General features: G+C 39.3%; 1 protein-coding gene across 1 annotated transcript; it reads left to right on the forward strand.

The window, feature by feature from the left end:
- Positions 1 to 8,330: 8,330 nt before the first annotated feature.
- CA8 (carbonic anhydrase 8) lies at positions 8,331 to 58,143 on the forward strand (the record flags this gene model as incomplete). The annotated part of the gene is made up of 9 exons (XM_084226484.1): positions 8,331 to 8,409; positions 8,717 to 8,908; positions 12,585 to 12,709; positions 31,204 to 31,299; positions 33,707 to 33,769; positions 35,113 to 35,161; positions 37,793 to 37,905; positions 44,863 to 45,032; positions 56,204 to 58,143. 8 exons carry the CDS (start codon positions 8,331 to 8,333, stop codon positions 44,995 to 44,997), a joined length of 852 nt encoding a protein of 283 aa, XP_084082610.1. The 3' UTR covers positions 44,998 to 45,032; positions 56,204 to 58,143.
- Between the last annotated feature and the right edge of the window lie 13,946 nt (positions 58,144 to 72,089).

Here is a 72,089-nt window from a genome sequence, read left to right on the forward strand (position 1 = left end):
AGTGGCTTGGAAAGTTACCAGTTCCTTTTCATTTCTGAATACAAACATTTCTGTGTCTGTGCAAGGTCTCAGTTTTTTGGTTCTTTTTACCACACATGTAATCTGAGCCAAGTACTGCATTATTTTTGATGATATTATCACCCTGAAAGAATACTAATGCAGGAAATCAGTGTTCAATGTTTCTATACAAAACATTTAAATTAGCACAAAATCAGCTGCTTTTTCCTAGTTAGCTACATGACACATGATTAATGATTGGTAAAATATAAATCTGAATGGAAATATCTCCTCTTCCAAGGTTTCAATTGATCAGTTTTGAATTGCCAGACTGAGGATGTGAGTTAAGAGCCTTTCTAGCAGCATTACAGTGACACACTGCCTGTCATTTACAGCCTGCTCTCCTTTTAAGTACTTGTTCCTTCCTAATTATTACCTGCAGTTGGCCACTGGACTTTGAAACTGCAAACTGCTTTCCATATCTTTTGTTTCCTGTTGTATATACACTGAAATCACATGGTTTGTTATCTGTCACTAAGATTACAAGCAGCATGACTTAAAAGGAAAAAGATAGAAAAATGTCAATGAAAATAGGGCGCTCTTTACTGACTATAAAATGTGACACATATCTGTAACCAAAAATAGAGCAATAGTACTTGGAATCTGGTTCTGATTCAGTGAATAGAAAAAAAATGAGTAGAAGTAAGTAGAAAAAGACTAAATAAATATTGATATGTAGTAGAAATTTCAGGCTATAAAAACATTTCACGCTTCAGGAAAAATCAATAACCAGATTTGTGTTACAAATCACACAGATTTGTAACAAATTTTAAACTACATTAATTAGGAAGAAACTCAAAGTCATTACTGGCTGAGATTGCATTTTTTGATGGTGATAAATAGATAAAAGATTCATAAATATTTTAGGGGTTTTATTTTTGGGGAGGAGTCTAATCTGCTTACATCATGAGTGGTTAAAGAATTTTTCAGTGTATCAATAACTAAGTAGTATTGCGCAATAACATAAAATCTGATTTAAATATATGTGCCTATATAGATATTTACCAGGTTCTCACAGAACCCTGGAGTTTCACAAGAACTGACTGAACAGATCCTCAGTCTGTAGTGTAAATTTTTAACAAATACATGAAAATGTTGTAAGACATAAATAATGTTAGCAATATTTAAATACTAACGAAAAAAAGAAAGAAATGAGATAATTTAGCTAACTACACTCTGGTTTGACATAAGTAGCAGGAAAACTACAAAAGGTATGGGACTACAGTTTTAAAAACTTGATGTAGAGGACGAATGCTAGTAACAATAGTTTTACTAGAAGTGTGGCTTGTCAAAGAAATCCATAATGAGATTACAGATTTGTTGAGGCATATGATTTAGTAATGTACAAGATACTGATTAAAAAGGAAGACTAGGGCTCATTCAAATGGATGGCATTTTAGGTCAACAAAATATAAAATGATAATGCAGTCTGTGCCCATGTTCTGTAGTCTGGCTCCTGGATACCCTGACTCACAAAGAGGATTTAATGTTTATACTAAATCACAACAAACAAAAGAGCCAATATTTGATTCAACAGCAAAAAAAGACTAATGTGAATCCTATATGTGCAGATAAAAAAGAGACAAATGAGTACATAGAGGTGAAACAAGAGCTACTTGGGAGAATTCCAGTGTCTGTATTTTTAATGTGGAAAATGGGAAAATGTACAGAAAAAAGCTAAACCAAAGATATCTTGGTCTTAACCCTATAGTAAGTGTTAATGAGCTCCTTTTGTTTAAACCTCACAGAGGTGATCAGACTAACACAGGTGAGTACATTAGAGAGAAAACACAAAGCAAAAAATGCTTTCCTGGCAAGGCAAACAAGCATAACATGAACCAGTGGCTGAGAGTTAAAGCCAGAAAAACTCAAATTAGAATTGAATACCCATTAGTTAACACTGAAAGAGATTAACCACTGGAATGAGCTCTCAAAGTAATGAGTTTTATATGTCTTGATGCCTTCTGGTCAGGCATTTCTGAAAAATGTGCTGTGGCTAAACACAAGTTATTATTTATTGATAGACAAATAATTAACTTAATACATGAGCAATTGCATGAAATGTAATACCTTGTGATATAGAAAGAAGATTGTGCTCTGAATGTATGATTTCATAGCTTTTCCAGACCAGGGAACATGAGCACTTTGCCAGCTATAGATGTTGGCACATTGATAAGGGAAACTTAGTAGAATGAATGATGAACTGACGCTCCTTTCACCATCATTTTACAAACTCAAATATGTTGTTATCTCCTTGCCACTTCATGCTGATCAGTGCTTCCTCTTTCTCACAAGCTTCCCGGCTGAAAAGCCAACACCTGTAAGCCAACACCTGCTTGTGCTCTTGTAGTGAAAAAGTGATCAGGCCCATTATTTAGCTCATCCTCTCCTTTTATTTTAAACTGTAGAAGGTATTATATCTTTCCCTGATTCAGTGGTTCCCTTTGAAACATGCAATTTGTAAGTGGTGGATTTAACATCTATCAGTTCCACTGACAAAGAGCCACTCCTTTTCAATAGCTATTAGATGAAATTCATAATCCTTCAAGAATCTCATATAATGTTAAAGATCTGAAATTATTACATATATGTATTTAGGTGAATACATATTTATCATCTCCTTATTGCAGATTTCCCCCCTGAGCTTACCATCTTCTTCCTTTAATTTACATCTGGGTGTATCATTAGTTTTGCTTCCTTCCTAAAGAAATAAAGAAAAAGGAGTTTTGCCATGTCAGGGCCCTTGATTATAATTTGCATTCTGTGTTTCAGAGACATTTCATCCTTTAACCGGCTTTTCCTTTTAGCCCGGTAGCAGAAAAAATCTCACTTCCCTTCTAGTCTTCTGTTGTCTTCAGGAATTCACTTTACTTTTGTGCTTATCTTACTTCATCAGCAATTCCTATTGTATCTACCATTTTTTGTAATTCTTTACACATTTTTTTTTCCCAGGGCTAGATCCTTTTAGGGAAAGGAAATGCTCCAGCAGACTACACAGATTACTCTCTAAATTTTTTAGTGTACCCTTAAATACACTGTGCTTTATTATTATTTCTTCTGCTCCCTTTTGATGGTAGTTTCTTCAGTCCTTAAAAATGACTTCCTATTACTTGTGTTTTCTTTAAAAAGCTTCACACTATCCCCCTGTAGTTTTAATGTCCTCAAGCTGTATGCCTATATTCTCATGGAGAGCCATAATAATCCTGTTTTACACATTTGAACACTGGGAGAATACACACCAATTTTACCCATAAGTTTGTAGCTTATTCCCCTTTTCCCATCACTTATGCATATAAAAGGTTTATAACTATACTGTAGAAATATGTCTGTACACACTTGCAGATCAGCATGTTGATCTTTAAATTCCCCACCCAAACCATGCAGATTGTAAAGTGAAACATGTGAAGTGTGCTTAAGGCCAGCCTGCTGTCCTATTAGCTGGCAAAACCAGGAAGCACAAATTTATACTTACAGACCATAAAAACACACAAGGCCATGGAAATCACCCCTTGGTGTAGATGTAAGGGGAAATTGGGATTCAGTTGATATATTTTTGCAATGTTTGCAGGATGGCATTTGCCAATGTAAACCTGACTTGCAAATATACAGTGTCTTTCACTGTGAATGGTTTATTTTTGCTATAAATGGCCCCTTTATTGGAAATGGGCTCCCTTTACCTTTTAATCTTGGACTATTTGAACTACCCAACCAAATTTTCCGTTCTGTAATGCATTACTACAGATGAAGAAAATAAAAATAGGCACATATTATAATTCCAGGAATACTGGAATATTATTCCTTCTAATGAACTAGTTCCTTTTAAAACGTGCAGAGATATTTGTCAATTTTGGTACATATAAGGTTGTGCTTTAAAGTTCAAATGCAGAAACTCTGTGCTTACACTTCTAAACTTGGAAAAGAATCAAACTTCTTTGAGAACTTAGTCTGGCATAAAATAAAGATAGAAACAAGACCACGTGGGAGATATTTTCTGGTCAACCTCATAGTCAACACAGGAAGAAAAATAGGAAGCCCTATTCACTGGAAAAACTAGATGCTCCAGGCGCCTTCAGCTGCTTGTCTTGCTGTATGGACATTGCCTTTTCTTTCAGGAAACCTTGGCAAGAACGGAGATCTGGCTTGCAGAAGCATAAACAGACTCTAAATTACCCCAAATCGAATGCTCTACTAAGCCATAGAACAATTCCCTCCTTATCAAAATATTAAATCCTTCATGCCCTCACCTACTCTATGTTGGCAGCAATGTCATAAAGAAAAAGTGGATAATACAGGAAATATGGTCATCTCAGAGTCTGAATTTCTCATCCCTTGCACCAAGGAAATAACTGTCAGTTCTGTGGCTGCAAAGAATCATGCAGGTAGGAATGTATAGTCTAAAATAACTTGTATGTAATTTCTTTTTTCCTATAGATTTGTTAGTAACCTGTACAGTTCTCTGCACTGGACTCTCCCTTTTCAGAGTGGTGAAAGTGGTAAGTAAAGTTGTGGACATGTAACCTCTTAAGAAATGTTGCTAGTCATTAATGAGAATTGTCACATACAAATTTTTCAGCATTCAGATGGAGAATATTAGTTCAGGCCCAGTTTTCCCAGTATATACTTTTTAAGGTGTTTGGGGAAGATATATTTTCTGAAAAAACTAAAAATCATGCAGAACAAAAAAGTATATCTAGATATAGAAAACAGAAGAATAGTTGCTTGGGGGGTCTCACCAGGATTAAGTATTATACTAACCATGTTTCAAAATGCCATTTCTTGTTTGACAAAAGGAATGTCAGAGACTACACTGCTTCTGAACTACTGTTGTGTGAGTTCAAAGAGGAACTATTAAGCCCTGGATCTGTGCCTGAGCTTTTTATTCCTGGTACTATCAAAGGGTGTGATCATTAATCCCAGTTAAACAAGAAGTCAGCATGTTCCACAGAATCAAAGGGTGAGCCAGGATTCAGGAGAGAGATGTCCTGCTCCTGCTTCTGTTGATGAGGTCTTACGTCACTTATGGAGCTCGTGTTGGCTGAGCTTCGCCTACTTTTTGCTCAACAATTTAAAATTAGCTTGGGGGCCATAACTATGCCTGTCAATAGATTTTTCAGTGTGTTTTGCCAATGTAGCAAACATCATGGGCAATCCACTTTACAGAATAAGAGTGCACTTTTATGTATAATAGTTATATATTTAACATCTTTTCATTGTAAATTCAACTATTGAGAGTTTCTACCCAAACTTAAACAATTTTATGTTTGCTTATATCATTAAAGGAGATCAAATCCCACCGATCTTGAACAAACCTTAGCTCATGCCACTATCTCCATCTGATTGTTTCAGCCCTTTTACTTGAAGCTGGGTCTGTAAACAAATGAGTTGGTTTGTGCAGAGGTCAATATCCACATCCATCTTTATCCATTTTTGTAAGGTCAATATCCACGTTTGTCATTGGAGTTTAATGTGAGGGCTCAGTCCCATGCTCCATTTCCTTGTGGAGAAGCAAACCCCTTTGTTACTTACATACCTCACCATTAAAGAAGTCCCAGGAATCTTCAATGGAACCTAATCAGTTGATTCTCTCATCTGTGCCTGACAGATACTAAGGAAGAAATGGGATATTTGCACAAAAACTACTCAGCAGACATATGGGAATAAAGAAATGTCAATTTTTCAGTAAGGATTTACCTGCTATGCCTAATTTTGCAGAGGGATATGGAAATGAAAGGTTAAAAGGAAGGGCAACAAATATATGGCAAAGCCATGAAAAGTATTTATTGCAGGACAGGAACTCACAGGTCTGATAAAGTTGCCCCTCATAAGCATGAAATTCTAGAACAAACATCCCACAGGAAGGTTACTGCAGGAAAGGACTTAATAGAGAGCATGAATGAATGAAATACTGTATTTCAAGGACTAAGGGGATGAACCCAGCCTCCTAGGACTGTTTGGTTCATTTCCAAAATATAAGACTGCTTTTTTAGAAGAAAATGAATTTCCACTCAGATGGGCTAGAACAGGTGATGATTTAGGGTAATGTTTGTTTTTTTCCCCATGTGGTTGAACAATGATTCAAAGGAATCTACATTAATGGAAGCAGCTGGTGTGTGTTTTAGAAGTGGGTAGATTATAAAACTTAATAAAGCCAGTTGGCTATGGGAGATGGGTATGCATATACAACATGATATCTCATGTGACTAAAATGCTTGTTAAAAATTTCCGAGTTTTCCCTTTATACTGATGTCAGGTGTTCAATATATGAAAAATGTCTGTTTGGGTTTTTTCCTCAATAAACTGCATCATGTTGTAATTTGGGTAGTTTGATACTGCAGAAGGAAATCTGAGTTCTTCTCTGCTCTTGAAAAAACCCTACCCTGTAAACTCTACTTCTTTTGCCCTATTTTCTTTTCACCTTGCATGCAGCTCAAGAACCAGTACTCTCTTGCTTCATTAATGAAGTTTCATCTCAGTCCTTTTTTCATCTCACACTCACACAGATGATAATATCTGCTCCCCTGTCAGTGCTGCACAGGAATCAGAGGTACTGCTGCTGAGTTGGGGATCACTGAAGCACAATGAGCTCCACACTGAGACCAAACCTTGTGGATCAACAGCACAGATCAAGACGTTATCATCTTGGGATACCAGAATTCAGGGAGGTCTGGTCACTGTCTTTAAGTGGACTAGGATGGTAAGCAAAGGGCACTTCTTACAATTTTAGCAATGCTATTTCACTGCCTCTGTTGCATTTTCTGATTGCTGTCAGGGATGGCAGACTGTCAGTACTACATTCCCATTTCCCTTCCTGTCACTGATGCAAGTTTTTGGGCCACTGCCTAGAAGAGATCTCTATAACAGAGGTCCCTTCTGTCCTTTTTTCCCATGACAGAATGAATATTCTCTAGTTCCATACACGGCTGTTTTCAAAGGAGAATGAAGAATCCTTTCATAACCTTGAACTGAGGCATCTTCATCTTGGGGAGAGAACTTCCTCAAACCTTCCATTTTTTAATAATTTGCAATAGGAATTGATGCCACACTTCTTCCTTTAGGACAGAAAGGGCAGAAGTGGGCTCCCTTCCTTATTCAGTGGTTTCCTTATCCTCACTGAGGGTTTCTGTTCCTCCACAGAAAGGACACGGAGCTCAAGTAGTGAGGAGTAAAGACAGAGTCACAGAACAGCTGATGTTGGAAGGAACTTCTGGACATCATCTTGTCCAAATCACCTGCTCAAGGAGGGCTGCCCACAACAAGGACTGTGTTCACATTAAAACCTTCATGGATGGAGACTCCTCAACCTCCTGGGGCAACCTGTGCCAGGGCTTAGTCATTCTCACAGTTAAAATTGTTTCCTGATGTTCAAAAAAAACCTCACGTGTTTCAATTTGTGCCCATCATCACTGGTCTTGTTACTGGGTCCCACTGAAAAGAGCCTGGCTGCAGCCTCTTTGCATTCCCCCTTTGGGAATTTGCACACATCCGTGAGATCCCATTGAGCCTGCCCTTCTCTAAGCTGAACAGTCCCAGCTCTCTCAGCCTTTTCTCATAGGAGAGATGGCCCAGCACCTTAACCATGGGCATGACTCTCTCCAGTATGTTCATGTCTCTCTGTACTGGAGCAGCCCAGATCTGAACCCAGCACCCCAGGTGCGTCCTCACCAGTGCTGATCACAGAGACAGGATCACCTCCCTTGACTTGTCAGAATTGCTTTGCCTAATGCAGCCCAAGGTGTAGTTCACCTTTGTTGCATCAAGGGCACACTGCTGGCTCATGTCTGACTTGATGCCCACCAGGACCCACAGTGGGTGGGACCCATCCACCCAATGCCAAACTGCGTTCCAGTCAGGTAGTCCCCGACATGTCCCGGCTTTGCCCTTCGCCTTGTTAAAGCCGCTCTCCCTGGGTGTCCCCGGGTGCACCGAGCGCCTGTGCCCAGCTGGAGAGGCAGCGGGAGCTGTGGACGCACGCACCCACCCGGGCTAGGGAAGCAGCCTGCGGAGGACGGCGAGGAAGACGCAGGGAGACTCAGGAGCAGCGTCCCGCCGGGAACGCCCGCTGCCACCTCACCTCTAGCTCGCCGTGCGGCGTCGCGCCGCTGGGACAGCGACCGGCTCCCGGCGCTGCCCGGCGGCCGCCCCGGCCCGGCCCCTGCCCGGCGCTCGCCGCCACCCGCGGGCGGGGGCGGAGGGCGGGGGGAGGTCCGGGCGCGGAGCCGAGCGCCGCCAGCCAGGCTCGCCCCGCACACGCTCGCACTCCCCACAGCCCGCCCATGGCTGACAGGAGCCTGATCGAGGGCGCCGAGCCCCTGCCGCGCCGGGAGGAGCCTCCGGAGTGGGGCTACGAGGAAGGTGAGGAGCGGGTGGCGATTCCGTCGGGGAGAAACTTTGTCCGCTGCCGGGGGAAGAGGAGGCGGTGTGGGAATTCCAGTGGCGGGGCACGGCGGGGTTCGCTCCCCGGCCGTCCCGCGGCGCCGGGAGCGCACAAGCGCCGTCCCGCAGCAGGTCCATCCCCGGCGGCGGGAGCGCAGCGCGGGGCGGCGGCCGCGGAGCCGCGGGGTCCGGCCGGGCTGCCCCTTCCCTGCCCGGGGACAGCGTCTGTCTGACCCGCAGCGCGGGGTGCCGGGTCCCCCCTGACCGCTCTTCCCTTATGCTTCAGGAGTGGAGTGGGGGCTGATTTTCCCCGATGCTAACGGGGAGTACCAGTCGCCCATTAACTTGAACTCAAGAGAAGCTAAATATGACCCCTCGCTCCTGGAAGTGCGTTTGTCACCGAACTACGTGGTGTGTCGTGACTGCGAAGTGATCAACGATGGGCATTCCATTCAGATTGCCCTGAAGTCAAAATCAGGTATGCTGAGACACGGCCTTGATTTTCCCGGCTAAAGCTTGTGTTGCCTGAAGACTCACTGCACTCATGTCCCGGAGCTTAGGAAAAGCAGCCTTTCCCAGCTGAGAGCAGTTGTGCCCATTCCGCATGGACTATGCCCAGACTATGATGTTGACTTTGGTAGGAAGAGGAGCAAGTGTTGCAATGGGAGTTGCAGATTTTGATGCCAGGCTGGGATGGTCAGTGAGATTGCTTCAAAGCAGGTCCAGAATTTCCTCTTGTGGTGGTGGTGGTTTCCAATCCACTGGCATTAACAGCTGTCTGCACTCAGAAGCAGTACAGACCATTGCTAAGACAGTGTAGTGCCAAACTGCTCTGTACAGCTGGCAAGATTTGTTCATGGTTCAAAGACCACGTAAGTTAAAAGTCTTTTTCCCATTAACTTGAGTGCATTCTAAATACTACCTACAACTTGGACAGCTTAAGATAGATACACCAGTTATACATGCTCACAATATTGATGAGGACCAAGTAGAAGGCAGTTCTCATTTCTTAAAGGACGACATTTTTAGTGTCACTCATCAAATTCGATTAGGAGAAAATAATAAAGGAAACAATTCCAAACATACGTGAAGTTGCAATCTTATCCAGACCTTTCATCTGGATAAAGATGGCAAGAGAGTAGGGAGGAAAAAAGTCCACTTTGCTTTCCAGCACTGCAGTAGTTCTTGCCATGTTTTTGGAAGAGCCTCCATGTTATTCCAACCAGTCTTAGCTAGTAACAGCCCTTTGGGGGCATTTAAACAGCTGGACATTGTCAAACCATGAGACATTCCAACTTCTGTTTCCTTCTGAGAAATCAGTAGTATTGGGAACTGCAGCTGTGCTAAGTGAGGGAGTCAGTTCAGTTTTTACACAGTTTTTTAAAAAGGAAGGGTTTGTTATCTTAATAATGATGTTTTTATTTAGAATTTTATTTCTATGATAATTTCGATGTATTTTTGCAACACGGAGCGTTTCTTTCCATGGAATTTTGCAGATTTGCAATAAAAGAGAAATGTTATACTTCCAGTCAGTTTTACTGCCTTCATCAGAAGCAGAGTTCTTTTCCCAAGGGATAAGGTTCTCCCTGCAGGATCAGGAATTCTTGAATTCTCCTGTGGAGGAAGTGAGAGTGACCACGAGTGACCTCATCATTCGTATGCCAAAATACAACTCCTTCCATGCTACCTTTTCCAAGGGCACTTTCTAATTTAGTAGTGATTAATAAGATGAGACCAACACACCTAAATGCCTTTGCAAAACCATTAAGAGAATTAGAAAAAAAGGAAAGAGTTTTTTATACTTGAATGCAATGTGATGCCAGACAGAGGAGTCTTGAATTATAAGAAAATGTAAAATAGAGAAAAAAGTTTATGACTGAAGTATAGAATTATGATTTAGGAACTCTTGGTTTAGTTTCAGATTTTTGTTAAATTTAATGTTATGTAATTTGCCATTTTCCCTTTGTAAACTGGGAATAATTTGGGAGGGAGAGGACAACATTTATTAAACCTACCAAGAGGAGAAGAGAGTTAATAAGCTGTGACTGAACCTGGCCTACTATTCTGGCCATTTTTCAGGGATTGCAGAAACTCCTGCAGTTTCTTTTCCTCACAGGAGGTCTCTGATGACAAATCCATTTAGCTGGATTATTTTGTTGGGAACTATTGAGCACTGGGTGCTTTTGAAATTCTGTCCAATTAATGTGCAAGAGATCCTCATCTACTGTAATGTTAGCAGTCAAAGTTCTTTATGGAAAAAAGTAAACTGATTAAGATACATATTAAAAATAAATTTGTCATTACTGGTGAGTGTTTTTATCTTTTAATTCAAGACACGCAGTCCATATGAAATTTCAAAATCCTTCTCATTATTTAATTGCAAACATTTTCATAGCTGCTTTCATTTTGATAGTGGAACATGTGTTGTGCATTAGGTGGAAGAGCCATGACCAACTATGAAATAGTTTTATCATGGCATCAGTCTCCTAACTGAATCCTTGGAAATAAACTCTTTGAAGCTCCTGGAGATCCAGAACTGCATCATATAGACAACATTTGTTTTAGTAACAGTTTTTCTCAGAGTAATGTTTTAAAACAGAGAAAACACTCAATTATCCTAATTGAGATGATGATGATTATACTGTCCTAATTAAGCACTAATTGAGTATCATTATTCTTTTTGTTTGTCCAGATTTCTTAAATATTTCAATTGGTTGTTTCCTTGAGCATTCACTGGATTTGTAGATTTTCCCTCTAGGGGATATGGCTATAGACAGAATATAGATAAAGCAAGGTTAAGGAGAAAATCTGAATCTATAACTATATTTAGGACATTTCATTTTAGAAACTCTAATTAATGGCTGTTAGATAAGTTGTGATGAATTATTAAAGGAGGATTAACTGGAATATTTGACTTTTTTCCCTCCAGCTTAGGAAAAACAAAATTGATCCATTTTATTTCAATTTTTTTTACAATTTCATACCTTTGGTTTTGTGTTTGTACAATTGTAATATGATTCAATTGCTATCTTATGTTTTAGTATTACACCACCTCTTGTGCTCTAAGCTCAGGTGGTATAGTTTGTGTGTCAAAATAGCTATATATTTTGGAACTAATTCCCTGAGGCTATATTTCATGCAGTTAATAATCCTTATCAATTATCAGCGATTGTAAAAGATTAATTCCAAGTCTATGAAATGTAAGCTAGAATTTAATGGGTTCTGGGGAAGACTGTGAATGCCCTTAAATTAAACTCAGCCCTGCCTGGAAGCCAATATTCAATGATTTTAGTGGGAAGTTACCTCCAGCTTATGATGTAATATTTGATCTAAAGCAGATTCAGAAATCCCTGGGCAAAATGCTTCCATTGATTAATTCCAGAGCAGATTGGGCCTCACAATTGCTTGCTTTTACTGCTTCTGGTGGAAGTCTCTATTAATGCAAAAGTACTGAGCAGCTAGATACATTTTTTTGTGCACGTGTTGTGATTGTGGACAGATGCTTTTAAGAAATTCCAGATGTTTAAAAAACTGGAGTAAGGAAAACCCATGGCTGCCTAGAAACTGTATTTAAGTAAATGAAGTATTCTGGTTTTGCTTCAGTGTGTAGGTTTGATTATATTTCAGTGTGGAGGCGTTCAGTATCTCAGAAGCCTGACAGGTGGTATATGAGGGAACACCTTTACCTAACAAAATATTTGCAATCAGAAGTTTTCTATCTGTTTCTGTGACCCATAGTAAATATAGGTGATGGAAATTAAACATTTGGACAGCTTGGAGGTTACTTCCCAGTTCAATTCAGAACCCCTGCCACCTGTTTAGAGCACACAGTTGATGTCTTGGTAAGACAAATAAACATTCCCTCTTCTGACTGGTAAAGGTACAATGCTTTTATTTGGTGTTCTGCATCATAAAACCAAGAGTTCAATATGACAGGAGTTTTGCTGTTTTTCGTAACTGCCTCAATTCATGTTCTGTACCTGCAAGGTTCTTCAGAAGTAAAGGTGACAAGTCTCTCAACTTAACTCTTCTCCTCTCTGGTACCACTAAGAGTATAGAAGATTGCCACAGACTCCTTGTTGTATTTGAAGAATATATTCAGTGGCTTGTCTGCTTTGAAAGGCAAGTTCTTCACCACTTATCTTCTTTCCCAGTGTTAATAGGGGGGCCATTACCTCGGGGACATGAGTTTGAACTGCACGATGTTCGATTTCACTGGGGGAGAGAAAACCAGCGTGGTTCTGAACACACAGTTAATTTTAAGGCCTTTCCCATGGAGGTAAGAGTTCTCTGCATTGTATAACACCCCTGAAATGCAAAAGCTTTTATTTCATTGCCTGAATTCTTGTTAGCCCAAAAGCGACTTCCTTTTAGCTCTGCATGCTTAATATTTCAACCACAAAGCTGTCTTCCTGGGGTGTGCTTTAGTGCAGGTAAATTAGGATATGCATCTGGAATAGAATGCCTCCAGCACTCATCACACTGTATGATTAATTGGTCGTAAAGTTAACTTGCAGAATTATTAACTTCTTTCTTATTAGTGTTCTAACAAGATCTGCCATTTCAACACTTCCTATGTCACCTTGACTAATAGCTATAGATGGGGAGAACTAGCCACTGGAAATATTTCCATGGTGAGTAATAACAATTTAGGTCAATTTGGAGCAAGTGTAGAGCAATTTGTTCATGAAACAGCTTTACATACTTGAAAATTGAAGATTATGTGATAATCCTCTGTATGTTCTCCAAGACCTGAAAAAGTGATTTTGAAATAAAAGCAAAGTGATAATGCAGTCTTCAAAAATTCAGCTCCTCATGGGGTTCATGTCATAGGCAACACAAAATGCTTGGTCCTGTTTCTCCTGCCCTCCAGCAGTGGTTTGTTTTCACTTCCCACTGTCCCATTACAACTGTCAAGGAATGGCCTGGAATATTCCTTAGCCCCTGGGCTGCAAGACTACTTTTAAAATATACCAATCCTGATGTTTTCTGACTTCAGCTTTTATCTTTTATTTCATCTTTTAATCTTTTCTCTTTTATTTCATTTGTTGTGCACTATTTGTTTTAAAGAAACTCAAAATTTTTTTGAGTTCTTTAATTTATTTTTGCCTTATTTATCTATCATAATCCCTCGTGAGTCTGAAACTGTTTTCTTTATTCACTGTGTTCAGTCCTAGGAACTTTATTATGTAGTGTTCATGAGTGCCTGACTACTGGAATAGAACTGTCTTATGGAAAAGAATATAAAAATATTAAAGAATATTAAAGCAACTACTGCAGAAATAGGTGTAAAAATCTTGTGGACCTACATCATCCATCTGGTTCTTAGGGTTCAAATACTTTCTTTAAGAGTTGTGGGTCAGATTTTGGTCTCTGCTATTTGCTATTTTGCACTGGTCTATCACAACCTCCCATATATAAACTTAATCATTTGGAGCTTTCAGGTTGAATTGAGTCAGATCATACAATATTTATGTTGGAGAAGGCCTTTATGATCAACAAGTCCAGTCATAAACCTAATACTACCAAAGTCCTCCCTTAAACCATGTCCCTAAGTACTATATCTATGTGTAGGTCCCCTCTGCAGGCTGATTCCAGGCAGGTCTTGGAAATGCAGAATTGCTTGAATGGATAAGACTCATTAACCAAAGGGAAAACAAAGCAGTGACTTCTGCATCCTGATTACCTGGCACAATATACACAATATGATTTATATGGGCAGTAAGACCTTCAGGATACTGCAGTGTTCCCCTGAGGCAGGAAGTAGCCAATTCATTATAAAATAGCTCTGCTTAGTGCTTTTCTTCAAGGCTGGTCCAGTATGTGGTGATTGAGAAATACTCATGTGAGCTATGCTGAGAACTGTACTTGAGAATCTATCAGGGTTTCCTGTCTCTTTGTTAATTAAAGATCACTTGCAAAACATCTTGGTGGTATGTGGGAACAGTTCATTGAGAATCTGCAGAAAACCTAGAATTATCTACTCCAGATCAGTCCAGAGAAAAATATGCTTGACCCAGAGGTAAAAAATAACAAACTTAATAAGTCATGAAGGGATTTCATTCTTCACCTACTTTAAAAGCAGTACAGCAGCTGCACAAACAGAGTTCTGGCACAGTTGAAGAACATCACCTGGAGGTGAGCAAGACAGTGTTTTTCTGTTTCCTGCATCTACGCGGCTTTCAACTAAACTCTAACTTCCAAGAAATAATTACTTATGCAAAAATTCTCAAGCAGAAAAAACCTGACCCATAATACACTTTAAATACAGTATGAATGTGTCATTTTGTGAAGAGATAAATTCTTATGGCAGAAAATGGCCAGTTCATCATCTTCTGCCCCAAGTTGCAAGAAAGTGCAGAGTAGTGTTTTGGTTTTTTTGACAGATGAACTGCATTTCCTTCTGCTATATGCCCAAAGAGCTGTTATATTAATTCCCTCTCAAATTGTTCAGGTCAAATATTATACTTGAGCAATAATAAAATGGGAGCTTGTGGCCACTATGATGTTTAGGTAGCACACATGGGACTCCACAACGGAAGATTTGCTGTTTACATTCCAGGCATAGCCTTTTTTTTTTTGGTTTTTTTTAACAATAGCTTTGATCAATGGACCAGGAAATCTTATTTTCTTAGCTTTTGACATTGGCATTGGTTGATGCAGTTGTTGGAAATCATCAAATTCTGAATGTAAATTTACACTGATTTCTACTGGGTTTCACAGATTGACAGAATATCCTGTCTTGGAAGGGGTCCACAAGGATCATCCAGTCCAGCTCCTAAGTAAATGGCCCATATGGGGATTGATCCCACAACCTCCGTGTTTTAAGTACCGTGCTGAGTTTGTGGGTTACTGAGCACAAACATCAATTGATGCCTATTTTGGCTACCTCCAAGCAGTCTGGTGTAGTTTATGCTTTCATACAAAATAAGCTGGCAGTTGCTTGTGTGGCAGTGCATGCCTAGGAATACGTTGCACACCAAGTGCATAAGTTTGGGTCTTTTTCAATTGTAACAAATCTAGTAGGTCATCTTCCTAAGGAACTAGAAATTATTTCCATGGCAAATGATAGGGATTCTCTTCAAAATGGAATTGCTTGGTTTAAGTGGGTATGTTAACAACACAACAGGTTGGCCTAGATAACACACTCTACTACTCTATTTTAAAACTTGAACAGTTCTACAAAAATCAGCTTGTACTTTGATGAGATCTGAGATGACTATCTGAGACTAATTATTGACTGGAGCAGCAGTCTGGTTTTTTAGGGCTGAAGACACTGGTCAAAATAGTAGTGAAACAGCTTCAGATTACCATGTAATGACCTTTGCAAAAGATTTTGAAAAAGAGTGTAATCTTTCAAAGTTTGGAAGGCCAATCTTCAATTACTTCGTTAGTCTCATCTTTGGTACCATAATTTCTATAAAAGAAGTTAGGCAATATCCTGTATTAGTTGGGTAATATCCCATGTTTCTCAGTGCAAAAATCCATTACTTCTTACTACACAGCCAGGGCCTTTGCATGTGGTTTGGATATACAGTTTCATGGTGAAGTTTGGTAGGTTACAAAGCTCGTGTAACCTCTGGAACAGCTTCTTGAGCTAATACATATTGTCCAAAATGTTGTTCGTGTGGCTTGGAGGCTGAGTTCTTTGTTTTTTTAATTCTTACACGAGGTTCAGCAAAGATGTGTTTTCCACCTTCCTTGACTGAAGAAACCAGAATGTAGACAGTGATGTGCCAGTGTTTTCATTTTCACTGAAAAATCTGTGTTTGCCATAAGTCAGGAAAGCAGGACAAAACAAAAATATTTGCCAAAAGGAAATATGGTAACACCTCTTAAACTGAGGAAAAGCAGAGGGCTGCACGTGCCAATACTCCTCCCTTTTCTTCATGAAAAAAGGAGCATGAAGACCACTCTTGCTTTTTGGGAAGGAAGCATTTGTGCAACTTTCTCTAGGAATCCTTCTCACCAACTACTTCTACTTCACGTTAAAGAGTGCTACTTTGTCATTTGGCCAAAGATGTGTTGGCCATGACATATGCTAAATGTTTAGTAAGGGTCTTAACATTGAGAGACTGTTCCATGCCAGCAAATGGAACAGGGTACCAAATACCTGTGCCTTACAGTACAAAGTTCCACAAAGCAGTGAAATCCACATTTACACATGTGATTTACCTGAAGCTGAGAGAGGTGTAGCAAGGAGAGGAACTCTTTGGCATCATTATTCCTCTCCTTGACGCCAAGAGTATGGGTTGGAGAAGGAGCAAAAGCAAATGAAGAACTAATGAAACAGACTCTTTCCCTTACCTCTGATGTATGACAGGGAGATAGACAAGGATGGGAATTGCAAATTGCTGCTAATTATTTTTGTTAACAAAGTGAAATGGGAGCAGCTAAAAATGAGTTCCCATTGTATCTGATCTCTGTATAAACACAGCATATTATAGTGCCAGGCTGAATGAACTTACAGTCAAAAAATAAATGAAATCCAGCAGGAGGAAGTAAATCACATGATAATATCAGTGCAGGTTTATGGGGAAAAAAATGTTTTCACTGCTTCTGAAATGAAGGAAAAAAGGGAAAAATATAAGGGCGCCTTAAAGTTGTCTCTTCCTCTTAGTTATTCAAATGGTGGTGTGACCAAAGGCACAAACTGACCATAAAGGCATAGCTGTTTCCAGGCTCCTGCTCTGAAATAGAAGTGTATCAGGGAAAATAAAAAGGTTCCTTTCACCACTTGCAGTATAACTAGGAGGATAATTCCCTGTAATCCATCCTCTTTAAAATGTAGGATTACATTAACTGCAAACCATGTGAAAGCTCTCAGTAGAAGTGGGTTGGCAGAAAATAATTTAACAAATATTTCCAAGATGTGCAGGAAGATTAAAAACTATTATTGTCCGTCCTACATTTTTTGAGTACAGAACAGAAGAAAATACAGTTGCTGCAAGGACCCAAATCAGTTGTGGACAGGAATAAAAACTATTCCTTTCTGTTGGATAAGAAAATGCAAACTAATTCATTCTGTAGACTCTTTCAGAGTAACTGAAATAGCTGCTGCAATGAAGGTAACAGTGCAAAACACACTTCCTACCCTCGATTTCTTTTAAACCATGACGTTTTCCTTTGTTAACAAGAAATGGTTCCCGAAGTACTCATCTAACACAGTTAAAGCTTTAGGGCCTCAGGTGAGGCTGTTAACATTACACTTACCTACTAAAGCCTTTGCAGTCTTCAGTGTGGCGTTTTCCCTGTGCCTAGCTCTGATATCAGATATCTGCACACAGTGCACACCCTTTCTGGCATTTCTTGAGAGAAAGTATCATGCTTTCAACACAGAAATTTAATTTTTGCCAACTTGTAATATTCTTTGCCAAGGCTATTTGACCTTGCTGTCTCTTTTAATCATTTTCCTATTACCTTATCTGGACTAAAAAAAATAAACCAGAGTATTTTTAATTGTAATAGAAGGCCTGGGAAGCAGTGTACTTGCCAGTGTGTCTCTCCCTCTTGGTTTAGAGACTGACAAGCTGCAGAAGGACTGGGTAGGTGTGAATGGCAAGCAGAATTCAAACCATGATGACCGTGGTTTCTTTATTAGGACTGTGATCCTAGTAATAAAGTCTAAAAGATAAACCAAGGAGTAAATCCTGTTGTCTTAGTTGGTTGCATTGATTGCCTGCCTGTGAAAAAAATAATTAATCCACTCATATTGACAGCACAAGACCTTAGAATGAAGGATGTCTATGAATTTAACAGGAGGCAAAAATATCAGATTCCAGAAGAGTTTATGTAGCATCATGCTGAGGTCTGGAACTCTGCTCAGACTCTGTCCAAATTTTCTGGTGGAATATTAACTTGTTACTAATAGTCTTGGACAATCTAAATTTTGGAATCGTTGCAGGTGAACACTCTTAGCTGTGATTAAACACAGTGTGCCTTATAAGGAAATGATGACATTTGTGTAATAGCTAGTATCCTCGTCAGGTCATGAATAAGACTACTAATTGTTTAAAGTAATATTTTCATTGGAGAGTATTTAATTTTTGAGGACAGAAGTGTGGAAAAAATACAGGAAATATATTTAAACAGATGTTTTCAGTTTTGTTTTCTAATCTCAGTGATTTCTACAAAAGCAATTTTTTACGTGTTAGCCATTTAGGAATGTAACAGTAATACTTAGATTTACACAGCACTCCATGGGCAAAATTGGTCTTAGCACCTATTCCAGGACTGTCAGTGAATTGTATTATGTGGGATCCTAGTTCCAAATGTGCAGGTGTTTAAAGTATTTTTCTGCACTTTTCTATGTATCATACATTCTATGTATGCAATCCCCTAAGTGATGTGACTTCTCTTTGGAGCTTTTGTGGTGGGTCAAAGCTGTGAGGTCTTTGTTTCCTCCCAGTGTACAGGGAAACATGAAACCATCAACAAGATAAAGAAAAAATTACCATCATTGTAAAAGCACACATGATCAGCTTATGACTCCTGAGATTGCTAGTGCTTTAAGTTCTTTCAGTTATGTTTTTATTGTTGTTGAGGGTTAATTTGACCTGAGTAGGCACATGCAGTCTCTGGAGGTTTTGGGTAATTTGCCAATATGGGCTTTGCTTGGCCCTTGTTTTGCTCACTCACATATAGTTTTTTTTTCAGGAATGTACCTATGTGCTTTCTAGTGTGAGTTCCTGAAATCAGGTACAAAAGTGGGCTGATGTCCTTGCACAAACGTGCTTTTATCATGTCTAACACCTGAAAAAAATTTAAGTTAAGCCCTATGGAAAAAGGTACACACCTTTAGAGGCAGCAAATATGCTACCCTTCTGTGCAAAATCTACAATATATTCATTGGATTGTGGAAGATGTAATGAGCTGCCAGACACCAGATCAAAGAGGAGTGGTGTTAACGGTGTTTACTGAAGCCTCTTTATCTTTTTGTCTGTTTTTTAATAGTAATTTCAGTTTTGTGTGGGGAAGCTCTGTGGCCCTTATGCACCTAAACCACTTTTGAGGTGGCAGTTGCGATCATCTGTGATTAGTAACTTCTACCAGGATGGAGAATTTCAGTATTCATTGAAGAAATAAATAGTTCAAACTAATAAATACTGAGCAGAATAGGACAAAGTAACAAGAAAAAATTTGCAAGAGGAGAAAAGCTGGGTGAAGGAGAAGAGAATGAGAAGAAAATGAGGAGCAACTGAGGAGGGGAGCTCTTCTCTGGGCTCCCTGTTAGACCCAATCTCAGTCTATTAGTCTGTTAGTCTCAGTTTAGTTCTGCCAGAAGCCACAGGCAGTCTTTGTGTTTTGCCTGCATCAAATTTTCTTGCAGCCCTGCTGGGCTAAGGTGAGATGTTCAGTTGCAGCCTGTTTGGTGGCACTGCATCCTTGTGGAGGCAGGCGTGTAACCTTGGACAGGAGAGCTCTTAACATACCCCTCTGTGGTAGCAACACTACAGCCTCTGACACTTTATGGAATTCTTTTCCATTCCTTGAGCAGATTTTCAGCTTTGCCTTCTCCTTAACTCAACTTTCTTACATAAGTGTCTTGCTGACAGTGCTTGGATTCATGGATATAGGGGTTGCTGTCAGACAACCCTTATAGAAAATTCTGTTCCCCAGCTCTAACAGAATGGCTACTTATGGAGCTGCTGTGGGAAAAGGCATTCTGCAGTCTCTTAGCAGATGGGACTACTGAAGAGGATTTAAACTTAGTTTGGAGCTCAACAAGATTGCTGCTCAGGTCTTTGCCATTTTTCTTGGCTGTGTGCCCTTGCTGTGATTTGCTTCAGTTGTACATAATTTTCTAATTTCTGCCATGATCCTTGCTGGCACTCTGCATGTATTTTGCTTCAGTTTCCTGCTGCTTTGGTTTTCCTATTTGGTTTTCCCTGGCACTTTGCCCTAACCACTAGTTTTACTATCTAAAACTTATCACTTGTTGAAGAAGGGGAAAGGAGATTCCTTATTTTGTTGTTTTCCCTTCTGCATGCTTGAGTCAGGACCAGTTCCAAGACTGACCCGAATGCATAAGTAAATACTCTAAAAACCAGAAGTAATAGCTTTTTGATCCTAGCCCCAAATTTCATGTTATTTGTACTAATGGTGCACTCATGGCCCTCAAGAGGTAGACGATGAAATGTGTAGATCACCTAAGATCCGGAAACCTTAGGAGGCTTCCAGAAGTATTTGCTGTTGTGCCTGAGTGCATCACGAGCACAAATAATATAATCCTTAAAACATCAGTGCAAGGGAGATGAGTTCTCTTGCTATTGCCAAAGAACTGGTGGGAAACAAGTTCAAAGGGATTATGTTGTTTGGCCATGATCACACATGATGCCTTTTGTAGAACTGGAGGAGAACTGACTCAGGATTCCTGGATGGTTGAATTCTAGTAAGGGTTTCAGACACTGTAGTCTTGGAATACCCAACTTGGGTTGTAAGTCCAGTTTCAGTAATTTGACCACAGGGCTATCTGATGCCCTGGTCCACAGGCCACACTGCTGTTCATGAGATACTGGTCATTCCTGACTTTTTATTGTCCCAGCATTAAGCCACATAATGAACTGAATGGGGAAACAGATAAAGTTTAGCAAAATTGGTGGAGTTCATGGAACTGTGGAAAAGTATGGCATGCTATTACACAATCTGCAAACTTGAAATTCAAGAGAAGACTGTTGGAGAAGCATTACAAAGTTTATTATTTTAAAGGAAGCTTAGCCAACATTACAGGAAAACAAAAACCTGCCTGAGTTTCCTAGAGGAGTGTATTATGGAAGAACAACTGCTCCCTGGATAACAGTCAAGATTATGACTTAAGAAGATAATATGCAGCTGCAGATTATCATATCTTAAGAAAGACCATTACCTTTGAAACACAGGGAACTGTGGGATACAAATCAGTTATTAACAAAACATGGCAAATTAACAGGGAAGGAGTGTTTTCTATTCTGCCTTCATGAGAGAATCTACTATTGAAAAGGAAATCTGTGATTTAAAACCTTCTGCATACAAACAGTCTGGTTTTAAATCCAAGACAATAGATTACAGGCAACACTTTGGAACTGAACATGCTTTTATTAAATGCTTAGTCACATAAATAACAATTCCAGAATTAAATGCTTGACCTATAGCTCTTTCTGTTTTCTGTCTTCTTGGTAATATTGCTAGTCTGTAATGTAATCAACTATCTATCAAGGTCTAGTCTTTTTTCCAAGCTTCACCCTATCTAAGTGTGGAGCTATAAAAGCACATGCAGACATGCACATGCACCTTCTCAGACTGGTAAGAACACAGAGTGAAGGCAGGCTGGAGAATTTTGCAGTAAAATCCTCTCTTTTCCTTCCTGGCTTTCATACTTCAAAGGAAGGAAAAAGAAAGGCTTGAAAGTATATTTGTTTCTGTTAGCATAGGTAAAGGCAGACCCAGGGCACTTCAGCCTGCATGTTTGCTGGGGCCAAACGTGGTAGGGAACAATAAGCTGCTCTGTGGTGCTCCTTGCTTTGCACACTGAGCAGAAACTTGGCACAGTGAAGAGTCTGAGCTATGAATCTGACAGTAATAACTGTGTAGCTGTTTAGTTTCTTACCATTAAGTTGATATTGAAAGTTGGCAGCATAGAGACAGGGACATTTTCAGTCCTTTCATGCCTTTTTCAGTCCTTTTCTTAGCCTGTATACTTACATTACAGTTTAAAAAAAGTTAATTTTGATTAATTCCTGTTTTCTTTTAATCTCTGGTGCCAGTACACATAAGCTGTGCTTGTGATTTCAAACGTGAAGAAAAAAAAATACATAAAGATGATAAATTTTGTATTCTCAGTTTCCCCTACACCCTATGATGTTTTTGCCAGTGATTTTCCTAAGAAACAGGCAAGCTAATGTTATGTGTCAGTGGCTTATGTGGGCAAACAAGGACATAGGTAAAAACATCTGTGTTTCAGTTGCATTAACCATGAAGGTTCCTTTTTTTTTTTTTTCCCCCACGTTTTTAGACCTCCTGGCTTCGTTTCCCAGAACAGAAAGAAGAGTGCTGGTTGGATTTTTATGGTTCCCATTGCTTTTCTTTTTAGCTTACTCTTTGTAGCTGTCGTGTTTTGAGTTTTTCCATGTACATCAGTACTTCCTGCTGTTAATTTCATTTTTTAAATGAACCAATAGTTCTTTCTGTAAAATGAAATGAGGATGCTGCATGTGATTAGACTTTTCAAAGGGAACAGAGATTCCTGTTTAATATTAGATGTTGCAATGTTTTTATTATTCTGTTATCTAGATACTTCTTTAGTGAGTTTGCCGAAAGAAACTGCTATAGTGTTTCCTGAGATGCTGCAATTAATTCAATAGTCCCAGGATTCGTTACCTCTTTTGTGGCACATCTGAAGGTATCCCACTCAATTGCTTTGGCTACTTCTGCTTTCACTAGGCTGGCTTGTTTGGAAAGAGAATAGATTTTGAAAGGCGTCTTTGCAGTCCTTGCTTTTATAATTCAACAAAAATAACTTTTTTTTTACAGCTGTTCTTCTTTCAGAGATGTTCATGGAGAGGAGAGCAGCAGTCAGCAAAGGTTCTGAACCGTGGTATCCCAGTCAAGCATATGTTCAGCATGTTTTAGCTGTGAATTTAGCTTTTGACCTGAAACGTAGTATCTCACTCTGTGATTGTGAAGTTGTTTGAACAGTATCTCCAGGATACCTTGTGCTCTGCTACATCTTGATTTATGTGCACCTAATTTCTCTGATCTTAGATTACAGATTTCTTTGTTCAGGGAATGTCATCTTGTTCTGAACATACTTGGAGCCTGATGATTAAAGCGCAGACTGGATCTGCTCAATCTTTAACACTTTCAATAAATTATAACAAGTAGAAGTTGAGCAGAAGCTGTGCTTTCTCTTCTCCTACTTTATATTAATCAGGAGATAATGCTAACAGTGTTGTCATCTGTGTTCATTGGAACTGCTTTCAGTTATGTCTCTTAGTGATGAACTTAGTGTTGCTTTCTAAGATAGGCAGAGAGTTCCCTTTATTTCCTTTATGTATTTATGTATTTATTTTTTCATTACAATGATCCATGTATAGAATTTTAAAGAGCATTTAAATAATACTGAAATTTAGTGGCATTTTGGCACCTATCCACTATAGAAGCCTTGAAAAATTCAAGTTTGGAAGCATAAACCAAGTGCACTAATTTATAACCTAACGACATTCTCATCCTCTTCTTAATTTTGCCCAGAGTTCATGATCTACTTATTTTGCTTCTATTTGCATTTGCATTTTCAAGGGAAGCATGTTGACGTTGACCAAACTATAATGTTTAACCATGAAGACTTTATGGCTATGCGTTTCTTTGTTTTGTGTACAAAGAAGTATGTACACGTACTCCTGCTTCTCCTAAGATATTTTCAAGCAGTCTCTGTATCGATTCCATTAACTTTATTTTTCTAAACCTCTCCTTCAGGCTGTTAATAACTAACTTTCTGGTTTTTTAATCACTTTTCGGGAAGCTGCGTGCCCTGGTCATATCCTTGGTTTGGTCCCCTTGTGAGGATTTGGAACTTAATTGCTGTATGTTATGGTCACTGCCAACAGCTTAGTCAATTGCTTCCTGAAACAATTCAGTGCCAAGTCAAGTATCAACTCATAAATTCTTGTGCACATGTAAAATAGCAAGACACAATTTTTCCACATTTTGTCCTCCTGAGATGTTGCTTACGCAATATTTGTGCTGTTGAAATTACACATTATTATTGTACAACTAGACTGTGTTGCCTTCCACTATTACCAGCTGAAATCCTGAGCTTCACTTCATCCCTCTCAATCCAGGAAAAAGTCTTCCTGCTGGTCATAGTTAGGTAGCCAGAGTTTGCCATTTTTACTGTTCTCTACTCCATTTTTATGGCATGTTGTGGATGAAACTGGAATGTGCTGATCCCTGGCAAACTTGGGTGAGTCCAGGAGAACTTTGATATCTTTACACTCTTTAGCAGAGGAATTCTAAGCCTGCTTTAATTTACCTTAGAGATATGTATTTATCGCTGAGACTGTGTTTATGAAAACAAAAGAGTGTTTCAGCTACACTCTTTCTCAGCACTGACAGAAATATCACGAAACCCAGTCTGCTCAGAATTTCTAGACTGACATGTTTTAGGTGCCCCTCTGATTAAGACATTGTGATGCAGTATTCCCCTATTATTATCTTGATGTACAGCATGTATGTATTGAAATAATAGTTGGGAAGATATGAGAGCAATGACAAATCTCCCATCCTTGAGAGATCTGTTGAGAGGTGCCTTCTATCCTGTAATATTATTAGGCTAAGCTGACGTTTCTGGAGCTTGTGACACAAGCTAAAAAGGAATAGCTGTATATCCTAGTTCTGAGCAAGGAACAAAGGTTACTAGATTAATTTACACACGATGCGGCATGCACTGAAGAAAGAAGCTTTTGTAATAATTAGCTTCTCAATCAAGAGTGTAGAGAGTGGAAAAAATGCAATGGTTGACTGTGCCAGCTGCAGTTTCAAGCAGGCCCACTGATGATTGTGGCCCAATCAGATATTCCAAGTGATCCAATTATTTAAAATTTTTTGTCTTCTACTGTGAGTAGAGCACAAACAGGAGCCTGTTGAACAGAATAATCCCTCATGTCACAAGTTCTTCCAATATGGGTTATGGCTGCCAATTAAGTTGTGGCAGGACCTGCACCCAGGCTGGGCAGGTGTTTCTAGTGGCCTCTTGCTGCCTGAGCTGCCAGTGGTTTCATCAGGCCCCTGTAGACCCTGCTTCTGGTGCCAGGGGTTTGGGAGGATTTTTGCTGTTGGCACATTTCCTTTTGACTCCTATGGGGTGTGAGCTTGGAGCTCTATTCCAAACTGCCTGACTTAGCCAGTGGAAACACAGCACATTGAACAGCAAATTAGAGTTTCAGTCATTTAGCAGTAAGTATTCATAAAGAAAGGAGTGATAGCATATGAGCTGCTTTGTGTGGTAGCAGGATATTCCAGACTGTGCAGGTTCATAGCAAATTTGCAACATTAAGATCATACAAGAGTGCAGAAATGCTGGTGCAGAGTTCTTCTTCTCCCCGTGCCATTAATCAGATACCTCATAAGAGATGATGAGCTGTGGTTTATTTCAGGATGTATTTTCCTGTAAGGAGTTAGCCCGTGTCGTTTTTGGTCTGACACTTGGGTGACACATGCACACCAGAAGGTCACAGTAAGGGACAGAGCTAGTAGCAACTTTCCTGACATTTTAAGGGTTGGGCAAGCTTAGTTGAAAGTAAGCTTAGGTTAAACATGGTCATTCAAACAATTGGATGACTGAGGAGGTTTGAGAAAGAGGCATCATTCAGGAGTCAATCATGAGACGCTGGTTTGGTGGTCACAGGCAATTCATGCCTGGGCTCAGAGAATCCTGAGGAGTGCAAAAGAACAAGAGGCAAGGGACACAGGTTACAATAGGAGACATTCTGATTAGGTAGAAGGAGAAATAAATTATGGGGAGGTCAAGCACAGAACAGGTTATCTAGAGAGGTTGTAAGACTCCTGTCGTTGGAGATATGCAAACCTTAGTTGGACAAGGACCTGAAAAACCTGATCTGACTTTGAATTAGTAGCTGACTTTGAAGTTGGCGCTGCTGTGAAAGAGTTGAACTTCAGAGGTAACTTCCAACATAAATTATCCTGTCATTATATATTTTATCTGTGAGCTGGGAATGAAGTAAGGTCATCAACAGAGCTTAAAAGATCACTTTTGCTCTCAGTGAGCTTTAGACCCTGCAGAATTCCATAGAGCAGTCAGTGCCCCAGACAGGGGAAAAATGTACATTTTTGTAACTGTGTTTTTTATTGAGACACTGGTTTCCAGAACTGATGAATGTGATAGGTCATATACATTGACTCTGATCCCTGCCAGAATCTGTCATGCCAGGACTGCAATTTTGTGTAAAAATCTACCATCAAGCCTCTTCATATTGACATAGAAGGCATTTGTGTGGTAGAGAAAGGAATGGATTTAAGGGGCAGGGTTTTAATTTGATGAATGTTTATTGATTTTAAAGCCAGGATCTCAGGTCCTTACTCAGTTCACAGAAAGTCTTGTTTTGAGACAGGCCCCCTGCTAATGTCTGTCAACTTCTGCTTAGTAAGGATTGGGTTCAGTAGCCTTTTGGTTGAGTGGGTCTGGATGAAAATTGAGAAGTTTCTCAGAATTTGTTCCATACAGAATAATCCTTCCAGGGGGTTTGGTCTCCTACCTGGAATGATTTCTTAATCTTCACCGTGTAGGAGAGTCTCTCCAGCTGTTCACTTCAGAGCATATCAACTTTATCAGCACTTTATTATTATTTGCCTTCATGAGTTTTCAGTTTATCTGATTTTAAAGAAGCCACTACAACAGCTTTTTGATTTACAGCTGTAATATTAAAAGGCCCAAAATTATGGTTCTTTCAAGAGAAAAGGGGATTTTTTGAGTGCTAAGGATTTTCTGATGGCTTTCTGATTATTTTGTAAAAATATACTGTCTGGCATGTCAAGCCAGTCACCCATAGTCAGTAACAGCATAGCTGACTCATTTTGGCTCTGTAGAGCCATCATAACTGCAAAGTAACAAAACATTATCTGACAAGGTGAGCAGAGCCTTTCCTGCCACACTGACATGTGTGGCTGCTTTGTACTCTGGATGAAAACCACACAATGGGAAGCTGCCAGTGCACTGTAACTGATTGTTTAAAAAGCCCTGCATGGTTATGTTCATATCAGGGGCTGGCACCCCTTGTGACTGAGCACTTTTCAAACAGCTGTCTCAAATGTAAAAATGAAGGTTACTAAAATACAGAACATTATTAGCCTCTGTGATTATTCCTAGTTGTGAAAGACAGAGGCATGGATATGATGTCATCCATGTGCATGGGCATTATATCATAGTGACAGTTTCAAGACTTGTGAAAGCACTGTGGTCTTTCCTCTGTGCACATCTGATTCCCATAAATATTAACAAGAGTTATAGGCCATGATTTTGTGGTCCGTACTCTCAAGAGTTCAGATTTTGTCATGTTTGTAGACTTGTTGCCATCTTTTTTTGAAAACTGTTGTCTGGTGTTTATATCTAATGTTACATTACAAATAAAAAAGAACACACAAAAGTCAGAACAGCTCCAGAGAGCAACAAATACGCAGGATAAAACATGATTTAAAAAACCCACACGCTTTACAACAACATTTACTACTTCCTTGCAGCCTCACTTTCTGAATGACTTTTTCATGTACTTACCCAGCCCTGCTTTGAGCTACATTTTTCTTGTAAAAGAAATAATTTGACTTCCATTTATTTAAGTGCATAACCAAATGTGTTTAATTATTTGAGTGTGCATGCATCGTCTTATAGAGTTAAATGACACATTGGCCTGCTGTTTGGAAATATCATGGTATTAATTATTATTTTCCATTAGGTTGACTTTCTAATTTCACTTTGTAAATCACTAATGATAGATTCACATTTTCTGTGAAGAGCTAATTCTGAATGTCACCTTGAGTCAGGACACGGGAAGGTAACAAATACACTGCAGTGCATCCAGTGTGCTATGGTTAGCACTATAAATAAAGAGTGCTATGTAGAAAGAACATATGAGCCTGACCACTTTTTGTTGTACTCCCCAGTCATCTACTGTCAGGGGTTTAGGAGTGCTCTCCACCTGTTTTCTTTAGTGTTTATGACAGCAAGTTTGCAACCTGCTGTGTAAAAATATATCACTAATCCACTGTAATTATGGCCATCTTTAACACTATTATGGCCATCTTCAAGCACAGATCAGAAATTCATTCTACTTTGGGTGTTAGCAACCCAGTACAAAATGATGGATCTTGTTCCAAGGACCCTACTATGGAATTTAAACATCCTTGAGCAGACCCTCAAAGTTCCAGAAACCTTTAGACCAGAAAGTGCTGATGGCCAGTTTCTGAGTACCTTCAGTGATGTTGATTGCTAAACCTGAACCTAGTTTGGGGGTGTCAGCATTACCTTTAGGTATGTACGTACTGCTGCACAGACTAATTCTAGAGCTCTTAGCATTTTATAGCATTACACAGAGGTTTTGGTGTCATTTTTCTAGGTGATGTGGCCTTATCACAGGGAAATCTGTGCCCTGATGAACCTACTGCTTAAGATAGGACATTCTGGTTTTGGATTAACTGGGGTCATTGCTTGAACAATTTGAAGTGCTTGTTCATTTTCTTCTTTCTGGGGTTCAGCGTTTTCCTTTCGGCTCTGTTTAGAGAAAACATGCTGTTGTCAGAATGCAGATGTCAGATTAGACTTCACCTCCAAGGGAATGTAACACTGCCGTCCCCACTGTAGATACCACAACCAATTTTTCTTCCACATTTCCCTCTTAACGTCAGGATTTTGGTGTGGGCTGTGGGACTCCATGATCCCCCTCTAGTGGGGAGCTGGTGTGAACGCCAGGCTCTTCTGGAGAGAAAACCCCGGAGACAAAAATCACATTATTGGATGGATCCTGTGGCTTTAAAATCCAAGGGCAAATCAAATGGGTAACAAAGCTTTTTATTAGTGATAAAATGTACACAACCAAGTTAATCCATGGGCTTAGTTCTAAAGGGGGCATTTGTATGTCTAGAAGTTTTGTAGCTGTGGGCAAATAGATTATTTATGTTAGTGTTCTCATATAAAAATGATTTATTGTATTTGCTAAGAAAAATGTTTAATTTTTTTTGCCACAACAGATGCCTTTGATCAAAGTGAATAAAGTTATTTGTGTGATAATCTGGAATTTAATTCAATTTACAATATGTTCATTTAAAAGTTTCTATTTACTTTTGGAATAACAGTCATCAAGAGGAGTGCCTAAAATTCATATTGGAAATAAATAAGTGGAGAGTGATTGCTTGAAGAACTGGTATTCTGAAATGCTGAGATGCCTCAATGAGCTCCTGTTGTGTAAGGGGCAATAAGCATTTCACAGAGGCTGTTTCTCCACAGAAATAAAAAACAAAGTAGGAAGATACACTGCTTTAAAAAATAATTTTGCTGAAGGTGGAAACAATGTTAGCTATAAAAATGACATTTTAACTTCTTAGACACATGACTGAACAAAACATTAAGCATGATTTTACAACGGAAATTAAGTCTAAGAGTTGGCAGATAAACTTCAAAGCAGCTGTGCTTAGGATGTTGAAGCTCTACTGTGTTATCAGACCTAGACATAGAGATTACATTTACATTTATTTCTGGAAAAACTCATGTTCAAAGTGCATATTATCTTTCAGTAGATAGTTTCCTTCCTTCCTTCCTTCCTTCCTTCCTTCCTTCCTTCCTTCCTTCCTTCCTTCCTTCCTTCCTTCCTTCCTTCCTTCCTTCCTTCCTTCCTTCCTTCCTTCCTTCCTTCCTTCCTTCCTTCCTTCCTTCCTTCCTTCCTTCCTTCCTTCCTTCCTTCCTTCCTTCCTTCCTTCCTTCCTTCCTTCCTTCCTTCCTTCCTTCCTTCCTTCCTTCCTTCCTTCCTTCCTTCCTTCCTTCCTTCCTTCCTTCCTTCCTTCCTTCCTTCCTTCCTTCCTTCCTTCCTTCCTTCCTTCCTTCCTTCCTTCCTTCCTTCCTTCCTTCCTTCCTTCCTTCCTTCCTTCCTTCCTTCCTTCCTTCCTTCCTTCCTTCCTTCCTTCCTTCCTTCCTTCCTTCCTTCCTTCCTTCCTTCCTTCCTTCCTTCCTTCCTTCCTTCCTTCCTTCCTTCCTTCCTTCCTTCCTTCCTTCCTTCCTTCCTTCCTTCCTTCCTTCCTTCCTTCCTTCCTTCCTTCCTTCCTTCCTTCCTTCCTTCCTTCCTTCCTTCCTTCCTTCCTTCCTTCCTTCCTTCCTTCCTTCCTTCCTTCCTTCCTTCCTTCCTTCCTTCCTTCCTTCCTTCCTTCCTTCCTTCCTTCCTTCCTTCCTTCCTTCCTTCCTTCCTTCCTTCCTTCCTTCCTCTCCCTTTCCTTTCCAAATGTCACTGTTTTCCAGCACTTTTCCCCTCATCTCCTTCCCCTCCCTTCTTCCCTTTCCAGCTTCCTGCTAGTCTGTCTTCCAGCACTTTTCTCAATCACTACTTCCCAGATTATGCTGTGACACTTTACCACAGCAGACTCTGTGTTTACTATCCAGTGTCTACTGCCTCCCACGTATTCCTGCATTAGCTCCTTTGCTCTTTACCATCTCTTTCTTTCACCCTTACCCCTAAGGTGATCCTCAAGCCACTTTTCTCTGCCTGACTTTCTCTGTGTTTAACCTTTTCTGAAATCACTTCTCTTACTACTGACATTTGAATGATTTGTCTCGGGAGGTAGTGTGTGAGACAAATGATAGTTCAGTCAGTCAGTCTGAGGTGTTTGGACAGCCTGTGTCCATAATAATTCTCCTACCTGGGGAGAGAGCTGGCTGGCTGAGGGGCAGTGCTGGTGGATTTCATTAGCTGACATTATTTCAGTATTCAGATTGAGAGAGTTGTTGAGTCATCATTACTATAGTCATTCACACCTTTGATGTAGAGTTTTAGTAACTGGCTGTACATCGCTTTATCCACAACTTTATCTAGTTTTTTTCCTTGGTGTACCTGATATTTACAATATGTGCTATAATAACTAAATCCACTTATCCCTGCATGCACAGCCAGGAGTGTGCACATACGTGTAGTCATGCATGCACACACACAACATGCTGAGGCTTTGTTGATTGATGCTAATTGCTGGTGGTTTTAATTACAAAATATATTTCTCTATTGCTCTGTTTGTACTGCTTTGTTTCAGCTTCATCTAATGCACTGGAACTCCACACTGTACAGCAGCATTGATGAGGCAGTAGGGAAGAAGCATGGCATAGCTATTATTGCTTTGTTTGTGCAGGTGAGTTTCCTGTGTTACACTTGTTACGATGCACTGTCATTTGTCTGAGGATAATGAGGTCCTTTCCTTGTTATTGAATTTTTAATGATTTCATGAAAGAAAACAATGTATGACTGCCGGAATTGTATTTGCAAGGTATTTTTCAGTCGTGTCTCCTATAGGTGTGCCAAGCAATCAGTTCTTGTTTGAGCAGGATATTGGAAGTATGTTCACTATAGAAGGGATAATACATAGGCACCTCTGGGACTCTGGCTGTAAGTCTACATCCAATCTTCATTCCTCTGAGAGCAGAATGAGGGCTGTCAGGGGGGACAAGTGCTTCACTATCTCTGTGATGTATTTCTCTTAGTTCCTGGCTGGGTCTGTTGTTCAGGAGTTGAGGAAATAGACAGAGGAGAGGAGGAAAGATTAACAAAAAGGCCTACAAAGCCATTGGCACTGCTGAAAACTGGTAGTAGAATTGTGCTTTCCTGAACAGGAGCAAGTGTGTTTCTTCACTCAGGACAAATGCGAGGTGGAGTCATTTCACTTCTTCAGAGACTGAGAATGTTAACAAGACTTGCCAGAGACCCTCAGAAAAGCCTGCAATGAGGAGGCTCAAAGCTTCCTGGGGACAAGGTGTAATGAAATCTGGGAAGTTAGCACTATAATCTAATTGCTGTTGAAGGTTTTTCAAGGTCTGCACCCTATAAAGATTTTCAGTTTTAGTCCTCAAACACGAGATTCTCATCTTCCTCATGAGAAATGCCAAACTGTTTTATTTAAATGGGTTTGGAGGGAGAGGTTTAAAGTTCATCCTTAGATCAAATGGATTTTCTTGCACAGTGATATTATTAATTTGTCGAATTTCATAACGAGTTTATGAGTGCCTTTGAGCTTTACCTCTGAATTTAAAGGTGCGTTGGTTACCGCCTCAACACTCAGATAGAACTGCTAAAAATGGAAGTTAGAAAGTCTTCAGCTTTGTGTCCTAGAGGGCTGTGTGATAATTGCTTATGTAAGTCACCTTCTCATTCCAGCAGAGGTAACCTTCAAGTCAGTTAGAAAGTTATATATAAGTTCCTAAATAAATTTGAAACTTCAATGATACATTTTCCATTTCTGGTCTGTCACCCACTCCAGTTCTCATAAGCATTCCAAAAAAGCTTTTTCATTAGCCAAGAAAGGCATAATTACAACTGACCAAGGAAAAATAATATTTAAGCTGTTTATTAAAGGAACAGGGAGAGGAACTTTGGTGATCATTTTTTTCTTGGTAAAGGTATGGAAAAATAATTTTGCACCATGGTTCTCAAAACACTTTATTTTAAGGTCAATGAAAATATTTTTACTGATTTAAGTTACAGCCCTTGGGAATTATTAATTTAGAAGCAGCATCTTTAAAGTGACTTCAGTATCTTTTATGCACTTTGAAAAGTTTGAAATTGAAATTCCATTCTGAAGCAAAAGAAAATACTCTTGAATTTATAGACGTAACAAAGTACCTTTTGTTGACATTCAGTTGGTTCCTTACAGTGGCTACTGTGTTGTTGTATTCCAAGAGAAACAAAATGCAAACAAATTTTTAAGGGTCTAGCTCTCCCCTTCTCACTCATGCTGGTTTATTTCCTCACCTTGTATTTGTACATGTTGGCAAAGAAATCAAGTGGAAGGCCATTCTGCCTCTTCTGATTTTGTCCTGAAGGTAAAACTAGGATCCTGGAATGGGTGATTTGAGTCAGAAGCAGCTGAGTTTAGTGTGCAGAGTGAGCAAGGTCCATATAAAATTAGAGTCTCTTATCTCGGTGTGTTTCTTTAGAGCCCCATCTTCTGTGCCTCGCAGGCGTTCAGTAGCGGCAGTGCTGCAGCCTGGCTCTCACTGGCACGGTCCCAGAGATGCTGTGGGAGAGGGAATCTGCTGTTCTGTGCTCTGCAGGCAGCAAAAAACTCCCCTGAGCTTCAGAGATACCTTGGGCCAGATTTGCAACGCTATGGGAACAAATTCAAAAATTTTCTGTTATGCTAGTTCACTCTGTTCCTTTCTGTGTACTTTTCTGACAAAAAACTGGTAAGGACAAACTGTGTCCTTGGCATCTATATGCCACAATACTGCATGAACTTGACCCCACATAGAGCAGGTGCTGCAAAACAGGGTTAATAAACACTTACCAGACTTAATTATGACTCTTTTGTTCTGTGAGTTTGTCTCTGCTTTAAAGTTATTTAAGCCCTGTTTACTTTTGGCTGGTGGTTTTATAATGATTTAATTTTTTGGAGTTGTCATGTATCAGTGTATTTGATTAACACAAGGTTGTGTAGCTAAACTAAAAACAGCTATAGTACTTACTGTTCTGGTTGACCTGTGTTTTGCCTCACAGTTTCTGAAATACCAAGGTACTGGAATTCACCTTTGCTTGCTGTATTTCAGATAGGAAAAGAGCACGTGGGCCTGAAGGCTGTAACTGAAATTCTTCAGGACATCCAGTACAAGGTAAGGCATTGTCTGAAGCAATCCTTCCTTTGATGGCCAGAGAGACCAGCACAGGGTCTGTAGGGAGCCAAGAGAAAGATTTCAGATGTGTCTGTGCTAAAACCACATATAAAAGCCATCATTTGGTGGCCAGCGTGATAACCTCAGTGTTTTATTCAGATAATATTATTCAGCTAATATGTATTTTTATACTTTTTTTTTTCTGGTGGCCAGGAAGTTTGATCTATACCAGTAACTGCTTGCAAGTCCTACCTTTTCAGTGATTTTCATGGAGTCAGTGTGAGTGTAAGCACTGCAACATGCTTAGTGAACACCAGCAGCCATGTCTCCAAACTTATCTGGTTTTAATTTGTAGAGGGAAAGAAGAGATGAAGTGAGCACCCATATTAACTTGCAGGGAAATCAACAAAAACACAGTGCTGACTTGTCAAGTGGATTATGTCTGGGGATCCTGAAGGACAGGTAGTAATCCTAGCAGGACTGAGGAGATTTGAGTGCTCTCCAAAATGTTGACACTATCTTAAATTACCTTGGGCAAGTAACTTTCAACTCTTTGCTTCATGATCTGTAACACAGAAATAATCATACATTTCTTTGATTTTAAAAGGATTTTGTAATGTATTGATGACACATATTTTTATTGGTCTGAAGAGATTACCATTCACTTCAGCAGACACTGAAGTGCAGAAAAATAAGAAAGGAATTGAAATCTTTTAGTCAAATAATATATGGTAAAATTCAGTCATGATGTTTATTATAAATTCTTTATTTATAAAAGTGTCAGAGAAAACAATAGTATATGGAACTCTAATTTCATTACTGAGACAACAGCCAAGCAGAGGAAGGTCATGAAAGGCCTCACCATTGTGTGACTGTGTTATAATGGTGCCTCTCAAAGGATCAGCATCAAACACACTTTGGCATACATAACATTTTTATGTATTAAATATGAGGGACCAGCATTATTTTATTAAGTGTTATCCACATCAGTTAAGCAAAGCTCACTTTGGCCCTCGTTTTTTTAACTCTTTTTGTACGAAACCCCTGAATTTCATACAGAGAATTTCAAGGCTGGGACCTGAAAGAATTCCAGGTGCTAAAGGCAGAAAGTTAACAAATTGCTGGGATAAGCTTAAAAATGAAATAAAAAATAGGATAAAAATACATGTTTGTAGCTGCAGGGAGAAATGCAATGATGATTAAATGGGTGCTCTTAGTGAGGTTGCTTTCCACAGGAATGCAAGGCTTAACGGTAAAAGAACACAGAATGTGTTTTACCTCGGCATTCATCAGCATTGTGATTAGAAGCTAGAGATGAGATTGACTTGTATTCATTTTTTCAGGGAAAGTCCAAAACAATACCCTGTTTTAATCCCAACTCTTTATTGCCAGGTAGGTGTCTTTGCTTACTTTTGCACTTTTTTAACTTTTTGTGTGTGGATTAGTAGCTGATTGCAGGGGCTGAGACAATCTTAATCTAAAGCCTAGCCTGAACTGCCAGCCTGAGTGTGTCCCATAAAGTGGTAATGCATTTTGATAATGCACATCCTAACAGGGATGGTGGTGAATTCTCGTTGGAATTTACTGTAAATCTGTCATGTCACCTTTGTCATGTGAGTGGGATGTGATACTGCGGGCTGTGTAGTGCTGACAACACCGTGGCTAGCTTTGCTGAGGATTTACCCACCCATCCAGAGAGACAGCTGTGTGTATTCCTTTCTCTACTTGGGCATAAAGTAGGAAGTGTAAGGCTACCCACTTAACAAGGTAACATTTTCTGGCAGAATCAAAAGACAGTTCCATTATGAAATGACAATTGGATAGCAAAAAGGAGAAGTGACAAAGGGAGGCAAATTCAAACTTACGTAGCTAAAAGTTAGAGAGTAACAGTAAGAAATGTGACTTTTTAAACAAACATTTCTAAAAAGAAAAGCTTCTGCAAGGAATCCATTTGAGCTAAGCTCTGTCGTAGTGGCAAGATCTTTAATTTTTCAAAGTAGCCCAGGTCTACATTAAACTATATTAATTATATCAAAAGAATATTGTACAAGTTGCAAAGTCAAGTCTCAGCAATTAGGAATTGCAGGAATTAAGGCAGCCTGTGCCTCTCATGCATATCCATGATGAAACATCACCTGGTTGCATGACCATAAGCTATTTTTTACAGGACCCCTGCCTCACAGCTCCTGTTTGATGCTGATCAAATCACATAAACAAAAATGCTCACAAGTCATCTCTGTGTTCCTCATTTTCCAGGTGCCCGACTTGAGATCATGGGGTCTGATTTGCAGAAGTGCTGAGTGCTTACACCTCCAAGAGAAGTCAATGGGAGCAGTGCTCTGACTGTTTTATGTGCTATAGAAAGTTAAATACTCTGAGAAATCAGGTTCTAAGCATGTCATATTGGACACCTCAAATGAATAGATGCATTTGACCTCATCTTCTCTGCCTCAGTTCCCCAGCTGTAAATTGAGGGGATAATCTATCCTTCCTCACACTCAGGGGTATGGGAGGATAAATTAATTCATTTAAGCTCTCAGGCACTGGTGAAACGAGTGCATTAGAAATATGAAAAATGAGAAAATATTCTAACAAGTAGGATTTCAATAGCATAAGAAAAAGAATTCCAAACGCCTCATATTGTACCGAGAATTCGAAATAATATTATGTACTTTTCAAATCAAAACCATCTGTCTTTGCAAGTAAATGCAAAGGTTCTCCAGAAAAGACACACATGATCATGTGACAGCACTGTATCACGATGCATGCACAGGATGGGCTGAATTAATTCTTGCAGTTCTTAACTTTTGAGTGTTTGATAATGCAACTTGCTCTCAGTGGATTTGCTACATCATCTCCTAGCTGAGAAAGAAAATTACACCAACAAAACAAAATCCATTTACTGACAATCACAGGCTTCATTAGCAAGATTTAATTCTACTGATTTTCCTCTGAGCTAGTAGTGAAATGACAGTAACAGGTTAGTGCCACCAAGCAGGTTTATTTGTTTCCAGTATCCCATTCTGTCCCTGTCAAGTTAGTCACAACCTTCCCCCTGGTTCTCCATGCCATGATTAACCACCCTTTGTCTCCAGTTTCTCTCTAGGTTTGTTTCTTGAGAAACCCTCTTTTACAGTCAGGCAGTTTTCTCTCCTTTTTTAGGCAGTGTTCTCTCCCTTTTTTTGGTACTTTTTAGGTTGTATGGCCTACAGCAGCAAAGGAAAGCCCTGTTCTGTCTCACTTATGATGTGTAGTGTGATTGGACTCTATGAGAAATTAAAATTAAAATAATGAAAATTAAATATCTTTTATGTAGAGTTAAAACTCTGCATGCACAAAATATTGTACATTTTATTCAGCGGCAACTGTTTATCCTAACAGTTATTTATAAACACATTAATAAACATATAAATGTAAAAAATTATGTCATGATAAGGTAAACCTTGATGTTTTCCCCCTCTGAAATTCAACTCACTTTTCCAAAGGTAGGAAGCACCAATACATCTCAAAAACAATGTCAGCAGAACTGCAAAGTGAAAAGTTTTTCTTCAGCTGAATTTTCATTGATTTTTTTTTCTAAAAAATGAAATAAAATTAATTCTTGAGACATATCCTAAATGTAGAAGTCAGTTAAAATTCAATCACCACAGACCCTCTGCATTCAAAATACGTCTCTTTTTAGCTTTTGACATTAACAGGAAATCCTTTATTCCCATAACATTGTTTTTTTACTGTGTTAATTTAAAGAGCTGTGCACTGGTTATTTTTCACATCTACCAAGTGGCATTTTCACATCTAAAATGCACATCTGCAGGGTAACTTACTGTAATATAATGACCACAAGCTCATATACATTCATATGAGGAAGTAGTGGGCAATGCTTGGCAGGTTATAAATTCATACCTTAGTTTCTGCTTTCTAACCTTGTCATGCGAGTGCGCCCACAGCTGTCATAAGCTGTCACTGAAAACCACCATTAACTTCCTAATAGTCATTAAAATTCCACATTTCTTTTGGTTTCAGATCCTCTTCTGCGTGACTACTGGGTGTATGAGGGCTCTCTAACCATTCCACCCTGCAGTGAAGGTGTCACCTGGATACTCTTTCGCTATCCTTTGACTGTGTCCCAAGTGCAGGTAACAGCTGTGCTTAAATTGACCTTGGAATATGGTTATGAGCTAAAGGTTATAGCGTGCAAATGTATATATCAGAATGTTATGTCTGTTCTCCTTAAAGATCCCATTAGATCAGTACATGGCTTTTCAAGTAAAGGTTAAACCTTTTGAGTCGCTGAAAGCAACGCAAAGGTCAGAGATGAAAAACCTTATCATTTATCATCTGAGTTTAAAATAATTCTTATATTTAAGTCAACAAAAAAGAAAAAAGGAATTCAATGGGCAAAAGAAATTCAATTCTTTATAATTGTAAGCTTTCAAATATCACTGCTTTTTAATGTTAAAGGGAAAAAAAAGCACAGGGAGGCACTACATCCTGGAGAATGAAAAACGTTAATGTAGTACAGATTGGCTAGATTGCATTGAACTGTATTTAATTTATCTGGCTCTTTTAAAATTCAGTTTTATAATAAATGTCAAATGGAAGCTACCTATTTAAATTTGATTTCACACATACGTATTTTAATTTTTTTTTTCTTAAATTAAGTCTAACAGTTCAGAGCCTTTCTATGTACAATTTTTCAAATCTGTCTACAAATAAGCCCAGTAAAAACAAAAAAAACTCCTGATGAATATTCTCCCACAGTCTGTGAATCCCAGCTGGAGGAATGTGCATTTAATTTAAGTGAACCCACCTAGAATCCCTGAAGCAGAATGCATTCATTTTCATTGCCCGCTCTGAAGCATGTGAAAAAAGTATAAAAGGTATAACAGATTTCAATTATTTCCGCTTTAATAATTTAAAATTTTGCTAGTGATGCCAGCACACTATTTAAACATTTTTAACAATTTAAAATTGGCACCATTTCTTGTCTTAAGGAAACTGAATTCTTGGTCTAATCATAGGATAAAAGCAATAGCTCCCAATAAGTTGTCTGCTAGTTGCAACTTAAATGCATCCCATCATGAATCTCTTATTTGCTCATGAAAAGCTAAGACTTGTGGCTGCTTACTACTGAGTAAATGCATTAATTACTACTGAGTAGGCAGCATTCTGTTAGCATTGTTAGATTCAGAATAACTTTTAAAGACAGAGTGCATTTTGTAACTTGTCAGCTAATTGTCCATATGGGATATTGATAAATAAGGGGACTTAATCAAATGTACGAAGTCCAGTTATTACAGCTGAGACATAGTAAGATGTTACAGCTATTACACTGAGACATAATATGATATTTCTAGTTGCAGATTTCGTGATAACTATTCCTTTTTAATCCAGTCAGTGCACAGAGGAGAGCTGAGTTTAAACCATCCATGTGTAGTGGGAGACACCAAGAGGGTGAACAAAAGAGGAATTAAGAAGAGAAATACAACTTTAGTTAGTGTTACTATGTACTAATTTACCACAAGAAAGCAGGATGTTGGAATGTTGCGTGAAGGGGATAAGACTCCTGAAAAGAATATTGTGCCTGGGGGAAAGAGTGACCTGTAGTGCCTGGGGCAGAGACTGAGACTCACAGCCATGGCCTCTTTTAGGTGAGGGGTAGCTGGTTTGTGTTCCTGCATTACTGTGAGAGGTTCCAATCCCATCCAAAAACACTGCAGGGATGAAGGGCATGCCAGTCAGGGAGGAGCTTTTCCCTCCCACTGGCACTGTACATGGGTGAGAGGTGGCACAGGAGTCCAGTGATGGATAGAAGCAGACTCATGCCAGGATGATCCACTATACTTGTCATAGATAAGCATCAATTACAAAAACATTCCTCTGTGATATTTATGATGGCAGCATTAAAGTTAAGGTTGTGCAGGGAAGATAATTATTAAGAACTTGAAAGGCTTTTGCCAAGGTGGGATTAAAAAAAAAAAGTTTAATCAGATATTGTTTTCAGATGTCAATGAAAAATAAATATATCAATAAAATAAATATGACAATGAAAAATAAATATGGGGTAAGTGAGAGGAGACAATTCTGGGATTCGTAAATTGAGAGGTATTTTGAGGTACCCATGATGCCCAAATTAAGATTTTGTTGGTTCTAGAATATTTTGCTATAGCTAAAATTCTGAGATTTTAAATTGTAATTAGCATTTTCTCTGCAATGAACTAATCTGGCCTCTTTTGTGCATGTGGGCATGAGTGTCTAGGAGAGATTTCATTTAATCACAGAACCACAGAATGATTGGGGTTGGAAGGGACCTCTGGAGAGCATCTATTCCAAATGCCCTGCTAAAGCAGGTTCATCTAGAGCAAGTTGCCCAGGAGAGATTAAGGAGAGATTAGAAATGCAAGGGCTTCTGTCTGTGGAAAAAGAGGATGTAGTATGGGATATACCATTTTGAATCTTCCATGGAAGGCTGGTAGAGGTATTTAATTTTAAGTCAGCTTGTAGTATTAAATCATAGATTTCAGTGCAAATGCATTTCTAATAGGTTTAAGTACATTATTTTTACATTTGTCATTACCTTGTAGAAATTTCTTCTTTGGGATACTAATGAAATGTCGAGTGCTTTATATAAATACTAGTAGCATCTGTGGTTATAGCCAGTGAGAGACAAATTCAAGGCTATTTTAATTTTTCAGGCCACAAAATAATCAAGTTCTGAGTGTCAATAACAAGTAAATAAAGAATTACATAATATAATATGGACTAAGTTTTATTTCTTTCTTCTGATCAAACTAGTTCATATATTGGAGACAATATGCTAATTTTCTGCATTTAACACAGCAATATTGATCAGCTTAATAAACTGCGGGTCATAAGGGCAAAAATGAATAAAATTTCCACTCTGTTTCATGGTCACACTCATAAAATATTTTCACATTTTGTTATTTTGAAACAATGAAATAAACATTTTGACATAGGCACAATAGGCTGACCATTACAAAGTAGAGAACCTTTTTTTTTACCTGAAGACATTTTCAGATAGTGAAGTTCAGCTGATGAGTTGATATGCTACTGATCTAAGTCAAAGTTAAGTGAAAGGAGATCTGAGTGTGCTGATTATACAAATAGCAAAAGAGCAATTCAGGACTGCAGCATCAGGATGTGCTTTCCTGGAATCATGAGGAATGCTCTTTCCTCATTGGAAGTAATTTTCTTTGTCATGAGACTTCCCTTCCATCAAAAAGTCCTTCATGGGTCATTCTGTGCATATTCCTGTCCTCCTATTGTGATTTTTTTCATCCTCATTTGACTTATGTTGAAATGCACAGCCCAGAAAGAACTGTGTAGATTCTTTTTGTGAGATACCTCACACATGCATGTACCTGCTGAAATGCAGTGGGAGAAAACTCCTATTAGGCCAGTAAAAACAGGAAATAATTGAAAAAGACTTATTCATGCTGCTCTCCACTATATTAAAACATAAAAAAGGGACATTTGTGAATAATGTGCTTTGTGGTTCACTGAAGCCCAGAACAACTGCATTGTCTAAGCCACTCAGAGTAGGGATTTTAAACAATGATGCAGAAGGAGCTCTTGTTCTGCTGTATTCATTGTCAGAGTTAACTGGTCTTTTATTGAATGGCATGGTCTCTAGTCCTTTTGTCTACCTCCTTCAGAATGAAAAACTACCAAAGGACAGAAAGAGTAACTAGCATATGGAGCTGTAGTGGGAATTGTGCAAAATTTAGGTAAACTAAAATAAAGCACTCAGAGCTTCATGGTATTCTGGGTGCTGGGAAGTAGGTCCATGTTCTTGGAAGGTGTCATGGAGACATGTAAAATTTTCAAACAGAAGGATAATGCTTCTATGCCTCACATCAAATAAATGTTTATGGAAAACATGCAAATTATTAGTATTGTGTGCTCTATTCTTCAGCAAATGTGTAAGTGAAACAGAAGAATGCTCAGGATCTGAATACAATGAGTGGTAAAAAAAATCCTACACAATGTGAACATAAATGGTTTTACTCAGTAGAACTGTTCACATTGTGGATTTGCCTTTATACTGGTAAGAACTTAATCCCAAATTTTAGTGTGAACAGGCTGAGGTCATCCTTAATGTCTTCTGGGCAGGAGAACTTTTTTAACTAGCTATTCCTGGTAACAGTATGTGACTATCCAAGTGTGCTTAGCCTCTAAGACATCTGTTTCATTGGCAGTCCTGCAGAGTGTACTCCACAGCATTGACTTATGAGGGGCTGGGAGGAGATGGAGAGCAGTGAAACAGGATCAGCAGGGCATGCATATGTCTTGCTTTGGAAAGACAGGTGTGTGCTAAGGAAGGCAGAAGCCTCCCCTGAAATGGAAAATGTAAATCCCCTCCCTCCAAACTATTGTAATTTTGAAATTAAGGGGCTCTTAGACAAAGATATGGGAACAGGAATAACAGTTATTTACTAGGAAAATTAAAAAAAAAAATGAATGCAATAGTACAAAAAAAAAAAAAAAAGGAAAATAAACTACTGACAGAATCAGAACACAACCTGACACCCTATTGGTCAGGGTGTTGGTAGCAGTCTGATTGAATGGTGGCTGCAGTCCTCCTGGAGTGACAGCTGTGGTCCTGTTGGAGCAGGGATCCTGCAGAAGGGTGGAGTTTTCCTCTGAAAGTCCGGTGGTGGTGTAGATGGGCCTGGTCTTCCTCTGTGAATCCAGTGGAGAAGAAAGCTGCCCCTCTGGGAATCCAGTGGGGAAAGGCTGACTGTGATGTTCCAAATCTCAGATTATATCCAGTTAGGAATGTTTGGCTCCTCCCTCTGGGTGGAGCTTCCCACAATGGGGTGGTGTCATTTTATCAGCCATGCAGCGACACTCAATGGTTCAATAACAGAAGAAGATATTTCCCAGAGGGAGGATTGGTTGTGGAGGAAATAAAGAAAAACTGCCCAATTAACAGAAGATAACTGCCCCACCTGTAACAGATGGGAAATAGAATACACATCCAGCTACCTTTCAACCTGAGACTACATATTACCTTGCCACATGGAAATTCAATAGGGAAAGTAGTGTTGGCACAGCTAATGTCCTGTTCTGACAGAAGTGCTTCTCAGGAGTAGAGCAAAGGGTCTCTGTTACGGCAGTCTGAACCATGGAAGGAACAACTAAACAAGGAAGGTGTTGATTGCAGAAGAAATTCCCCCTTGGAGCAGACCTACAATTCTTGACTTCCTTAAAGACTAAAGAGCAGGCACAGAGATCAGGTCAGTCCTACTCTCCTGACTGAAGAAACTGGAAGCTGCTTTGTGAGGAGTTACCTCCTGGAGGAAGATTTCACTGTGGGAACTGGGATGGAGCATTTGTAGTTTCAGTAAGAGACAGCTCACAAATGCCAGCTTTGCAGAGAGCCTGTTCTTCCCTCTCCTTCATCTGTCTTTGTTTGAAGTATCTCATTCTCACAAGATCAAACAAAAGCCACATTTTTGTAAAGTGCTCCTTCCTAAACTGCAATTATCTCAGACTTTCCAGAGTTGATTCAGATGGTGAAAAAGTATGCTTTTACAAAGCTCCTTCAGTCATTTACCAGCCCTTGAGTTCTGAAGACTTTTTCAATTCCAAGCTGGTAGTGGGTTTGTTTTCAGTTTCCTTTAAGTAAACAACAACAACAAAAATCTCCCATAACAAGATTCTGCCTCTAAAAGGACCTTCAAGGAGCTTTTTTCATTTTTGCAGTCTAAGCTGTTGCCTTATATCTCAGCTGCCTCAAGCTGAGTGTTGATTTCCAAACACACTGTTTTTTGAGGAAAATTAAGCAGAGAAGACCTAGCCCCTAAATCAAGTAAATAAGTTTTTATCAGTACTGCTGTAGAGTGGAAAACGACAATGAGGGCAGTTGTGTTCCAGGTTGCAGTAAGAAAGTATTCTCTGTAGGCAGGATAAGAATAAAAATGCCATTACCTGCTGTTTAGTACCTCATTTAATTTAATTCTGGAATCATGCTTACACTCTCCCTGTAATATTTCCTAGGGTGTTTTTTCATGGAGATATTAACTCTGTAATATCTTAGATGTTAAAATTATTGTATACTCCAGGCTCCATTTTATTTTCTGTGCATCTTCAGTTTCAAGTTAGAGATGAACTGCATAGGGAAGTGTCACAGGGTCAGTACAAGTACAAAGGCTGAGGCTTTGTAGTACAAAGGGGAGTCAGTCATCAAGTACATTTGCTGAATCCAGCTAAGACAGCTTGTGAATATGTCAAAGAAAAAATATTTTTTCTAGTAGTTGTAACTATTTAAAATATCAGACTCATAAAACCAGCACAGGTGAAGTGTTTTATCATGCAGCACTTGATGCTAGTACCAGGGATGGAGATGGAAGCTGCTCATATTCTTCTGTACACCAGATGAGATTTAGAAAAATGTAAAAAGAGTCTACAAGCAAGAAACATATTTGTTTTGGCTCAATTGAAATATTTCATGTTTAGTTTTTACTGTTTTTGACTTTCTGACTATCTACACCTACAGATCTTTTGAAGCAGTATTTTGTTTTGATCACAAAACCTGTATTTTTTCATATAAAATGTCAACAGACATCCTCTAAAGCTAAGAATCTGTTCTGGTTTAGAAGATAACAACAATTCTTCTGGTTCAGAAGATAACAACAGTTTCAGGAAGTAAATAAATCACTAGGAGAATTTCAAAACAATTTATAGTCAAGCAAATTATTCCTGAAATGCACTTCTTTGAAGAAGACCAGAATTGCTACTCTAAACACACGACAGTAAGGCTGATTCATAGGATGTAATCTGCAATGGCCAAGGTGGTTATAGATCTTAAAAGAAGTTGTGAAAAGGCAAAGGAGAAGTTTGCCAAACCATGTGCTTAAGAGTTCTTGTTTTTCTCTGTATCTCAAATATTTTGACAGTGCTGATAGCTATTTTTAGATGTTATTAATGTATATTTACCTTACTATATGGCACCTGAACACTCCAATTTTCAAAGCTGCAGAATTGGCTGGACAGGGCTGGTTTTGATCATTAGTTCCATGGTGAAGAATGTGTCTCAGCTTCTTAATTTCTGTTTTTCTGTCTTCCAGATAGAGGAATTTCGAAGACTGAGGACTCATGTTAAAGGTGCTGAACTTTTAGAGGGCTCTGATGGAATCCTAGGAGATAACTTCAGACCAACTCAGCCACTTAGTGATAGAGTCATCAGGGCTGCATTTCAGTAGCAGAGGAGGAAGAACAATGATGAATCTTCAGTCAGGTAAGCAAAAACTTAGCAGAAATATCAAAATTTTGAAATAATTTAGTTAAAGTAGAAAATGCACCTAATTTTAGCTAATGTTATGATACAGTGTCACAATTTTAAATTCTGACACTGTAACTTCTGTTTCATCCTGTGTGTAATAGTTTGGTTATGTCATGATTTACCTCCAGCTGGCAACCAAGCCCCACGAGCTGCTCAGTCACTTTCATGTGGTGGGATGGGGGAGAGAATCAGAAGGGTAAAAGTGAGAGAGTTTGTGGGTTGAGGCAAGGACAGTTTAATAGTTAAAGCAAAAGCCATGCATGCAAGCAAAGCAACGGAACACAAAAAAGTCATTCACCACCCTCCAGGCAGTGAATCACAATGCCCACTTACATCACAGTTACTTCTTGTAGCTTTAAATTTCTCCTGCTGCAGTGAAGAAGAGTGCAGTATGCCTTGGTTATGTGGTATATTTCCCCAGTTACTGAGTTTTACTGGTTGATTTCTTTCCATGTTTCTGGAAGACCAGCCATTGGTGGATCTTATCACACTATTAAAAAAGCAGGGTAGTAGTTCTGGAAGGAGGCTTTTAGTTCTAAAATGAGCCTTTGCTTCTTTTTTTTTTTTTTACGATGCTGTTCTTTCCCAACAAGACTGAATTTCGAGCAATTCCAGTGAAGGTACAAAAGGCAACAAATTAAATACTGTCATACCTATTTTTTCATATTTCATTCGTCAAAGTAGTTGCTGCTTATTTTCCACCTTCATTGACTCCCAGAGCAAGAATTTGAGGATGACACAAAAGAAATACACATGTGAACCTGCATTAATCCTGCTTCAGTTATTAAAACTTCTCATGTTATGTTCCCCCTATCTAATTTTTATATAAAATAAATTCCCTCAATGTTCAGCAGTTACTCCTAATCCTTGTTATACTTAGTTAATGGATGTTTTCCTATAATGAAAACCTGGCAAAGAGATTCAAAGAGAGTTAAAGTCCAGGGAAGTGGCTGAGTCACCATTTCTGAAGGCATTTAAGATGTTAGATGTGATTTTAGAGATATGGTTTTGTGGTGGACCTGGCAATGCTGGGTTAATAGTTGGACATGATGATCTTTTCTAACTTAAATAATTCTATTATACTAAGAAAAATTATTGCCTTGAAAGTAATGAGTCAAGGCACCAGCTGTATGGTTGATTTTGAAACGAAGTGATCCTGCTTTAATGCAGGACCCTATATACTGTTAAAATACATAGTATAAAAGCTTCCCATTTTCTATCTTCACATTTCTTCAAAGCTACAAAATAACAGATTAATCTGGAAAGCATGCTGCTTAAAGGGTTTTGATAAACTGTTTTGGGTAAGGATATTTATTTGTACTTTAAATTCTTTCCCTCTCTAGTTCATGTCAGGCTCTGTAGTGGAGTTAAGCCCATTCCGAGCATGCTCTGGATCCAGTCTCCAGTTTCATGTGAAGTAACAAATGATCAGGTAGCAGATAACCCATAAAAAAGATTGATAATTCAGTGCTTCCAAAAGATCCATTAAAACAAAGTGAGAAGATTATTGTCCCTCCTGCACATGATAGAAATTATTAAATTGGCCAGGACAATGACCAACAATTTCATGGTCTTTCCATATAGCATTAGCATTTGATATAGTGTATGCATCAAAACACTGTTGAAGTAAGGGTTTATTTGTATTTTATAGCCCTATTTAATATCTGCATCCCAGAAGTTGAACAAAAACCCAAAACATTGATCCCTTTTTTTAATATTATTTTCTCATTCCCATATTTAATTTTGGGCATATCCCTAAAACAAATTCTCAATTACATGGTCTCTGCAGTAAGCAAATGTTGTCACTTTAATCTTGAAATGGATGTTTCAAATTCATCCCAGTTTCTGCATAAAAATTACTTGGGAAAATCGTAGCAATATTAAAGTGCAATTTTTCTCAGAGAGTGAATAATGCCCTCAGGCCAGTGCAGGTAATTCAAGTCTGTAACAGTGAAATTACTTGACACACTGAGTTTGAATTTTAAGCATGAAAGAGTTTCCTTTACAATGATGGAATTGAAATGTAAAAATTTCCCTTTTGCTTTCATGTTTGAAATTTTATTACATTTGTCAATACTTATAAAGATTTTTTCTATGTAATAAGATTTATCTCGGCTTTGCTTCACAAAATAATCTGCAGTTTTAATTCTCAAATGATGGAATTTTTAATGCAAAGTAATAGTCCTCACTGTAGGGCCATACTAATTATGGACACTCAAGCACTGAGGAAGAACTGTGACTCCTGGCACAACGTAGCTCACAGAAGAAATGACACTTGTTTCTCTACACCTGATTGAATTTTTTATCAGAATTTCGTTTGGTCAGGTCTTTTCAGTTTTGTGTGCATCAGTACAAGTAGCACTGAACTAATCAAGGTTTCATTATATATCTTTGCTATTGAGTTTAGAGAGCTGAAAAAAATGAAGTGTAAAAAGAAATCACATGGCTTCGTTCACATTTCTTCTTTGCAAAGGGGTAAAAAGGGAAGGAAACCATCTTATTTACTTTGTAGTCATTTATTCACAACTCTCCAGCAGGAAGGTGTTGAGGAACAGTAGCTCTTCACACAGACCTCAGAAATCCTCAGAAAGATTCCTTCCTTCACAGGAACGAGGGCAGTCCCTTAACCTGGGACTGCTGGCATCAGCTGAATATTGCTATGAAGACTCAGTAGTAGATGGGGAAGTAATAGTTTTCAGGGCAGCATCTTCCTAATGATTCAAGAGGAGCAGTTCTTCTTTACAAAGAGCAAATTATTTTTTATTTTAAAGCTGTGGTATGTCTTTAACATTAAAATTACAAACACACCGGTTGACTTCTTTTCTTACACTATGCCCCTCTGCCAAGGCTGCTGGAACTCCTGTCAGTAAAGTTTTCAATATTTTTTTTTTAATTCTAAGCCAGTGTGGCACAGTTACTTGAAGAACCTTGAGGAATATTAGTTTGCCATGACCTTGTTACTCTGCCGGGGAAAGGAGGAGACGAATGTTTTTGTAAATGTTTTGTATCCATAGGAGTAGAAAGAGGTTGTTTGAAAGGTCTAATTGATTTTGACTGAATCAGAATGCAGGCTCTATGCACACCATGCTCCCAAAGCTTCAGAACATCTGCTCCTCAGCCTCGATTTAAACCTTGACAAAACGGAACCCTTTGTGGCTTATGATCAAATGGCATATGTTGATCTTTGATGTAATTTGTTCTAATTTGTTGAGTAAGAAGCAGAGTTGACACAAACATGGAATATCAGGGTGTATAATACCAGGGAAAGAGCTAATTTTTTTTTAATGTTCCCTCATCATGGAAAAGCCCAGATCTCAAAATATTCCTCTCCAGTTCTAAGACAAAGTTTGGCCAGGCTCTAAAGGGGTCCTTCAGGATGACAAAACAGATAGAACTTTGTAGCTTTTCTGCTCTCTTTAACCCAGTAGGTTTTAGAATAAGTTTGCTGCTATCTAATTGGCCTCTCCTGGCTCTGCTTCTTTTCTGCTGAAAAAGTATCTCTCTCAGCTATAGCTTGGGGTTAATGACTTTTTGAATTCTGTTTTGGTAGGGTTTTTGACATGCATCCAAATTACATTCCATTGAATGACCTTTTCATCCTTCTTCTCCTGCCATTGCTGAAGTTTTCAAATACATTTCTTTTGAAAAAGCCATTAAAAAAATTTTTAACCTCTTTAAATTATATCCAATAGTGAAAGAACCAGTCAGGTGTTAAGGAGTTTGGAGTAAAAGCTCAGTACAGATTTGCTTTCAGACATGGAAGGTTAAAAAATTGAGTTCAGATTTAGAGAGTGAAGAACAATAAAATAACAGAGTAGTTGTAATTGAAAGGTGCCTCTGGAGATCTATTAGCTTGATCCTCTGCTCAAAGCCATGTTAACTGCTTAACACTGAGCCTAACACTTAAAGAGTGTTGCTCGGAGCCATGTTCAGCTGGGTTTTGAATATCATAGGGATGAAGACTCCTTAACCTCTCTAAGCAAATTGTACCTGTGCACTCCTGCAGGGAAAAAGGTTTTTCTTAATTAAAAATTAAATTTCCTGTATTTCAGTTGGTACCCGTTGACTCTTCTCCTTTCAGCATATGCAGCTGAAGATGCAGTCGGGTGTGATCTCTACTTGTTCTCATAAAGTGTTTATACACATTGATAAAATCCCTCTTGAAGCATCTTTTCCTAGGAGGCTGGGCAGTTTCAGCTCTCTCAGCCATCCTTCAATGGCAGGTGCTCCAATCCTTTACCATGCTTGTAGCCTGTTGCTGCTCTCCAGTGTGTCTGTGTTTCTTCTGAGCTGGGGAACCCAGGACTGGGCCCAGTGTTCCAGATGTTCTGTCAGTGTTGAGTAGAAGCATTTCCCTCCACCTGCTGGCAGTGCTTTTCCTGGTGCAGCCTAGAAAGCTGCAGGACTTCATTGCTGCCTTGGGTGCATTACTGACTTAGCTTGAACTTGATCTTTGCCAGGATTCCCGAGTCCTTTTCTGGAGGAAAAGAGAAGTGATAAAATTGTAGTTTCCTCAGTGTTAATGCTAGTTTCATTTTTACTTCCTGCTTAACTCAGAACCCTTGCTGTGGGCATTAAGCTGTATCTTAATTTCAGATGATCTTGAAATAAGATTTATAGTTACTGTTGTTATACAGCAAAGCCTAACAGTGAGGAAAACAAATGCTACCACTCTTAGGAATCAAAAAACAAATATCTTACATCTTCCATTTCATTAAAGGGTATTTATTTGACAGTTGTAGGCTCGACACACTATTTCTCAAGATGTGAATTGTGACTATTCCAGAAGGCTTGCCACCTTTTCTAAAAGATAAGAACATTTCCAGTACTGTGTTCTTCACTGAAGACAGCATTATTTTTGGTTTCCAATGGATTTATCAGCCCTTCTTTAATTCTTGTTGCTTTATGTGTAGCTGATTTGATAGACATGCTTTTCCTTTCTTTTACATCAGTGGAACAGCTTTATCTATGAATGAGCAAGACTTCTGATTTCAAACACTTGAGTACCAGCTTGAATTTGTAATGATAGTGAACTCAGGATGGCATGCCAACATGTCTTTATACACTGGGGTGTATACACATGATTCCATGCATACAGTAGGTAAATGGCATTTCTCCTGTTTACTAAGGGGAGGTCAAATAGGTGCCTGTTACAGAGGTCATTGAAATTCACAAGACTCTTTTAATAGAAGACTGTAAGAAATTGTTCTAAAAAAACAATTTTCTAAAAGAATATTTTCTTTTTAGAGTGATAAACTTTAATTTCCTCTGAGAATAATTAATAAAAGAGAATTTGATCTCCAGTGTGTTGTCTCAAAACTCCCCATGTCAGACACAATTTATTTGGTATTCATAAACAATTATCCTCCAAGTGTGATGATGTCTTATACCTACTCCATCTGCATACATACATTACTCAAGTTCTCCTGAACATTTTTTCATTTGTGACTGATTCAGAAATTCCTGAGAAAGCATCAATTTTTATATGCACAAGTGCATATACAAACTCATACATACACATGCATCTGTCGTAGGCTCAGACCACAGACTGCAAGTTTATCCAATGTTCTGTAAATTATGGTAGCAGAAATTAATTCAGATTAAAAACATGCTTAATATAATTACTATTTTCCTAGTTGTAAATTCAAGATTAGAGAAAACAATTAAATGACATCATTAAAATAGCAAGGTTTTGCTAGGCCTGAGGAGCAGGAAGGTGTAATTTAGGGTGGGAGGAACAGAGACTGCATTTCTGATGCTGCAGACACTTTCTGCATGATACTGAGAGGTCTGAGCAGGCAAGGAGAAGCTGGCACAGCATTAGTTTCATAGCAGCGAGAGAGGGCAATGTGGTGACTATCTGCTGTGTTTTGTGACTGGAAAGTGCAAATTCCTTGCTTTTGAAGCTGCTGAGCAGCTCCTGTGGCTACAAAACTATGTTGGCCTTTCCCCAGGATAATAAATAGGGGATCTGGTGTTGCCAGTGGGAATGAGCTAGTACTGAACAGGCAGTGGTGCACTCTCCTCTTTATGGCATTGTGAATTATATGATAAGAGATTGTAGACTATGAAAGAACATTCAAATCCAGAGTGAGCCATGGAGCTGCACCTCACCTTTTAGAAATGGGAAGGGTGATGCAATGCTATGGGCTGTATTTCTGTGTTTAAACAGATCTCAGTGAAATTTATATTTTAATGGACATTTACATTAGCAATCCACGTGTCTTTACTCTCAGTTTACTAGTAGCATTTGTAATTCATGAAGTTTACAAACAAGTTGCTCTGCAGAAGTTCTAACACTTGGGGATTTTATTCTTTCCTGTTGTGTAGGTCCAGAGCTGGAATGAGCTGTTAGCAGCCATGCATCATTAGGCTACTACAACTGTTCTTATCATTTTCCTGTTTGAAAAAACCTGAATCAACCTGACAGAAAGATTATCAACACTAGTTCTTAAGAAATGCAAACACCAATTTCCTACATTTGTTGAAATATAAGTATTTATACTTCTTCTAAGTGAGTGATTTTTTTATTGGTCATTGTTTTTCTCCGTGAATTTAGAATTTATGCTTAAAAGGTGATTGGTTTAATCGTTAAGTTTCAGTCTTTTAAAGAAACTGAACTTCATGTTATCACCAAACTTGACTCTTGTTCTTCGGTATTTAATGTCTAATGTTCAATGCCCAGCCCTCTGCTGCCACTTCAGAGTTCTTGAGAATGTGCTTACAATTGAGTGCATGACTGTAGGACAGAGGGCCAAACACATTTGGCTTGTGAGCAGATACTTACTGGAAACAAAACTTTTGGAGCCTTCAGGCAACCAAAAAATCCAGGAATGGCTGAAAAAGGGTGCCTTTTGAGACTGTTTTCCCCTACTTTGTTGTAATAGCAGGGGGTAGGCTGTGCACTGAGATTGCAAGTGAACCCTATAATATCAGCATTAATTTTTTTTCCTGTTGATGATTCAAACAAGTGACTAGAAAAACTCTTTTGTTACTTATGTGACAGCTCTGACATGGGGGCCAGAATGTAGGCACTTGGTAGCCAGAAGCAGCCAAGAATTGGTTGTGCTAGGTATTTATGTCCTCGTTGTGGTATTTATGGGTCCAGGCTAGAGCATCAGTATAGCAGGTGATCAAGCCCTAAATGAGAAAGAAAACCATTTTGAGTTTTCAGAGTTAGTATCATATTGGAATTGTGCTTGTTCAGTTCTTTACTGAGCTCTTGTTAGAAATAGATGAATTGGGGAGGAATGGAAAATATTCAAAATCCCTTAGCATGTAAAGAAGCATGGAGGAGTGATTACTGTGCTTCCTTTTCAAAGCTAAAAACGTTACAAGGTAGTCTAGGAATCAGATCCCTGCTTATGCTTCAAATAAGATACTTCATGCTGACAAGTGCTCCTAAATTTTGTGACCTGTGAGTTTCTGCCAGCATCATACAGTATTTCAGATTCATAATTCACTGTTATCATCAGCTTTTCATAAAAAGAGTTTTGAGAGTATAATTCCCAGAAGCTTACCATAAACCCTGTATGGGTTGTAGACTGCTGCTTGGGAACTGATAATGTAGCCAGGAGCCCAGAGTGCCTGTCATACGAAACACCCTCACAAAGTGTTAGCAATCACAACACACAGGTTAGAGTCTGAACATGCACTGAAACTCTGCCATGGTATTTTCACTTATGGGGAAAATGCTGCAAATTAGTGGTGAGTCAAAATGGTGGGAAGCTTAAATCATCACTGATAAAGCTATACCCATTAAAAAAAAAAGAGTGATGCATATAAAATATAATGTAATAGACTCTCAATTATCAAAGATACTAGGAGGACATGCAGGTACCTATGTCTGTACAATACAGAGAAGAAAGCCTGCAGTATGCCTTCCTCCTTCCCCAATGTTATGGAAGTGTACTCTGTTTTACCTGGATGAAATCACACAGATTTAAGCAGAACATTATTACTCCATTGAAACTGAAGATCCAGGTTGGCCCAGATCCTTACTCTTATTGGAACTTTTTAATTCTGATTATTTGGTATGGATAAAGGCAATGCAATGAAAAATGTGCAAACTCTTGCTAAGCAAACAGACATGTTTTGTAAATAAATAGCAAATTAAAGCTTTCAAGTTATTTGGATTACTGAAAATGTTTTTTTGCAACTGATACTCACCACCCAAGAAACAGAATGTCAGCCCTAACTGTTGTTAACAATGTTTTATGGATAAGACCAGAGTTTATGACAGAGCAGTGCTACACAACAAAAGTTTCTTTAAAAACATTTATGCATCCCCATAGCTCAAGACAAACGAAGGTGTATTTTAGTTAGCTAGAGGCAGCTAAATGCCCACAGAAATTGATGTTGATTCAATAAATTGTAACCTTTTCATGAAAGGAATGCAGTGTTTGTTTCAAGAATGATAAGGTTTGATAAGGTACTCAGTTCTAAGGTACTCAGGTGTCTCTGCTGAGACACTCTGAATCCACACCTGTTTCTAGGAAGGTGTAGGATAAAGGTAATGTTTTGTCAGTATTATTTTGGTTTTGCCACCTATGTATTTTGGGTTTTTTTTAAACTTAAACTTTTTGATTTATTGTAGTGTTAAGGGGGACAAGGCAAGATCCTTCTATAAAGAAAAAGATAGGGCATTGTGTGAGACAGTGGGGGTAAGGAGAAGGGTAAGACAAAAGAAGTGGAAAAGCTCTCCAGGAAAGAGATTGGCTACTTTTAAGCAGCAGAAGAAAGGTTTTGATCTTGTGTATTGATCTTGACCTAAAGCTGCTGCAGTGGGACATCTTACTTCCTCCTTATCAGATGGAAAGACAGATTATTGTGGACATCCTATCTAATTTCTCCATACTCTCTTTATTTGCGCTTTCTCAACACTTTTGGAAGACTTTGAAAAATAATCCTTTTCACTGAAGTTTTCTCATATCTTCTCTTTTAAATATTTTCTCTCTATTGCTATAGGAACATTGGGACCTTTGGTTCTTAAAAATATACTAGCTTTGCTCCTTATCTTTGCTCCTATTTCTGCTCCTTGTTTCTGAGATAAAATTTATAGTGTTCCATTTGTCCCAGTTTTGTACAAGAAAACTTTCTCTGTGAAGAATATAGGTGCATAAAATTTTGTATATGAAAGAATTAGATATAAATCTTCTTGGAAAAATAATGATTTTTTTACCTTCTGGGGTTGAATTCTGAGCTTTGATTAACCTTGTTAATAATTTTTTTTTCTAACCATGGGTATTGTGAAGAACTCTCAGATTTTGCAGGTATTTACTCTTTATGGCCCTGATCCTGGAAGGTTTTCTTTGGGAATAGTTATTTGATCTGTAGAGGACTTCACCAGAAAGTAGGAAAGATATTGTTAAACAAGAATAAACAAGGGCAAATATGGATAATAACATTATCAATATATACAATCAGTCTTTTGTCAGACAATACATTAAGCATTTCTGTAACAAACACAGCTGAAACCTTCGGACTGGCTCATAATTAGGCTCCCTTCAAAAAGTAATTCATTAATAAAATAGGTACCAAATCCCAGTTCAAGTTAATTTCACTGACTTTTGGACTAAAAGCATTAAGCTTGAACTAGCTAAAAATGTACAAAATGTGCATTCAATTAAAGAGTAATTAGATACTCAATCACCCTTACATCCCACTAGGGATTATCCAAGAAAGAAGAGAGGTACTACTCACTGCAGTGTGTAAAACAATTTTCTTAATTAGTTTAAGCACTAATTGAGATTGAGGGAGTGTCACTGTGTCACAGCATTAGTTTACCTAAATGGAACCTTAAGACCACAAAGGTTTTGGCTTCTTTTGAATTTTCTCACTCGGATTGTTCTGTTTTATTCACTGATCCAGTACCTCTGGCCACAAAAATGGAAATTTTCTGTTCAGTTCAGGGAGGGGGTTGGTTGGTCCCTGCACCCTTGTATCAGTAGCCAACTGAAAAACATGCCAAGACTTTTTCCAGGGAGGGAGAATAACTTATTATTTCTTGGTTGTTGTTTTGGGTTTTTTAATGCTACACCTCTATACCAAGCCCCAGGAGGAGCTGGGAATCCTCTGTGCTGTTATGTGGAGTGTAAAACCCTTTCACTGCTTACAGCCTGCCTTAGGAGGCAGCTGGTAGAAAGCTCTTCAAGGGGACCATCAAATGGTGCTGCTGACAGACAACGTGGCTTTGGGGGATATTGAGTGATAACCAGGGACTATGTGGAAATCACAGCACAGGTTGTCTTGTGGGTAGGCACTGACTTCTTGGCAGCACTGCTGGTTACTGGCAACCTCTACAGCCCCTTCCCCTGTCAGGATCAGAGTGGGAATTCTCTGGAATGAGTTGACTCTTCCTGCAAGCAGTTGTAGCCCCAGGTGACCATTTGCACACGAGCACTTTCAGATTGTTTGTGTGTACACACTGAGCTTTGTTAGCACTATAATAACCTCAGGGGAAAAAAAAGGAAATTATTATTACAACAGCATGAAGCAGTCAGACACTCTCAAACCCACTGCTTCTGAACTGAGAGCACTGGGGCAACCTGGGCACCTGCATTCTTAAGGTTATGCCAAAGCACATGAATATGTGTTTGCATGAAATCAGGTATTGATTAATGCTGCTAATTAATATTACTGCTGTTAGGAGAAACAGAGCAATTGCTTTCTATCCTTTGAGCCCACCTGACTCCCATGAGAGCTGGTACACAGCACTTCACCCAGTAAGGCCTCTAAAATAGTAAATGGTAAAAAGTTCTCCGTGACCAGTAGATTTTTCTTTCTAGTTTACTACCATGGGCACCGGGTTATAATCAATTACCAAACTGATTCAGAAAGCCAGTTTTAAAACTTTGTTTCAAATTAATAATTTTACCACTGCATTTAACTTTGCATTTTTACTGCCATTTCCTCCATTGCTAGTAAATCTTGCAGCACTGCCTTTACCCTAAAAGAGAAGAATTAGTACCATTATGTCACTGAAGTATATACCCTGAAACTGCTCCCACCTGCTGTCATGAAATCCCAGCTTTTAGTTTTCCCTGTCTTCCTGGCTGGATATAAACAGTCTTTCAGACCCACTGCAGAGGAATTTCAGTAACATAATTGTTCCATTCTCTTTTCAGAGAGGGGGAAGACAATGCTCCCACAGTGCCCGCAGATGAGAAATGGAAACTTTTGAGACTGCTGCTTCAGTTGAACCACAAAGCCTGTATTGTTTGTCTTCATCTAATTCAGCCTTGATAGACAGCTGTGACAGTTGGTCTGTCCACATGGTCCAGGGAAATTCTGGGAATGAGCTGTACATTAAAAGAAGAAAACATATTAAATCTTCCAATTCACACTGTTAACTATTTTTAAATTGTCATTATCATTGCTTTTATATCTACTTTGGCATAGCATTCAATAGTCATCTGTGATCCAAATAGTACTGATTTTAAGCATGGTATGAATGCAAATATGTAGGAATACCCATTATTGTTTTGAATGTTAGATTTGCTTGTATTCCATATCATCTCTTGTGCTGTCAGTAGCCAGATTTTCTGTAGACGGGAGATGCATTCTACAAAGGTAATGAAAACAGTGTTCACAAAGAGTATTATACAAATTCAGAATTAATTTTTTGGCAGAAAGGAGCACTTCTCTGCTAGACATATGCACTTGACATGATTTATCTGAATATAACTGAATGACATTTGCATTACTAGGAACCTTACTGAGAAGAAGGACAGTTTGGAACTGAGTAAAATTAACCAATATAACAATAAACAGAATTGTCTGGATTATTTTCTACTTGGTGAGCCACAGAACTTTGTGATATAGTGTTCAGTTCAGGCAGAAAATTTTCAGTCTTTGTTCTCCTGTGAATTATGACAGTTCTATTTGTTTTGTACATTGCTGAGGATGGTGGTCTGGGGACTTACTCTGCATGTCTTGAGCTCCCTGCTCAGCATGGGGATTGCCACATTGGGCCACACATGACTTATCTGGCAGAGAAGATAAGGCAAGGGTAGTCTGAACCAGCTAGTCAAACTCATAGTTTCTAATTCCTGAAACACCAAGACAACACCAAGATCTGAAGGACAGAGTCACTAATGTGGGAGGCAATAGCTTTGATCACCGTAGCAATTAGTGAGGTCCCCTGTCCTAGCAGGAGAGACATTGCAGAGACCTGTGTCAGTGGAAGAACCCCAGAGGCACAGATGGCAACTTCCAATCTGGGGCACAGTGAGGATGCAAACTGAGGGCTCACAAAGGGGAGGCCACTCCCTTGGAGCAGATCAGTCACCACTCACAAAGTCATTCCCAGGCAATGGCAAATGCAGAGTCAGAAGGCACCCTTAATCCACTCTGTCAAGGGTTATGGGGAGAGCTGCTGCTGAATGATGAGTTACAAGCTCTCTGAGTAATTTATGTGTATATTAGGGGCAGCAGAAGCAACAGGGCAAACCAACACAGTGCATGTCAGCTGGGTGAGTGGGACCAGATACTGCTGACCACTTGAAGTGTTAGTGACTGGGTGTTCTGCAGAAACACGTGCTTCCTTTGGAGATACATCTTGGTGAATTGCAATAAATACAGAAAATGTAAAGCAACCAGCCCACCGTGAGGTCATTTGTTCATTTGGACTTAGCAGAGTAACAATCAGCATATCGTTCTTAGGCTTAGAGAAACTTATATTTCTTAGGGTTATCTCCATCTCCTGCCCACATTTAATGAAGCATAACCCCGTTATCTATGCAATGGGTTCAAGATTTCAGTGTTGACCAAAGCCACACTTTCCACCTGCAGTGTCTGCAACACCTGTGTGTAGCAGCTTCACTGGCTGCTGCCCCCTTCCTTCAGCAGTTACTCCCAAGCAGCTGCAGCCAGAGCCCAACCCCAACACCTGATTGCCAGACCCTGGCTTCCCACTGATCTGCATCATACCACAGGGCAGGAGGAGTCTCTGCTGCAATGGCCTGGCTGGACTGTCTGTAGTTTTTGACAGGAGCCTGATAATTTGTCTTAGTTGTCAGGTTTGGTACTAAAATCTTGGAAAAATAAAACAAAAATCTGTGAGGTGGAAGTCAGCTGTTTTCTGCCAGGTGAAGGTCTGTTCTGGTCTCCTTGCACCCAGCAAGAAATGAACCCTCCAAGAGTGGAGTGACCCATGTTGCAAACCTGACAGTTCTCAGGTTATATGCACAACTCATTCGGATCTCCCTTTGCATACAACATACTATTAACTACTGAGTGTTAACTGACAGGAACTGTAGTAGTAATATGGCAAATACTGACATTATGATGAAATCTGAACTAGATTTATTCTCTAAATAAACATGTTCCTTATCTTGGAGCTGGATGATATTCTTGTGGCTGTGAAATACAGATACGTTGCAAAGCAAATGATGTAATGTCTCCACCAAAAAGTCCATTATTTCCCTTTCCTGTGCTCCCTTCCTGTGTTTGCTGTTCTTTCAAGCATTGCCTTGTGCAGTGAAATTCTAGTCATATAAATACTACTACTGAGGAATTGAAGTTAGTAAATTTGTCTCAACACTTGTCAGACTTTTTTTTTCCTAAGCTTGGCTTTAAAAGAAAAGTAAAACCCACTGGTAAAAATACTTATAGCAGTTTTGTGTCTTAAGAACTGGATCTAATTATAGCAACAAATTCATTCACAAAACACACCCATTACAGATTGGTGAACCCACATTTGTTGTGTGTTGGGAAAAGTTAAATTAGTCTTTTTGGTTTTGGTAGGAATCCACATGAAGGAATGTTCAGGAAAGGCTCTTGCTGTATTATTTCAGTGACATTGCACCCATCAGAGGTTCTATTCAGTGTGGAAAGGCTCTGCTGCTCTCCAATTGGGGTTCCACATGCCTACCTTTGTATTAATATTTTTAAGAAATCATAAAAAATGATAAGGGGGTTCTTAGGGAATTTCCTCTTCAAGCCTACAGCTACTAAAATTTTGAATTAGTTTGCTCTTTGGAAGTATTTTTAAAGGTAAATGTTAATGGACATAATGCTTCACATAATTTTAGAGATTTATTAAAAATGTGAATTGTAAGTTTCCAAGAGATGTTGAGCAGTTGCAAACTTGCTGGTCACAAAAACAATGACATGATACTTAAAAGCAACTTTGTGCTTCATCAGACAAAAGCTGGCTCCACAGGCTTCTGATAAACTGTAGGAAGGCATTGGGAATAGGAGGAAATCCGGCTCTTGAGAGAAGGAGGTTGAATTGGGGCAGATGCTTGCTGTCAGTGATCATCCATCTGCAGGTGATGTGTTCTTCAGTTTCCTCTCTAGTTTTCTGGAGCTCTCAGAAAAATTTAGAGCTTTTAAACTCTTAGTTTGACTGGTATGATGTGCTTTGCATTTTGGGCTGTGATTCTGGGTTTCCACTTATTCAAATTAGAGGTGCTTCTTAGAAAGCACTGTACCTCCCTAATGCTGCCTTTTGCCCTGCCTCCCACCTTTTATTTGTGTGAAAATTAAGTCATAGCTAGGTAAACCAGTAATTCTAGGCCTGATCCCCAAATATACCTGGGAGGTGAACAGGAATAAATTGGTGTGGGTTAAAGGATAGGCTTGATCCCAGACATTGCACTAGCAAGTGTGGGGTAGTGGCTGTGCATGGAAACAGATGTGAGGTAGAACGTGAGTCTAGAAGGAAATAAGAGTTATCCCTGGCCAGCATCCTGGTTTGCATCCTAAAGGCTGACTCATCTGTGTTCCTGACTCTCAGAGGTTATTGAAGACTATTGTTGCTGAGGAGATAAAAGTGCTTAAAAGCCAGGCAACATAAAGAAAAAATAATTGTACTGAGAAATTTCAGCTGAATTTTGCTGAGAGTGCAGAAGGAACAAGGAGAGGAGATCCATGCACATGCAGCTTCACAAGAAGTCACACCAATCAGCATTTTCCAGACCCTGCCAGGGTGCAGCTGCTGTAAAAGCACAGACTCACCTTCATTGAGTCGGACTGGTAGGCCCAGCTCTTGGTGCAGTGATGGCCTTGGGCAAAGTATTCCATTCATGGTTGTCACATCCACTCCAATGAGAATGAAAGGAAGCTTCCTTTCTTGTAGAAATGGGGGAGCCTCAGGGGGAATGATGGCTGTAGAGAAAAAAGGGAACATTTTCTAGGGGTTGAGAACTGTGGAAGGAGTGCAGATTTTGGCCTGCTCTTTCTTTCTTAGCTGGGTTTCATGGTGGCATCATCAGCCATGGAATTTGCTTAGAGATGTGTTCTTCCTTTATACACCGGTGCTGCCTGCTGAAATGTCAGCCTGGTGGAGAACCACCTGGAGAACACCTCCTGAGGCTAGACCATGCAGGACGTGTTTGGAAGTGTCCATGTGCACATTTATTTATGAAACTGTAGCTGCCATTGTAAGCACACCTATGTGTGTGTATTTATCTCTTTGGAGTACTACACATTAAAAACTATTTTAAAAGCAAAAGCAAATCAAATTGAATTGTAGAACTTTTAATTCAAGTTAATATATTTCAGTATGAAGACTGTATTCCTAGCACCAGTTCATCAGCCCTTTTGGTATTTGTATGATTTGTTTTCTCCCTTTGCTTAATGAATTTGTGTTAAAGTCCTATTTTTTTTTCCTTTCCCCCATTATTCATTTTACAGCCCCAGGTCATTCATGCTGTTCAAGACTTGCTCTGAAGACATTATTCTCTTTCTCATTATCCTTTCTCTTACAGTACTTGTTTGAATGCTTCAGATGTATTAAAGAACTTATCTTTCAATCCCTTTGCATATGCCTTCTCCTCTCTATCATGTGAGGATTCCTCTTTGATCACAGATTATCTGTAGGATGCCAGGTATAAGAAAAAGACGCAGCAATCAACCATGACAAAGAGTGACTCTTCATATGGACCTGCAATGCATGTAGTCCTCGTCCAGGAGAACTTGTTATACCTTAACTTAGCCTTCTTTGCAAATTAAGAACCCAGCATTGACTCGGTAGTCAGATCACCTCTTAAGTCCTCTCCCTGATTTGCTGGGATAATTACTTCTAATGTAAGGTTTGCTTTTCAGGGCTGGGTAATTTTTTGTGATTCTTCCATTCAGTATCTTCAAATGCTTCTCACCAGTGTTCTTCCCGTGCTGTTTACAGAGACAGTGGAAGCTTTTTACTTCTGCTTGGCCTTCCCCAGAGCCTGACCTCATCTTGATCTAAAGAGGCCCTCCCCTCCCCAAATATCAGAGAAAAAACTGAAGATGGGGTAAAAGAAGGAAAATATTAGATAAACTTGGAAAGAGCTTGCCCCATAAAGTACACAATGAGCTGTTTAACCCTTGAATAACAAAGAAAAATAAAGTATAAAGATAACAAAGTAAAAACAGCATAAAGCAACTTCCTTCAGTGTCCTTTTCACTAGCAGGGATGTGGTTGGAAATGTTCCTTTTCTATTTCCATCTCAACTTGCTTGCATTGGAAGTGATCCATTCTGGGTTGTGTAACACCAGCTGACTAACCCACAGCCAACTCCCAAATCAGTGATCAGAAACCACTTCCAGCCAGCCTTATTCCCTGAGACTGCTTTTCTCCTGCACCTTTCCCACCAGTGACAGGGAATTGGCTGTTTGTCCTCGGACAGCAAACCTGATCCAAAACCCTGGCTGTTCACCACCTTCCCTGCCCTGGGTCACCTTCCCACCCCCACCACATCTCCTGAGATGGAAGATGGCAAAGAAATAAAGTCAAAACACAAACTCCATTCTTTTATAAAGTAAAGCACTCGAGAAGGCCGGAGCTTCAAGCGCATAAGCAACTCTAGTGCTTATTATTAAAGGTGATGTTTGTGTCTGAGATGGAGACAAAAACAACATGATCTTACATAGACATAAACTCTTTTCCTCCCTTAGGCTTTAGTATAAATATACACTACAAACAGTGCTTTCTGAAGTGCCTCCCATGTAAACATCTGACAGTGGTGAGCATGAAACAGATGAAAGCCACGATAAGTCAGTGAACACATAACAGCAGAATATGATACACCATGTCAGCAATATTTTAAATAGCAGGTATAAAGCAGTTCTAGAAAAAGTGTGTTTAGCCTCATGTTGTGAAGATACCAGGGTTTTTCTTGTTGGTGCACTATAGATCTGTATGAAGTAAGTTTCACTATCTTGGATCATAAGTTGACAATGGCTTGGTCTCTTTAGCTGGGTAATCATACGTGCAGCCAAGCAAAAGGAAAAAAAAATGCAAACCAAAGGTTTGCAAAGATTTATTCATGGCTTAGAAACATGCAGTAGTTCATATAGATAAGGAGATGTTTACTCAAGAGAAAAATAATAAACAAACACAAAAGGGTCTGAGAGCTGTTTGCTCTTGGCAGGGAAGCTGCTAATGATTACCAAGTGAATGAGTCTCAGTGTGAAATTATAGGCTGTGATTAAGTGGATGTGCTGCAGCATTTTGAATCTTTCTGATTTTACATTTTGACCACCCCTGTTCCACACAATTTAAAACACAATCCCAGAAACACATGAGGCCGGAGTATCTCAAAATACCTGTGACTAGGCCTGTAATGAATGAAAATAAGTTCTTGCAGAGCCAAAGAACCTGTTTTCAACAGGACCCATGTATCAGGCCTTCAGATGATGGAGCAGAACTTGTATAGGTGTCCTGTAAAGATGTGTTAATTGCATTATATTATCCAGCCACTAGATGTCTGCATACTATAGCTTCAGGCAGGGTTTGTTCCCCAACATAAAAAGCAAACAAAGAAAATGTGTATGTGCAGATGTCTCTCTCTGTATCATAATTTGGCATCTCTTTTTTTCTGACCTATGCCCCTCGTCCAAGGAGGGAATCTGTGGGCAAAGAGATACTCTACAAGAAAAATTATATGTATGAAAATGACTGGTTTCTGTTAAAACTGGAAAATAAACAATAGATTAGGCCAAATGTCAAGATCACATCTATTCAGATAAAATTCACAAATACCAGAAATTAAATACAGCAGGGCCACCAGTGATTTTAGGAGCACTGTAAGTCCCAGTGCTGGTTTGACTCCTGTTCCTCAGGAGGTCCCACCAGTTTTTGTTGCTTATCCTTTGGAAAATGGAGCATCATCTGTTTGATTTCAATGGAATCAGAGCTGTTAGGAAGCGGAAAGTGAGCTGTGAGCAGTGAGCCCACAGATATTCCCCCAAGTGCTTGCTTTGTAGTAACAGTGTTAAAACAAGGACACATCTTTCCTGAACTGTAGGACAGCCCAGAGTAAGCGTGCTCTGCATGGGCAGTTGTTTGCAGACTTGTTTGGCATAAACACTTTTCTCACAGGGTTTCCCCAAGGCACAGTGATCAGCAGCCTTTCCTAGGTGCTCGCTGTGCTGAAATGCCATGAGTAGGATGGGAAAAAATTCCTGTGTTTTCAGAGCCTTTGCTACTGCCTGGAAAGCATATGCTCCTTGAGTTTAGACACCCAGCTTCAAAGGTCCCTCTTATCTGAGTTAATGGGAATAAGTGAAGGCTGTGAAGTTTTGCAAAAATTACTGTTTTACACAAGGCAGCCCCTGCAGTGTCTCAAGTGACCACCACTACAGAGGCAGATTAACTGGGTCCTATAACCCTTCCTCCTCTCTCCAAAGGCCTTCTCACCCCTTTAGCAGGTTGCTTTTATTTCTTCTTCCAAAATACACCTCCCTCCTGCTTCTCCTGATCTGCCACCTTTCCTCACTGTTGTGAATACTTTCCCAAACATATTTAGTAGTGGGTGGCTGCAGACCACAGACATTTCTTGTGTGCTACTTGGTATTACAGTATTCATCCTTTCCCAAAAAGTTTTAAATGGTGTTCAAGACTTTCCATGCTTCTTTACATCTCTTGGCTAGTTAATGAATTAACAGTTCATAAATGCAGTTTCTCATTAACAAAATTGAATCTAATATTAAGGATTCATTCTCATTTTAGAGTTGATTACCATAATTATGGTTAGTGTTACATCACCATTAACTTTGTTTTTAATCACTAAAAGGCTAACAAGCTCATTTCACAGCACTTTCATTTGGGTTAAAAAATAGCAAAAAAGGAAGATCCGATAGGTATCCTGCATTTACAAACTGCAGAAATTTTCTTTCTTTCTTTCTTTCTTTCTTTCTTCCTTTCTTCCTTTCTTCCTTTCTTTCTCTGTTCTTAATAGTGAGTGTCAAATTTTTGAAGCTTAGGGACAGATTGATGAGGAAATTTTTCTCTTTTTAAGAAATGGAGGAATCCATAAAATGTCATTACTATATTTTTTTTTAATTAGAGCAGAATCCTGTTGCTGTTTATGGGAATGCTAAACTGTGCAGTTCTTCACTGTATTTTTTTTTAAATTCGCAAAGCCCCTGAAATGATTTTGTGAAGATCATTTGTCTTGAGACAAATGTGTGCTGAACCTTAGGGTCTCAAAAGTAAGGATTCAATGAAGCCCTTAGAAGATGTGTCTTTGTTCCATGTGCAAGAAAAGGAAGTGCCCTTCTTGACATTTTTAGAACTTTTCTGAATTGCAATAGAGTTTTAATTAAGTTAGAATATGCTAAGTTACTGAGATTTTAAATTCCAATCAGCTTTAGCAATGTTTTTTAGGGCTTTTGTTATGTTAGCTAAATTTCTCTTTTCAATGAGCCTCCAGCTCCTGTATAGACCAACCTGCATTCTATATTTGTTTTGTTGTGTAATTGTTTTTATTTCTCAAAGAGAGAGGAAAGAAAAATGAATGCTTTTTGAGAAAGTATCTGTCAGTTGTCCTGTAAATGAAGGGAGTGATAAAATGTGGTTACATTACCAGCTCTTAATAGGAGAGACTTTGTGATCTCTAATACACACTTTCTCTTGCTAATTAGCAAGTTAAAAAAGAGCAGTCTGGTATTACTTTGGGAATATTTTCATATAGAAAGAAATTTAGTTGGGTATAGATGAAATTGATTTTATGTTTTTTAAATAATGCTTCTTTCTTACCAATTTCTAAGAAGGAAGAACCAAAAGATATTAAATTTTGAGCAACAAGAGAAAAGGTGAAGAGACACCCCTCTTCCCCACTCTTTCTTTATGCCTGTTCCTCTTCCCAGAAGAATGAAGCAAAAGAATCAAAACATGGTGTCCTTTCCAGCAAAAAATTCCAGCTGACATTTTAGCTGTAGTGCATATCTACATGCAGGGATAGGACTGTTTTCACCCAAATTGAAGAAGTTGTACCTGTAAAAGGAAAACCTTTGGCTAGAGTAAGGAAAGAATTAGAGTCAAGTCTAAATCTGCTCTCAAGGGCTTTTCAATTGGTAATTTAATGAGATCATGTGAGGTTTTATATCTCCTTGTCTTTCATTGGATTTTAATTAGATTTTTTTCCACTTCTCCAGACAGAGTCCTCCCATTTTGTTGTGACATCCTTCCTGTTTGTACCCAGCAGCACAGCCTTGCCTTCAGAGCTGTGGCAAAAATACACTCAAGGCTGTGTATGCAATCCAGCCTGCACCACCACAGGGTCTAGCAATTACTTATGATCAACCAACATTAAAGTGGAAAGGTTCACACTATTAGGCTTGGTCTTTATAAAAGAGACCACAGAAATTCACCCAGTAATTCCTTCATCAAGTCGAGAAGCTTGCACTGACCTTCTGCCTCATCTTGAGTTGCCTTTTAGGTGTATTCTCAATGCTTTACACCTGGCACTATGTGTAACCATATTTGGACTACCTGCAGTGTTTGAGCGGGTTTCAAATATTTTGTTTCACGTGCTATGTTCATTTATTTATTTATTTTCCTTTCAAGTCACGTCTCTCTTTTTTTTTTTTTTTTTTGCTCATCAGCTTTCCTCCAGCTTTTCTACTTTTTGCTTTTCTCCTAGATTCGTTCTGTCACATACCATTTCTGTCAACAGGCCTCATGCGGGCTGTGCTTCCACTGTATAAGATCTGTGTGCTCCTGGATCAGCCTGTGGTACAAATCCAATCTGAATGAGGCACGGGCACATTTCTGATGAATTAGCCAGAGTACAGTATATGGATATATGCCAGGTTTTATCCCAACTATGGGTAAACAGATGATGTGTATTCAGCATAAAATTAGAGTGGGCAGGATGAGCTAAAAACTGATCTGTCAAGACAGATTGAAGTTGTACTAAGAATTCAAAATATTTGGAACAAATTTGAACTGACAGACTGAAGTTGTTTTAGTGCTTTGTGTCATATGGCCACGGGGTTTCTGATCTTGTAATAGGCATCTTAAAACAGGTTTACCATCTTGTCTATTTACAGCCTCAGTTACACTAATGTCAGCAAAGTAATGAACTTCCTGCTATTAGGACCAGAAAGAGTCCTTTGGGTAATTTCACCTGATCCTTGAGTGACCCAGATAATAAAATTTCCTTCATTAATCCACAATGTGTTCAATATCCTTCTGCCATTCTCTAATATCAAGGCCTCATGGCAGAAAATATGTGAAGCATCCAATAATACAATGTTGTTTGGACAATACAGTCAACCCATCATCTGGGAAGCACCTGTCTGAGATTTGTACATGGAGACACACTTTCACACAGAACCTTGGCAAAGCTCTTAGCTTAGAAACAGCCAAGACCCAACAAGCCGGGGTCTTGGCTCGAGTCCCTGAGGAATAAGGCACCAGCCGTGGATAAGAGCCAGCTGTGCCTGGTGATTGCCACACTGGCTAACTCCATTGCCTGCTGCTTGCCGGCTGAAATCAGCATTTGGCCACTGGAGTCAGAGCATGCTTGAGAAGGGTTTACTGGCTTGGCACATCCAGGGCTTGTGCCTCAGGCAGACACAGGATGCAGATGGATGGAGATGCGGTCTAAGACAGAACCTCTGGCCCCTGTGGCTGCAAAAGAAAGCAACCTAAGGAAAAGCTCCTCCATTCCCACCAGGGGAAATCCAGTACTGAACTCTGAACTTTATGAGATGGAAGTTTTTTCTGTTTAATTGTGTACCTGTAAATCAGGTATACAATTGGGGGGGGGGGGGGGGGAGTTGAGTGAGAAAATAAGAAGTAACACAGATACACAAATTGATGGAAATAAATCCAGAATCTTGCCTGACACTGAAATCAGATGACAGGTCTTAAGGGAGGAGCCAAAGAAGACTGCTTCCAACAGGGACACAGGAATGTCCTTGTGGACAAACTGAGAGTGACAAAGATCTTTTTACTTTAAAAAGTTTTTAATAAATAGATAATATCTATTTAATAAATAGATAATATGGAGGACTAAAGACATAGAGCATATGGACTTCTTGGGAAAAATATTTATTACTTTCTACCCACTTCATTGCATAAGATTCAGTGTATCTCATGTTAGAATGATTTGATTTGGCCAAAGTGTTTACACTTTTCTCCAAAAATTACAAAGTCATGTTTTTGATCTAGTAAACAATCTACCTTTGTGCACGTTCAAATATCACCCCCAGAAATAAGTTTCCTGTGTTTTTTCACTCCTGTTAGTCTTTCAGCTCCAGTTACAGGACAAATGTCTGTTCTCTTTTCCTGACTCAAGGATCTCCAGAATGCTTGTTTTTTATGCAAAAAATATCTTTCTTTGATGTTTTTTTAGGTACTGGGCAATCAGTAGGGATGGTCCAAATATTTCATATCTTCAAAGCTCTGTAAAGGACCTATACCCTACATACCACTTCAGCCAAGTCATCTCTGAGCAGTAGGAGATGGCCGGGAAGTTATTTATTGCCTGTTTGTCATGTTTGTTTTATACTTGCACAAGTTTCCCCCTAGCCAGGGCTCTAGTAAGATATCCTAGTACTCAGAATACCCAATAGTTTCCCCTTTTAATAATGCAGTTTGAATAAGTATAGAATCATAGAATGGCTTGGGTTGGAAGGGATCTTAAAAGTTACCTTGTTCCAACTCCCCTGCCACGAGCAGCGGCACCTTTCACTAGACCAGGTGGTTCAGGGGCCCATCCAGTCTGGCTTTCCACATTTACAAGGATGGGATGTGACGGTGATCACAAGGGTCCCAGGACAAGGGAAGAGACGAGAAAGTTGACTCCATGTTCAGAAGGCTTGATTTATTATTTTATTATATATATTATGATAAAACTATACTAAAAGAATAGAAGAAAGGATTTCATCAGAAGGCTGGCTAAGAATAGAAAAGGAATGAATAACAAGGCTCAGACCAACTGAGACAGTCTGGACAACTGGGCTGTGATTGGCCATTAATTAGAAACAACCAGATGAGACCAATCACCTGTTGCACTCCAGAGCAGCAGATAATCATTGCTTACATTTTGTTCCTGAGGCCTCTCAGCTTCTCAGGAGGAAAAATCCTAAGGAAAGGATTTTTCATAAAACATGTCTGTGACAATGGGACATCTACAACTTCCCTGGACAACCTGTTCCAGTGCCTCACCACCCTTACACAGTGAAAAATTTCTGCCTAATATCTCAGTTTACTCTCAGTTTAAAGCCATTATGCCTTACATGCTTTTGTAAGTAATCTCTCTCCCATCTTTCTTATAGGCTTTCTTCAGGTAATGGAAGATGCAATTAGATCATCCTGAAGTCTTCTCTTCAGGCTAAATAATTCCAATTCTCTCAGCCTTTCCACACAGGAGAGGTGCTCCATCCCTCTGATCACTTTGTTGGCCTCTTCTAGACTTGCTCCAGCAGGTCATTGTCCTTCCTGTGCTGGGGACCTCAGACCTGGGATCAGTACTCAACGGGGGGTCTCCCAAAGATGGACTGTAGAGACAGAATCACCTCACTTGACCTGCTGGCCATGCTCATTTTGATGCAGCGCAGCATACAACTGACTTTGATATTTTTCCAAATACTTAAATTCTCAAATAAATAATTCAGTATTAGAGTTGCAGGCGCTAAATATTGATTATTCACAGAAAGTTACTACAAAATGGAATTGCTTCTGCCTAACTGTGATGTCAGTCTCTTAAAAACAGGACTGATGGTATGGCTGGGCCTGAAGGGTAGCTGTGGTGAGATCACATTTGCTTTGGGAGACAAAGTGGCATTGGTAGAGGTCTGAAGTTTCACTGCTGGATCCAGGTGCTCAGATCTTCAGCTGGAAAGACTTAGTGAAACCCCTTGGTCCTTCCTGATTCATTGAAGGAGAGATGTAAAGGGGTAGGCAAAATGAAGTTTTATCCACCCCGCTCTGTGCCCTACTTGGGTGAAGCTCAGTGAGGCACCTTGAAGCAGGCTCAGCAGGAGCATACACGGCCAGAGGAGGTCTCCCCTTGCTGTGCATGAGCCTGTTGGTGCTGTAAAAACACAGGCATGTTGAGCTGCCATGTCTTGTCCTGTCCCAGCACTGAGGCAAGAGGGGCTGATGGGTGTAGGTATAATTTGCTTTAGAGACCTTTCCATGTGAGCCTTCCCCATCTCCTTGGAAAGCTTTTTGTCCAGGCTAACTGCACTCAGCTGCAGTGACTATGTCCCCCATCCCTCATGGGTTCTTCAGGGTATGGCAGTGTAGTAGGGAAACATGAGAGCTGGAGGCTCTCTGGGGTGGCAGGGCTGGGGCTGGCAGGTGCCCCTGTCCCACCACCTCATCCAGGAGCAGCCAGGGGCACTGGGGCACACTGTCCTGTATCAGGCACCTCCCTGGGGAGGAATAGCCCTGGAATTGCCCTTAGGCAATGACACAGAAATTTGTTCTGTGCCTAATAGCCTTTTACCTGCCCTAAAGCTGTGTGTTGCATCTGTGGACAGTCCTGTCCTCTAAAAAAAGCCTGGTGCCCATCTCCACTATTTTCTGCACCAGAAATTTTTCTAAGTTTTGTTGTGACTGTCATCTTTGCAGTGCAGAGAGGACACCATCCCACCTGAGGATTGAGATGCAGGTGTCCACCACATGTTACTGATTCTGCTGGTATCACCTCCTGGTGGTTGCTGATGTCCCTCTTTCCTCACTTCTTTGGCTTCCTCACGGGGCTTGCCTTGCCAGACAGAAATTTGACATTGGCACTGTGAACTCTGCTGAGTTGTAAAATCTGCACAACTTAATGGGCCTCATCAACAAGTCTTAGTACTAAAGCAGCTGATTAAACAGTAACTAGTCCCCCCTTTGTTGTTGAGGGGAAAAGTAGAACAGTAAAACAACTTGCATGTTGCCCATCTCCTGATAGGAAAAGGGTGAAAAGGAAGAAAAGTAAATGACTATGCTTTGGATAAAACAGAAAACCTCCTGATCAGAAAAGGAGTGATTTACACATGCTCCTCAAATAATCATGTGATAACCAATTTCAAATCAATATAATTTCACACCTGTTTCATAGCTCTTTCTTCATTCCTTGTGTACATTATTAGTCCATAAGTGGCATCAAACAGCTCACTGGCTTCTAGTGGGGAGGAGGAGTTTTGCCTGAGCAGTCTGGGAAGAAGAAGCAGAGAGAGAGGTGAGGGGACCTCATGGTGCTGCTTCTCAAAGGCCAGGTGCTCCTCTTCTACTCAGTCAGGCTCATCTGTCCTGGTGGAAACTCCTTCAATAGTCCTGTATTAAACACAGAGAGTCACCTGTACCTTCCTCCTTGGCAAGGGGTTTTACCACCTGGTCTAAGTGCCAGTGCTTCAAAACAGCTGTGGCAGTTTCTTTGGGCATGAGGAAAAAAACCCCACAACCAACCTCTTCCACAATTTTGCTTCTGCTCCATAAAAACAATGGCTTGAAGTGGCAGGATGGCATGGAGGGGTGAAAAAGAAGAGGATCATGCCATGAGCCCTCTGAACTCTTGTGGTGAACAGCTCTGTGACCCCATCCTGGGGCAACCCAGCCTGGGATGAAGGTGTCCTGTTCTTCAGCAGCTCCTCCTGCACACTCTTGCCCACTATGTTTCCTCTGCCTAAACAGGGAAAAAGCAGCTCTAATGCATAAAGGCAGAAACTGGAGTCAGTTTTTTTTGCACACCCAACTGATGTTTCCAAGTGTTGCCACCAGAGGATGTACCAAGCACATTTTTTGCTGTATCAACATATAAACATACAAACAGATTCAAATAGCCAGATTTACCAGCAGAGGTAGCATAACTTCTGTATCAGTACAGGAAGTATCAGTGTAAACAACAGTTCTTGAAAAAGAGAACAGAGAGAGGGGTAGCAAAGTTACACACTGTATTTTCTGATGCAATTATCCCAGCTCCATAGCATTTAACATATTAAATGGTAAATGCATTTTTGATTTCTTTAATGCACTGCTAAAACTGGCAATGTCTAGCCTAGGCCACTTTCAGTATTTAACAGAGTTTCTATCAAGGACAGCAGCCATTTTGATGTTTGAATGTTTTTCATTGCAGTAATTCATCTTCTAGATCTGGGGTAGTCAGCACTTTAGACACCAGACAGAACAGAGTGCTCAAAGAGACAATGGCTACTGGATGAAGCACTAACTCAAAAGCCATTTGAAAAATGGGTGCTATAAAAAGGAATGGTAAGAGGATCAACTGTAGATAATCAGACAGCATTTAAAACTGGTGTTTTAAATGTAATCTTCTCAAAGAGAAATTTCAAAATTTCTTAGTAGTTACACTCTGTGTCAACAAGAAAGTATGCACTTTTAACTGAAAAAAACCAAGCTGATCTCACCCTGGCATTTCTCCCCTTATTACAGGCGCTGACTACTTCTAGGAAGCCACAGATATACTTCAAAATGTACATTCTAAAAGTGTATAATGTTGTGGAACATTCAGGAATAGTCACCCTGCATTAACTATTTTTAGACTTCATTAATGGTCTGACTCTGACCATTCAGTGTCTGGTTCGGTGACAAAATGCACCATTTAGTGGAAAGGAATCAAGCCTTGAAAAATAGATATTAAAGTTATTTGCCATCATACTCTGAAATAATGCGTTACAGGAGTTTTATCTTTTGTGGAGAAACTGAGTTTGGTAGTCGTGGTCCCATCCTGGAACGAGCTCATTTATGTCTTTGTGTTTGTTTAGGCACCGAGTCTCAACAAATAACTCAGGAGTTATTAAATTTCTAAAACAACCTGTTTACTCAGCACATGACCCCTCTGTATT

Source organism: Fringilla coelebs (assembly GCF_963513975.1).
Source record: "Fringilla coelebs genome assembly, chromosome: 1".
NCBI lineage: Eukaryota > Metazoa > Chordata > Aves > Passeriformes > Fringillidae > Fringilla > Fringilla coelebs.